This window comes from Tamandua tetradactyla, chromosome 9 (genome assembly GCF_023851605.1).
Source record: "Tamandua tetradactyla isolate mTamTet1 chromosome 9, mTamTet1.pri, whole genome shotgun sequence".
NCBI classification, from domain to species: Eukaryota; Metazoa; Chordata; class Mammalia; order Pilosa; family Myrmecophagidae; genus Tamandua; species Tamandua tetradactyla.
In genome coordinates, this window is record NC_135335.1 from 2,716,063 (window position 1) to 2,770,896 (window position 54,834).

Here is a 54,834-nt window from a genome sequence, read left to right on the forward strand (position 1 = left end):
GGGGTGCTCCCTCCTGGGGCTCTCCACACTGAGCCCAGTGGCACTATGGGGACAGCGAGGAGACCAGGGTTATTCCCACCACCCCGCCAACAGCCTGGCTTCCTGCTGGACACTGGGGACCCCACGCAGATTCCCAGGGCACCCCATGGGGAGCTGTGAGTGCTTTCTTGGATTTGCGGGAAGTGGGGGTGTGGGGGGGGGGACTCAGAGGTGAAGTGACTCAGCTGGGGTCCCACGGCTGACGAAAGGATTCGCGTGTGGCCGCGTCTATACCGAAAGCCCCGCCCCTGACATGCGCCCGCCCGAGTGGCTGAGATGGCTCTGGGGGGACGAGTGCGGAGTGGCCCCCGCTGGGCTTTGCACTGCGTCAGCCCCAGCAAGTTTACTAATATTTACCCAAGGGGAGCCACATCCGGCTCCTCGCAGGGTCTGAGCTGCCGGGGCAGGGGGACAGGGAGACCCGGTCCCCAACATCCGGCCTGGAGGCTCGCAGTGCTGCACAGCTGTTGGGCCCTGTGCACCCCGGAGCCCAGCTGCCTGAGGATGTCGGGGCAGCAGGGGCAGAGCTAGGGTGCCTCCTGGAAACTCCCCCATGAGGTCATTTCTACAGGGGTGTTGAGGGCGAGCCCTGGAGCTCTTGCCCAACCTGCCCGATGCTGGAGTAGGCTGATGAGGAAGTGCTGTGTCACTGGGCCAGCCCGGGCGCCTGGGGCTCGATACTACTCCTTCCTGTGGGCGACAGTGCTCAGGGAAAGCCCTGGGGAGGGGGCCCGCTGCCCTACCTTGCAGACCCCTCCTCTCCCCTCCCCTCCTCCAGGGAGCCCTCTTAGATGGTCATGGTGGGCTCAGAGTCCTGCCTCCCACCGACCACATCACTGCCAGGCCTGGCTTCCCAGAGCCTGCTCTGGCATGAGCTGGGAATTGCAGCACCCGAGAGGAAGCCTGATACCACTCTACCTGAGTCCAACACAGCCCACTGGCCCCGGCCTGTGACTCAGACCTGACCTCGTTCCCTCTCCTCCCAGCCGCAGCCTGAGAAAAGTGAGAGGCTCAGGGGCGGAGGACCAGTCAGCCTGTCCCACCTGATTCCAGGAACTCACTGCCGCCTGGCCTTGGTCTGTGAGAACTCTGTCCTCTAGCCTGTGTGGTGCTCGAGCCCCTTCACTGGAGTCTTGACAGGCCCTGCCTCCAGAAACAGTGGTGCTGTTGGGAACAACCCTCCCCTCGTTGGCCCCCTGGTGAGCTCCTATACATCCCTCAGTACCCAGCTCAGAATTCCCTATCAGTGCCTGGAAGACAAGGATAGTATCCTGTTCTCTGGGGTTCCCAGAGCCCAGCTCAGATGCTCAGGAAATGTTTTTGTAGACAAGAGGAGCCCAAAAAGCATCTATCTTATGGTCCAAAAGTCCCAACAACTCTGTACCAAGCATCTGACCTTGGTGGGATCAGTTTGCCTCTGTAAACTGGACGGTCTGCCTCCAGGTGAGACTGGGGGTCAGGAGCAGCCAGGGTCCAGGGCCACTCTAGGGCTGGTGTGGGCCACGGCAGGGCCAGGCTACATGGCTGGTGGCTGGGCTAGGAAAAGGCATGGGGCTCAGAACCAGAGAGACAGGACCAGGCAGGGTACGTGAGCGGGCTGGCTCAGAACTCCCCATCTGTGCCTGGAAGGACAATATTGTGTTCTTTGGGGTCCCCAGGGCCGGGGGGAGTTCAGAGGAAAGCCTGCCCCACAGCACCCCAGGGCCCCAGTTTGCAGGGCACATAACGGCAAGAAGCCAGCTGATATTTTTCAGTTAATACCCAAAGACTCCAGGACTGGCTCCCAGGGACCTCTCAGTAAGCGTAAATGAATGAATGAACTAATGAATGAATGAATGAACACCTGAACAAACAAAATGAAGTAATGCTTGCCTTCTGGGCAGGGTTGCCGACTGCGGATCTGGGCTCTGGCTCCCCGACCCTGGCCCCCAGCTGCCCATTTAGCAGGTCTGGGAGGCTCCTGGGGTGTCTATTTTTACTAAGTTCTCCTCTATCTTAAAAAATAACCAAAATAGTCTTTTTCTTGAGCAGGCACGATTTCAAGCTCATCTCCTGCTCCTGCCTGGGTCCCCTTGGGTTGCTGAGGTGGCACATGACCACCTGGATCCTTTTAAAACTGCATTTTCATGGGCACATCCACGTGCTTCTTTGCTTGTTTTATGGAAGTGGAGGCAGGACGTGCTTCCTTCCTGCATCTCGGGCGTTTCCCAGGAAGTTCTGGAGCACCCTCCTCGACAGGCTGGTGGTGAACCTCCCCGTTAAGGGAGCTCCCCGCTGCACACAGCGTTTCGCTGCCATCCACCTGAGCTCAGCTGCGTAAGTGTGACCTGGTGCACCTGTGCGAACGCCGGAGGGCTGGGGTAGGCTGGAGGCCCTCCCGAGATGGACAGTGGGGACAAGTCCGCCTGCCCACCGTGGCCCAGCCGAAGGCAGATGCTCTGCACCCTTCAGTTTTGTTTTCTTGCCGCTCTGGTGGGTGTTTCTCTGAGCACCCATGGGCTGCCCCTCTCTTCCTGTATTTACGGCCGTTTGCATCCCAGGCTGGCACCTGTCTGAGCAGCTCCCGCAGCAGCCTCAAGAAACGCATCACGTGTTTGTGAACCCCTTGTTTGCACTGGACTGCACACTTAGGCAGCTGGAAAGGGTGGAAGGGGCAGCCATGCTCGGATGCAAGGGTTTACTAGACCAGGCTCCCAGCCCCCTGCCACAGGCGTCTCTTGCTCAACACCCCCAAAAGTGTCCCGTGATGTGAGAAGCATCCCAGCCCTCTGGAGGCCAGAAACTTCCATGTCTCTTCTCTGTTCTCTGCTTCAAGCCATCCCGGAGGCCAATGGAGATCCCCAGAATCGCATGCTTTCTGCCACCACTCGAGATCCCCAGAATCGCATGCTTTCTGCCACCACTTTGGGCCAGCACCTCTCCCATGCCCCTTGTCTGAGTGCCCGAGACTGTCCCACACCCACTCAGCAGCTGATAGGGACCGCTCCCTGGCAGCCAGCTTCCCTGACCCTCAGCCTGTGTGGCCCCCAGCCCTTTCTGGAGCCATTTCGGACACCCTCAGCCCCTGTCCTCTTTCCTCCTACCCACCCCAGCATCCCTGGTCCTCTGCTGAACAGGCTGGAAGGGGGCTGAGTCAGGCCTGCCCTTCGGGGACCCTTGCTCTCAACCTGGGCCCGGTACGCCTCCTTCCTTCCTTCCATCCCTCCTAGAGGATCTTGCCCCTGGCTGCCCACGCCAGCATGCTCAGACCCCCAATTCTGGGCCTAGGGGGAGCACTTCGCAGTACCCCTCTCCACTTCTGCCACAGAGCTGGGAAAGGGGAACCTGGGCCCGGTACGCCTCCTTCCTTCCTTCCATCCCTCCTAGAGGATCTTGCCCCTGGCTGCCCACGCCAGCATGCTCAGACCCCCAATTCTGGGCCTAGGGGGAGCACTTCGCAGTACCCCTCTCCACTTCTGCCACAGAGGTGGGAAAGGGGGACTCACGAGGGGGCTTGTTGAGAGTCCACAGGGTCACAGCATTCTTTGCTCAGGGTGCCTCCGCCCCCCAACCCAGGGCAAACCCCTGCCATGAGGCCCCTTGGGGAGGGCAGCTCCAGGTTCCTCTGCTGGGAGCTTTCAGCCCTGCAGGGAAGAGGGCAGGGGAGGCCCAAAGACCCCAGGCTGCTTGGAGGTTGCCCCGTCCCCAGACTTCCTTCCCAGCCTCCCAAGTGCCACCACCCCCAACCCCATGCCCACATGACCAAGGGGAGCTGTCCTTTCTGGACTGCTTCAAGCAGGGGGTTGGCTGAGAGTCCCCCGTGTGCCAGTTGGCTGGGCTTGAGGGTCTGGGGAAGACTGTGAGCACCCAGTAGCCCCTGCCAGGCCTTTGTCTCCTGAATCCTCCAGATGGTGCTGGGGTGGGATAAGGGGTGCTGCTTCTCGTCTCAGATGCAGGCCCGCTGACAGCCGTGGAGTTCTGGAGGGACCCTTTGCCCCAGGGCAGGGGAAGGAGCTGTGGAGCAGGGGTGAGGGGCTTCTCCTGGAAGGTGGTAGCCCTGGGGCTGGCAGCCAGGCCAAGCCAGGTTGTTGGTTGCCATGGAAAGTAACATCCGGCCGCGCCCAAGGTGAACTCTGAGTCAGCAGAGCTGGGACAGCCCTGTGGGGCAACGGCCCCACCCTGGCACCCAGGTGACTCGGCCTGAGCGAGTGTGTCAGGGCCTCATCATGAATGAGAGAAGGGAGCCCAAGAAACCCTCGCAACTTGATGGCCCCAAAGGTGCAGCCAGGCAGCCTGGACCCCGTAAGTCTGAGTCTGGAGCCCCAAGGCTCCCGCACCTTTCGTGGGTGTGCAGCCCGAGGGCAGGGCAAAGGCACCGCCTCCAGAGGAAGCAGAGGGGAGGAGGGGTCATCACACCCAAGGGAAGGAGGAACAGACTGGCAAGGCTGGCACAGTCACTGAGGCCCGCACTGGAACACTGCCCCCACCACAGCCCTGACCTGCAGGCCCAGGAGTGTGGCTGGCAGCCAGAGCTCCCCACATCCAAGGGAATATAGTGGTGGGTGCAAATGGGGACAGTGGTCTCCCACTTCCTGGCCCCCACCACTCCTGTCACCCACACACTCAAATCCCATCATCCCCTGGCTGCCCAGGGCACAGCCCCACCACCCCAGGTCGGGTATCACCTTGGAGTTGCTTCCTTTGACCTAGCCGCCCCAACCCAGCTAAGGGACCGGGCTGGATGGAGCGTTTTCAAAGCAAATGCACTCTGGCCACTGGCCCTGCTGTGTTGACGGGCCCGGATTCAGCCAGGGCCCCAGAATGGGACAGTGTTCAGGAGGAGAGTGGGGGAATTCCCAGGGCTATTGGACAGGGCAGAGTCTGCATCTGCCCCACACCCCACGAGGAAAATAGGACACAGAACCGACACAGGGAGACCAGCCGCCCGTGTGGCCTGTAGAATACTGGGCCCTACTACTCCTCAGTCTTCAAGGGGGTGACCAGTTTGAGTGAAATCATGCCAACCGGAGGGGCTTTGGAAAATCCAACTTTAATGAGGTTGAATTTCCACACAGCCCAACATCCCAAAGCTGAGGCTTTTAGCGGCTCCCAGCAGCTCCTGGGCCAGTCCCTGCCCACACCATCATGGCCACTGCACTGTGGTTCTGCAGGTTCCAGAACCTCTAAAAAAGGAATCCACAAGTCCTGGGAGTGTCAGACCAGTCCAGTAGACCCAGGCCTGGAGGCCGAGGTGACCCCAGTGCTGCGGCGTCAGAGAACCAGGGCGTTGAGGTGAGCTCAGAGCTGAGGCCAAGGGGAAGAACCCTGGGAAAGGAACCCCGTGAGGGCCTGGGACCAAAGAGGAATGCTAAAGCAGGGCTGGGGATGGGGATGACTTGGCCATCAGTGCCCCACTTGGGGCTGTCCAGAGGTTAGCTGGGCCAGAGGCAGAGGAGTGAAAGGTGGGCAGTGTTGCAGGACCCGAGAACCCCAAACCCCACCGCCCCAGTGAGACGGGCATGCACGGAGCAGATGGCAGGTCTCCGGGTCTCATTGGCAAAGCAAACGTGCCCTTTCTGAAAATGAATGGAAAGCTTCCAAAACAAAATGTAACCAGGAGTCTGGTAGCCTTGGATATAGCCCAGACTCGGGATTCTACAGAAATAAAGCAGAGAGCATGGGACCTCACCCATTCATGCCAAGGAGAGCACACTCTCCAGTTGCCCCTTTCCAAGCTTTCCCGCAAAGAAAGAGCACAGCACAACGCCTGGTTCATGTCCCACAACTTTAATAGAATATTCCAACTAGTCTGTCCACGCCGAGAACACCATTTCCTGAGGGAAGGCCAAGCACTCTCCACGAACTGGGGTCACTGCCGCCAGCGCTGCCAGTGCATGCCCTAAGTGAGCCCCACACTGCCAAGGCAGAGGCTGCAGACACAGGCTTCTGGACACTCCACACAAAGTGAGCGTGGGGTCAAGGAACAGGAGCTTCTGAGAAAGCACAACTCGAAAGCGACTCATTACCTTTCCAACCCTAGTCCTGCAGCCTCATCTGCTAAACTGCAGACAACCCACAGATCTTGCTTCTCTAGCTACAAGCCCTGGACTCTTCAACAGCGGACATGGCCTGAGTGTCATGAGAGCAAGCCCTGCCTCCGGGAGCCGTGGCAGGGGCAGCAGCTCCTTCCCTGCAGGACCCCGGCTGCACCTGGTGGCTGCCTCTGCCCGGCTCAGACACCAGGTCTCCAGTCACAGCACAGGTTCAGGACTGGGAGGGGGAGCAATGGCCTAAGTGCAAAGTCCTCCCGACCACGAATGAACAAATAAATATGTCAATGAACCACTAGAGCTACCGCCTCTGCGTCGGTGTGTGCCACGATCCCCACCCCCACCCCTAGGAAAATAAAACTAAAGAAAACCACACGAAGGAGAACACAACTTGGCTCTCCAAGGCCTTGCTGAGAGGACGCAAGTGCAGCAGCCAGAGCAGCTTTCACAGAAACAGGTTCAAGTGGCTAAAACCGAAGGGCATGGGTTTCTTCGAAAGAAAGGGAAGTATTAAGTCCAATGGCAGAAATGGTGGGACCACATCACCTGCAACCTACCCCTCGGCTGAGCCCATCCCCCCGCCCCCCACCCTGTGGTCTCTCTCTGGGGCCCTCCCTAAGGGCAAAGTTCACTGAGTAGTGCAGGGTACCCTAGGCTGCAGAGGGCACTGGAACTAAACCTCCTATTTCTGAAATGCGTAAAAGTTGCCACTGTACAAGGTAAGCAAAATAATAAGGAAAAAGTGAAAGTGAAAATCATGCACTTGGAAGCAAGGCAGGTGGGCACTGCGATACAACTGTGCCGTGTCCGCATCCCGACAGACGGCCCCGCAGGGGTGCGGCTCACTGCTGCTTGCACTCGGCCGGCTGGCTGGGCTCCTTCTGCTAGGAAGAGAAAACGAGGCTTTCAGAGAGCAAAACCCAGGTCTTCACTGACCAAATAACCTCCCACTCTTTACCAAATACCTACTCCAACTACCAAGACTGCCTTTCCCACCTTCAAGACAGACCTGGGAGGCACTCTGCCTGGGGCTGCCTGGGGGTGAAAGGAGATGCACTCGAGAGCTTTAGGCCATCTGCGCCCTCCACGTGAAGCAGTGCCTATGAACCCACAGACAACTGCCATGTAGGACCCCACAAAAGGCAGGGGCCTCAGAAGCTGGTCTGGCACATGCTAGACTGTGCAGGCATCTGGGTGAGGAAGCCCCATTCCTGCACTACTCCCAAATCTAAGTGCACACGCACTGCCCCACCTACCCACCCATTTGCTGCTCCCAGGAGTGGAAGCGTCTTTTATGGGTACACGGTCACCTGACCCATGGGGAGAGTGATCAAGGACCCACATGGCTACAGCACTCAAGAGGACCACCAACCCAGAGCTCTACCCCCAGTCACCTCCCTGCAAAGGCCGATGGTTCACCAGGATAGGATGGAAATGTTCCTCATCTTAACGGCATGAGGGAAATCCTATTTCTCTCAGAGAGGAGTAGATTAACTTTCCTCTATTCTAACCTATGTATCCTATGAGGGCCCGCTGATGAAAAAGACAGCATTTAAACCACATTTAGCAACCCTGTGAATTCTGTGTTGAGGCCAATGGCAGACTGAAGTGTAGACAGCTTTTCACTTGTTTACTAATATGTACCCTGGGTAAAAGGGCTGTGTCTATCAGTGGCATGCCGTGGAGAAGCCTGTAGGACATGGTACAAAAGAAATCCCTGGGCTGAGGCCCTCCATGGAAAAAGCTGGGGCCACATCTGTGCTTCAGGAAATCATAATGAGGGAATGAAAAAAAAAATCTATGTCTAGAGAACAGCAGAGACACAGGAAACACATGGGAAGTGGTAAAGTGCTGTTTGCAGATGTCACAGAAAAAGCCAAAATGTTCCAACTGGGGCCCCAAGTCACAGCAACAGCAGTGCAAAGTTTCATTTGAAACTCCACCAAAGAGACTGACTGACTCCAACCCGGAATAAGCCAGACCCCATCTTCCCTACCAAAAAGATGAAAATGAATTTTGTCAAGCTGACAAGCAAGGAAAGACTGAGGCAGTGATCACAACACTGTCAAGGCACAGGGGAAGAAAGCAGTCACTTTTGGGGTACAGCGGGAGAAGCGTGTGGGGTGTCTGTGCACATTTTCTATTGGCAAAAAGAAACTGGGCAAGAAAACACGAAGCTAACAAAATGGCTCTGTAAGGGTGAGAGGGTGAGAGGAGGGCAGACAATACAGGCAAGAAGCTTTTTACTCTGTCTATATATAAGGTATATGGAAACTATATATATTATGTAAGTAGCCTACTATATGATGTACATTACACTGAAAAATGTATTATTTAAACCATGAAGTTGGGTGATCAAGTCCGCTAGAGGGAAGAGTCCTCATTTTAAAAAAGAGACCCCAAACAGTGTTGTCCCGAGGACAAGAATTCTTGAGCAAGCAAGTGTGGAGGGCACTCTGGCCCAGGCACCTGGGCACTGTGCCGCGGAAGATGGCACTCTGAATGATCAGGGCCGCCTATGCCAGCACAGCGCCTGCTCTGCCCAGCACCCCTGTGAGGAAAACATGTGCTGCCCCAACTCTAGGGACAGGACCAGAAAACACCAAGAGAGCTGTAAGACCAACAGAGAGCATGCCACGGGGGGGCACAAGAACTTGGGAAATGAATTTTATGAGACACCAGTGGGTTTTGGCCCGTGACACAGCCAGAGTTAAACTACCACTGAAATTAAACAAACTCCTCATTTCTGAACTCAACGACAGTCTGGCCTCTCAATACTACCTTGATCACTAAGGTGAGCTGTTGGTTTTTAAAGGCAATGACTGACAAGAGGCTTTAATGGATCACAATCCACTCAGGAAAGGATATGGAGACAGGCCCTAAATCCAACTCCACAGCTTTGCTAATGAAGGCACCAGAGCCTGACCGAACCCAGACCAGTCTCCTGCACTAGGGTACTGGCTACCAACATTTTTCAGGGGTGGCAGAGTCCCTGTGGTTATGGGAAGGAAGAGTCCTGCTCTTCGAGAGATATGGACTGAAGCATCTATGGATGAGGGCATATCTGAGACTGGTTCCAAAAAAACAGGAGTGGGGTAGGGGTAGGAATCGTAGTGAGGGGGTGAAGGTGCAACAAGACTGGCATGTGTGAAGAGGGTCTTCAGACATCTGGAGACAGTGAAATAATTTTAATTATTCAAGCAAGTTATCAGGTCTGGCCTTTAATTTCATTTAATCAAAATGTTTCTTTAAGCCTAAATCTGTCAACAACCCTTCCGCTTTCTAGGAAAGAAGACCCCACAGAGAGACAGGAAGGCAGCAGAATAAGGTTCTCCAAGACACCTGAGCTAGGTGACCCCTGGAACCAATTTGCCATTTGGGGACAAAAAGATAAAAGCTCTGGCTCTCGCAGGTGCTAATTTCATAAACTGGCCGCTGATGTGGCTCAAAACGCAGAATCCCCGCCATAGTTCCCAAGTTAAGAGCACGTTCATTTCTCATAGCAACTCCGGCACTCCTGCTTCTACCCCCCACTACGTCCCTACACCTGCAAAAGCAGAGCATGTTCCAGGAGCAAGGGTGCCTTGTTAACTGGCAAGAGCCTCTCCTCACTTAGGAGGTGGAGTTCACCCATTCCAGACCAGGGAAAGAGATGCTGTTGTCCAATGCAGGTGCTGATGGAGGGTGGCTCCCGGAGCTCACTGAAGCTCCTTTACGTCTACATGGAGCCTTTCCTTAGTTCTTTACTACCTCATCACCAGCCTCGGTGCCTACACTGAACAAAGATGTCAGGGGCTTTTCAGATAGAAAATTCTGGTATATTAAAATTTTAGTTACTTCTTTGTATGTACATATTCATTTGCATAATACCTGAATTTAAAAATCCCTAAGCATTTAACAGACACATGTCAAGAAAAATGATAACTGGCCAATGCTGTGAATGACTCATCCCACCCAAGTGCAGTCATGGCTGAGGAGAGCCAAATGCACCCTGATGTTAAGAAGGACACTTGTCCCTGATGCCTTCCACTCCGCATTCTGCAGGCGGTGGCCTCCCCTGGCCTCTCCTCTGCCTGAAGAATCATGCCATCGCCCACGAACGTGCTGCTTGGTCAGCAGGAAATACAGGGCTCAGAAAACAGAAGCCAAATCTAGACTGGGTGCAACTCCCCAGGGACACACAGAAAACTACCTACACAAAACCACTGCTCCTTAGAAAAATGCTATGATGAACCTATCAGCTCCTCCTTATTCAGAAAAGTCAGAACAATACATTGTATGAAGTATATATCAGAGCTTGGAAGTTAGGTATGAATGGAATTCCACCTTACCTAGAAACGTACGAATGATTAACAGACAAAAATTACACCTAAATGGGGAAAAAAATTGAAAGGAAGTGTCAGCATGAAAGAAAATGAAATGCACAAAATTATACAGGAGGAAACAGCCACACGATACCAACCTTGAAACGAGCAGCTTCAATGTACCAGGTCTACAGTGACACAAGTCAGGTGGCCAGGGGACATTAATCCCACTGTGACTGACCCCTCCTCCTCCTCCCTCATTTCTTTTTACTAGGACAGATTCCAATATTACAAACCAGTTGGACAACGTGCCTCTGAAGGCTCAGAAATAGGAGCTCATGGCCCAGGAGGACACAAGATGTGGGCCTTTCTGGACAGCAGAGGGCTGACCAACACAGGGAAGCCGGTCCACAACACCACAACCATTCCTCACCCACACCTGCCACAAACACAGTGAGGACTTCAGGAGATGTTAGTGTTTAAAAGTCACTACTTTACTCCAAGCTATGTGTAACCACTTGGTGAGAAGGCTTTATCAGAACACTGAGGCAGAGAGGAGACAGAAGATTTGGCAGATGACAGTAAGGAAGGCACTGCGGAACGGCAGACAGCTCAGGGACCCGATGGAGCTATCTGGAGGGAGCGTGGTGGATGCTGCCAAGCATTCTCAGCCTCTGCTTTATTCATTCAGTGCCCCAAGGGGTAGAAAGATAAGCCAAATAAATAGAGCTGGCACCCAAATCAATCACACAGTGTCTGCGTTTGAGGCAACTTCTATGCCAAGTACTGCCAACTACTCACCAACAGGCCTCTGTCCCCCCTGCCCACATGCCATGAGGCACTCAAGTGCAGGGCTCCAGACTTCAAGTTCCTTCCATCAGTCCCTTCCCACCATCACAGCCCTGGGCACAGGTCCACTTCCAGTATGGAGTGACCAGCTGACTCTAGGTCATCCATGAGCCCTTCCCCAGAGAGGGATTCATATGGCACATTCGTAACGTGTTTTAAGCCAACAACCCCACCCCCACCCCCCGCTGCTGGGAGCCCTGTGAGGAGTCATGAAATGGAGAGTGTTAGATGGATCACAGAGCCAGGTGACACGGACAGCATAAGTGCACCTTCCACTTCAGGCAAAACAGGTAAAAACAGAGACACAAACCTGTCGAAGTTAAATAAAGACACATTCTATAAAAGGGCCAGGTAATATTACCAGTCTGATAACCCATATTATATTTACTTCCAGGATGCAAGGTGTGCCATAAACTTGATTTTAAGCCAGAAAATAATAAATTCTCACTACAGCTTTAGGAGTGTATTAAAAAGTAATTTGGGATTTTATAGTAAATTTCAAATGCCAAAGAACCTTGATTTAAGCTGATTTGATACCATAAATGAAAACCTAGATTTAGAGGTAAAATTAATAGGCTGCCCAAACATTAAAAAAAATTTTTTTTAAATCTTGGTTTTCTTTAATAAAGCTACCTAATTTAAACTGAATTTTCTCAGCCCAAATATACAAGTAAAATTATGCCCACAAGTCAATCCATTTAAAAGCAACTCTTCACTCCCTCAGAAGTCCCTTCTTTGCACCGTTCCCACAAATGAAACCTAATCAGAGAGAAAAGTTGGTTCAACGATCAGTTAAATCGGACCTTAAAACAATTATAGACTTGGGAAATGATGCTGCGCCCTTAAATCCATTTATGTAAATGAGACGTAGCCTGAGAAAGACTTGGGAAAACATTTCAGTGAAATGACCTGAGGGTCTGACAATTCCTCATTCAAGTATTCTTCTAATACATTCTAACTTTCTAGTTAGAGAACAAGTATATTCTTAAGATCACTGGGTCCCAGTGTAAAACATGTGAAGGTGCCTCCCCCACCAATAACTAACCTTGGGGTTTATTTCAGTGTCTTCCTCCTCTTCTCCCTCCTCATCACCTTCTAATTCCTGTATTAAAAGGAGTAATAACTAGTTGAAAAGGCAGGATTTAAAAGGAATCAGCAGGAAAAAAATAAAAGAAAAAAGGAATCGATTATTCCTACTCATAAATGACTAAATCACATCATCTGGACACTTAAGATTATTTCTGGGCATCTTTGTTTTTTTTGCAGATAAACTTGAAATCATTTATTTCTGAAAAGATATATTTTGTTCATTGAATTTTTCTTTTCTAAGTTGCATTTTCACAGGCCAATCATGAGTCCAAAATTATGGACACTGCTGCAGCACTTGCTCTATTTCCATTTAATTTTTCAACGTGGTGAAAAAGACAGCTTTACCTACAATGGGTATCTTAGGTAAGGTTTCATTACCTCTGTCCCTTTGAGCAGAGAAAGCCAAAGAACACACAACTCTAGGAAAACGATGCTTTTTCACGTGACCTGTTTCTTACCTCTTCTTCTCCTTCCTCGCCTTCTTCAAACTGAAAAGAGAAAAACATTTTCAGGTTTATAAACCACGACAGCCATCTGACCTTGATACAAAGCCTGCACCCAGCCCCACTCATTCCATAGCTGCCTGATACCCCTGCCAAGGGACAGAGCTCCTACTCCAGTCCAGGGTTTCCAGGGACAAGCTTACTTCTGGACACCTCTGGGGCCTGGGCCGGTGCTATGGAGCCTTTGGCGGATGAGCCAAAGTAATGAACAATCGCTCAAAACAAGATGTGAGGATGGAGGGAGCTGCACAAAGGACAGAGTCAGCCAGGAGGCAGCCCAATCCCTGTGTGTGCTGCATCCAACTGGGTCCCAAATGCCACCTGACTCTGGCCAGCCTGCCACGAGATGAGAAAAGATTTTTGCAAGCTGATGAATTTGTTTTCCTTCTTATTTTTTACAAGGCTACTCTAAGTAAATCAGTAGCATAACTTTATTATAATATAAGAACTTCTGTATCATTTCAGTTAATATCTCATGAAAGGGGAAAAAACATTTATTTAACAGAAATATAACAAGACCTTGGTGTTTAATCTTTATAATAAATCAAAACTAAAATACTCATAGTATAAATAAAGTACTCATAGGAGAACTTTCATAGACATCACTAGACTCATTCAAGTTTCAAACACCAGATTTATATCAAAATAAAAAACTGAACCAAAACACCCATATATACCTAATGGCTGCATGATGCAGTGCGTGTGAAAAATTGGCAGGTTATTTCACATAAACACTTCCTCTTGGTTTCCGAGCCCTTACCCAGACCTTTAGAGACAATGCACATGGAATGTAGACAGAGTACACGGGGCTTCCCCAGCACACCCTGCAACACTGAGCCACAGCTGGCACATCCTCCCGGCACACACATCGGCTGGGGATACCCAACTGCACAGCAGTAACCCTCCTGCTTAACTGTCCCAACTGGACTCTGAAGCCCAGCATTCAACAAGACCCACCATCATTTCAAATCAAATCTCACCTAACTTCAAACAAGCCTGAGTGCCTGTTTTTGGAGGCTCTAAGACTGTCATTTCACCCTTGAAGACACTGTCTTTTTTTTTTTTTTAAATATTTACTCTGTTGTTTTTGAACATATTTGTGTAACCTATTTCTCATGCTTTCCCTCTCTATTTATGTTATATACGACTATATATGTCTGTTGCATCTACTTGGTACATATTATTATTCAAGTCCAATTTTTCTTTTAGCCTTCATTGTAGATGTGCTAGCCATTATTTAAAGTGATTTTTGAAATCTTCTATTATTAATATGGAATCACCTATTTCTCCCATCAGTCTGTGAATGTTTGCTTCACATGTTTCAGCCCTCATAATTGTTATTTAGATGTGTTTTTATCCTCAAATTTTATTGTGATATATTGACATATCATATATGTATACGTCTCACAGAAGCATCTTCTCATTGTGCAATCATCAATACACTTAGTTTTAGAGCATTTTCATTGCTCCAGAAAGAAAAATGACACAGACATATAAAACAGAAAAAGCAAATCATCCCATATCCCTTATCTCTACTGTTGACCTCTAGTATTGGTGTGGTACACCTATTAGTTTTTTTTTTTTTTTTTGAACTTAAAACCTTTTATTATTTTTTACTAGAGCAATGCTCTCTGAAGTGAGCTGCATGTACCCCAGTTGTGGGTACATAAGGTGATGCCTGAGAATGTACGGAGAAGCACCAGAGAGAGCTCCTCCATTCATGATCTCTTTTAATAACTTCCTCGTTCAAACAAATGGTCTATAACGTACCAAATGTCAGTAAAGTGACTCACAGGCACAGCTCTAGTGCCTTTTCACCCCATGACAACCCTAGTCGTTATCATTCATTCTATTTTACAGAGGAGAAACAGGCCGGAGAGGTTACTCATCTATAGGTGGTAAGATTTAGATGCAAACCCAACCATCGGGCTTGAGTTTGCATTTGTAACCTGCCCACATTGCTTGTCAGTAGCGCCTGCACTGCACAAGTCATTCGTTAATAAATATGCACATGTTTATGTAGGCAAAACCCCTCAACTGAGGGGTCAGAAGAGCATGGAGGTCAAGCATCCAGAGACATGTGGACACTAGGCTTGTCTAGCTATTTAAACGTACATCAATTAAAATGGAATAGAATCCAAAATTCCTTTCCTTCAGTCATGCGAGCCTCATTCCTCAAAAGCTCCCCGTGGTTAGTCCCATGGCACTGCACAGTGGATGCAGAAGCATTCCACCACTGCAGGAAGTTTGACTGGACATGCGGGTTGAGAATTTGGTCAGCAAACCAGCACTTCCTGAAACCTAAGCCTCAGCAGCCGCTCGTGTGTGCAAATGACACAGCGTTCTGCTAAGCTAGGTGTATGGCCCCATTCCCTGATCCCTACACACCCCTCCCAGCCCAAGGATGGATGAGCTCCACTTCAGAGACTGGAAAGCTGAAATTCAGACGTGAACTAACTAGCCTCAGCCAACAACCATGAGAGTGGGCCACGTGCCCTGCTCAGGGAGCATCTGCACAATGAGGAGGAAAGGAGGCCTTCACTGGGTCCCTCTGCAGGAGGGCTCAGCAACTCACACCTGGGTGCCCAAGCTTCAGCTGACCCAAGGGAAGTCCCAACAGACTCGGAGAGAAAGAGAACTGAAAAGCATCCATAACCATCAAGACACTGAACACAAGAGGTTAAATATCATCTATGGCATCCTTCCAGGGATATGCTACAAAAGGAAACTTTATTTTCCACAAATCAACATGACTCAACAGAGAACTTATATCTTAGGCCACAGTCAAAGAAAAGTTTGCTAAGGAGTGTTCAGTGGCCCAAGCTTCCACAAGCTCTGACAATCAAAGAGCACGTTTTCCTGAAGCACAGAGGAAAGTGACATGAAGAGTTTTGTCGTATTTCTTGTGGAGCAGGGGTGTCTATTTCTTTTAGGTTGATGTGCCATTGGCCAGCACGAGTCCACTCTGTTGACTGTCATTTGTTGTGGCCAAACCTCCACAAATGAGACTTCCCTTAAGCTTACAAGTCCCCAGGAGGGTCACAGGCCATGCACAGGTGAGGAGGCACTCTGAGATCTTCAGCTGAGACTGTGGAAGGAGTCACTGTGATGGGCATTCACACAGGTGACTGCAACCTGCTCTGAGAGCCCCCTACCCTACTTCCCACAGAGCTGCTTCTCACACTTGTGTTTCTAAGACTACTCCTCCTATTCTACTTTCCACAAAACTTACAGGGAGCAGAAGACACTATACATATGATTGGTAATATAAATCTTTAGCTTTTAGGGGTTAAAACAACTCGGACCTCTCCGCCCCACAGGCCCACATACATTGTCGGCATCTTCTATGGCCTCTCCGGTAAAGTAAAGCACTGCGCGTGGGACAATCCTCTCGCGGAAGAAGTGGCCAATTTCAAAGTCAGATGCTAATGTGAATTCTGAATCTTCATCCTGAGGAAGACAAAACCTACACGTTAATCTTCAGAGAACATACTTCGTATTCTCTTATTCACCCTCACCAAGGGTCTAACACCTGAGCTACAGTCACCACATACTCAAAAGCCACTTAGAGGGATGCTAAATGTCACGTCGAAAGCCCGATTAAAGCACAAGGGCAAACGAAGGCTGGCTTCCTGTACTCCCCAAGGAGGTCCACATAAACTAGGGGCAGAGCTGCAAGAACACACACTGGACAGTGAAGGTGACATAAGAAATGGTTTCTTCAACCAAAAGGTGTGATAATTACAAACTACTACCAGTTTTTCAGGGTGTAGGGGTGGATTAAAAAGTAAGTAACACCTATTCAAGAAATGAAGAATTTAATAGGAAAATAAGACTTTTAATAACACAGATCTTACCAGTGATTCTCCATCCCCAGATGCTATAAAGAAAAAGCAAAATACATACATTAAAAACCAAAAAGTTTCAAAATCCCACACAGAAGGCTCAGCTGACATTCTCTGCAGCTTGTCTCTCATTTACGTTTCCATGGAAGCCCTGTGCCTCCTCACGGAGGTCTCGGCAGCATTCGCCCAGGCCCTCGCATTGAAGCCGGCCCTGACTGCCTCCTCCTGGCCTTGCCTTCTCTACCTCCACAAGGTGCCACAGGCTGGTTGTCAGAGCTCATTTATGGAAACGTCTTGAGAATGTCAAGTTCCAGAAAAGCACGTACAGAGGTTCAAGTATCAATGGGGGTGTGGGTGGGATAGGCGGTGAGGAGTCAGTGGCCCCACACTGTGCCCCTCAGTGTTGTATTCTGTGAGTGAAGATGGGACTTGGGCCCTACCAATGACACGTGATGCTACAGGTGTGAAGGAGGGAGACCCCTAAGCCTGCCAATCCTAAGTGTTGCTGAGGCGCTACATCCCAGCCAGGCAGAACCTGTGCGGGAAGGAGGAAGGCAAGAAGCTAGTGCTTGAAATGTTCTGCCTGCACAAAGAAGAAATTCCGTAGGTAGGACAGTTTTGCTCACTGATGCCCCAGTGCAAAGTAGTGTAACTCCTTCCTGAAAGGTGACGCTCAGACCTGGTTTCAACACACACGCAACCATAGGTTTAGAGACTGAAGCACTGCCCCTAGAGCATGACAGGGAAGACAGGGGCTTAAAGCAACATGTAACCAAGTTCAGTAACATTCAAATGACCTACCCCAGACCTTTTAGACCCAACTTGACAGTAGAAATGCTTGTTTCGAGGCCCTGACTTTACCCAGGAGTTGTGCGTTCATCTTGCTTAGTCTCTGCCCTTCAGCTAACAGCCTTTTCAATTCTCACTTGAGTCTCCCTCTAACCTGGTGGTTCTTGCCCACGAAGCCACTGCAGGCAGGGTGAACTGCCACCTGTGGGCCTCACGGGCCTCACGGGCCTCGCGGGCCTCGCTGTGAGCGCTGAGCAACGAGCACAAAGCACTGAAGACAAAGGTGTAGGTGGGGCTGAGAGTCAGTTGGCAAGTGTCCTCTTTAGGGCATTCTGGACAGTGGTTCACCAATCACAAGAACTTTTGTCACTCATGTCACATCTGGACCTGCTTTGCAGGTCTAAGGACAAAGAGAGAAAAGCCTAACTGCCTATCTATGTTTCTTTCACCTCTTCAAAAAATTTCAATTTTGATTTTTTCCTGACTACCCTATCACCCTCTTTCACTGACACCTCTATTCTCTATTTTTTCATGGTATTTATTATATTTATTTGATTACTTTTTAAAATCAGCTTTACTGAAGTATAGTTTATATACCATAAACATTCACCCACTTTCATTGTATGTTTCGATGATTTTTAGTGTTAGTATATGTATAGTTAGCACAACCATCATTGCAAATTTACATTGTTAGATTTACAACCATCATTGTAAATCCTGTTTCCAGAACTCCTCAAAACACCTCAAAAATTCCTGAGTTTATTAACTCCACTTTAATTCTATTATTCATTTAAAATACTATTTTAAGAAAACCTCCCATGACGCCACTGAATTTAGCAACTGAAGATGCTCTGCTTCACAGTGAATCAATACAGGTAATCTCCAAAATGCCCAGTACAAGCTTGTCTGAGGGACCATCCCCAAACAAGAAACCTGAGAACTAAAACAATGATGTTCTTATTTTCAAACCAATATGGATTTTCTTGGTTCAAAGTAAACCGAAGAACACAGACCCTACAGTAACAGATTAAACAGGAAGCAGAACTCAGTAAACGCCAGTGCTGAGTATGGAGATGAGGCCAAACACCAAATGCCAGTCCTGAGAACAGAGCCACAGCAAACAACCCGAACAGGATCTCGGCGTTTCTGCTGGCATTCCTTTGTTTCCAAGTGCGTTATTTGTCCATGGAAAATAAAGAGAAAATGTTTTTCCTCATATGAACTATTTCAACACTGCCAAAATAGCCTGGTCTTAGTATTCTCTCGTTATTATACTAGAATGTCTGCATAATTTACTCAAAATTACTTTCTTAACCACACTAGCTCAAGGGTTCCAGCTTTATTTTATGACTTAAGAGAGAAGAAAAAAAAAATCCAATAATAATAGCAATATAAAGGAAAAAATATATAAGCCTCCAAGCTATGATTCTATCCCAAAACTTTCAAAAATTGAGATTCAATTACTTCGGGTTTGTGTTTGTGTCACAAGAAATAAATTCCAAAAAACCTTGTTCTACCTAATCATGCCTAATGAGATCCACAATTGATGAGAAAAAGAGGGCTGGGCAGATGACCTGAAAGCTGGGTGTGCAGCTGTAGGCAGAGCAGAAGCAGAAACAAGCACTCTGAGGGTACGCTCTGCAGCACCCCCAGGCAGGGAGCTGTCCTAGGGACAGGAACACTGGCTCACTCAGAGGCTGAGGATACAGACAGCAGGGGGATCCCATCACCCCAAGGCGAGCCCAAGCCATGCTTGGGAGTGGGGGAGGGATTCTTGGGGAGGGGGGGCGCACATGTGCCAGGAGTCCAGGCTCTTGTTAAGTTTCCTTAGAATGGAGGAGCTCCTGTCTGGGCAGTAGGAGGGGCTGAGGATGAGCTTTGCCCTTTTCTGCTAAAGATGACAATCCTACTTCTACATTCCAGCTCTAGGGAAACTTGCCCAATGTATCAACACAGATATTATATGCTCCTGGCCAAGCATGTAAGAGACAGGACTTGAATGAGAAACAGTTAACGGATACAGCGGGTCAATGAAGTAATTTTATATAAGTAATTAATAATAAGCATTAATAATCTAACCTACTTACCTTTTAGGGGACTGAAGAAGTTGAAAAAGGAATCATTGGGTACTTGTTTAGTGATTGTTCGAACAGTGCCTCGACCCTTATGTTTCTGTTTTTTCTTGATTGTTTTAACTGTGACGTTTTTTCCTTTCTTCCAGTCAATAGTACATCTAGAGGGAAAAGGTACAGGGGACAGCTATGACACACACGTAACTCTATGAGAAAAATCAACTACAAATGAAGGCAGTAGGCAAACCATAGCTCCACACAGAATCTGGAAAGATTTTAATAAAACTGATCTGCTGGACGAGCAACTCCTCTCTAGTCAGCCAATGGAGTGGTGAGGAAGGAGGAGCCTGGCCATCCACTACACTTGCTGGGGCTACTGCCTCAAGCTTTAAACTTCTCGAACTATAGAAGCTTATTTTCCCTAAGACATTTCATGAGGATTCTGAAGTGTATCTTCAAGGACAAATGCCCAGGCCAAGTATGTGGTCTTGGCATTCACTGTCCCTATTACAGACCCTCAGATCACACCTAAGGCCAAGCACCCATGCATCCTCAAGTCTCAAGGCAACAGGTGAACAGTGCATGTTGGGACAGAGGAAGCAGACGACCAAGTGCAAATGCTGATGGCCAGTCCAAATACAGGCCTTGGCAGGGGTGGGCCCCAGCTGACTTCTCAGTTCTCCATGAACCCAGTAGTAACTGAACCCTAACAAGAACACTCCTGGAGAGAAGATGCCTTTTCTATATGACAGCCTACGTTGGAAAACAATCTTTCATAGTCACTCTAGCTTTGTGAGTGGCAGGATTTTAATAATGTTCTTAATTACTTACAGATAAATACACGGTTTCTGTGAATATGCAGAACAGTTTCAATTCAAGGATAAAACAATCTCAAGCCAATGAAGAGGAATTAACTTTAAACCAAATTCTCACCATGGTCCTTGCAGAGACTGAAATCACAGAGGTGCGGGACGATGAGTCAACAGCAGTTACACTGCTCCACACTACTCATTCAGTCAGTGAATGAAAGATTTGCTGAGGATAACTCATCAGCTCAATTACCAGAACCTCATTTATGGTGTCCAGAGAACACAGACACCAATCTCCTATTAGAATGAGAAGATGGAGCTACTATCCCAAACATTCACCTATGTAACACATGGTGCCCTTACTTCCCAGCATTTGTCATCATATGTAGTAAGTTCTTCACAACAAATATCTCCAAATTATTTAAATCTTTGTCTACTGGGCTTGTAAGTGGATGGAAGACTTTTCGCCTTATTCCTAATTTCTTTCTTAGAACCCATAAAGTTCTAAGATCAACTCCTGCTTTGCTACACAGGAAATGAGAACGACATCTTCTTACCCATCACAGTCCACTATCTCAGGGCCCTCGAAGGAGAAGGGATCAGCCGCATCTGGTTCTGACTTCATCTTGTAGGTTTTAGTCAGGACTGAATTGGTAAAGTAGTCATTGGGTTCAAAGTGGAACTCTAACACAAAAGACTGAAAGAAAAATTTATGGTGATTACTACTTAAAAGCTAACAATAACTTGCAACAGACTTCACAAGCAGTACAGTGCTCACTGGAAATTAGCTTTTCTCTAAGCATGACAACATAGGGAGACATCATTACAGAAAAGCTCATTAGGTATGACCATGTGACAAGAAAACGTCTTCACTACAAAAAGCACCTTCACAAAGTTTAAAAAAATCAACTAACAGGCTGGGGAAAATGATCTGTAACTATTGGTCCAGGAGTGGGGAACACACTCCCACTCTGAACATCGCCTTCCCGGGGGAGGACAAGCTCCCAGAGAGTCCAGTTTCTCGCTGCTGCCCCTCCCTCCCAGAGCAAAGAAGGGCTGACAACCAGACTGGGGACTCTGGAGAGAAATTGGGCATCTCCTTCTTCTCCTGGGACTTGGTCTGTCAACCTGCTAGCAGAGAATACATGTTCTGATTTCTTTGCCAAGCAGCAAAAATGGCAAGCTTCCATGCAAGAGATAGGTAAAGGAAAAGAGAGGCATTTATTGAGGCTCCTCAAACTTTTAACAAGCACAAAAAGTTAATCCTTCACTTACAAAGCACCACAAACTTGAAAAAAGGACAAACATGATAGGAAAAATATACAAAGGAGTCACAAATAAAAACAAATAGCACCTCAAAAAGAATAATTAGGCTTACTAGTTACAAAACAAATTAAAAATAACATGAGATGCTCCTTTTTGGGGGTTAAGATTTACAAATGTATCGGCAAGTGTTTTGGAGAAATGGATGAATCCTAAATGGTAAAGAACTTAATAAAGGACAATTTGGCAGCAGCATGTGAGAAAAAGAAAAGCAAGCAAGCAAGCAAGCAACTTCACTGCCTCGTGTAATAATCTTGAGAAATCTGTCTTCAGAAGGTAAAGCATCACTATGTTAAAAAGATGATCTTGAATGGTAGCACATGAAAAACTCTGGGATCTGTTTTGTAACTACTTATTTAAGTGTGCTCTGAAAATTACTGTTTTTTTCTTTCTTTGCTTTGCATATATGCTCTATTTTACAATAAAAAATGTGAAAAAAAAAAAGACCTTGGTTAGATAAATCATGGAGATGGTTTAATATTGTGGCTACAAAGACAGATTCTGGGTCCAGACGGCCTGGATGCAGACCCCAGCCCTGCCTGGAGGTGCAATGTGACATTGGGAAGCTTCTCCCAGCCTTGCTGTACTTTGCTCTTCTTATAGAATTAACAATACTTGTCCTCTTCAAGAGCTGGTTTGAAGGTTGATCTATGGAAACACTTAGAACTGAATCAGGTTTATAGGCAATGGTTGTCAAATGTTAGCTATTTTAATATTCATTATAATGGTACAATCATAAATTGGGAAAACAAAATTTAAAGGCTAATAAAATGTGCTGAATAACAAAAGTTTCCTCAAAAAAGTTTATACAGATGAATACATACTCAAACAAACCCCAACAAAGGAAAAAATAAAAAAAGAACTCTCCACAGAAGGGAGAAAGAAGAGAAGGGTTGGGAAGCAGCAGGTACAGGTGGTCAGAGAACCAGACAGACAACTCAGCCAGATTCTAGAAGGGATGGCTAAGAGTGTGACACACAAAAGCTTAAAAGCACAAAACCAAGCGAAGGATTTGGCCAAGAACTCCTCGTGATGCTGCACAGAGCTGGTGGATGTGGGGAGGCTCCACCATGAAGCACACTTGAACAGTGGGTAAGGAGATGGGGTTTCTGATGAGTAGGAATTACCTGCCTGGCAAAAACCAAAGTCGAGCAAGGAAAGGAAGGCAGCCTAGGGGAATGGGAACCTTCCATGAGATCTCCCTCCAGTCCGCCCCAGCCCCTCGGGATTTGAAAAAGCCAGCACAAAGATGGAAGACAAAGAGCCAGTCAGAAGGGTGAGAGCCATCAGCGGGAAAGGGCTGTTCAAGGACGTGGCCATGGATGGACAGGCGGCCTGCGGAACTGCGGAGCAGAGAGGGTGAGCAGAGGGTCCCCCCACTCGGGAGGCTCTACTTCCATGTAGACAGAACAGCTCACTTCCTTCTTCCCCACCCACTTCTCCAAACGAACTGCACTGCTTCCTTTCTCAGCCCTTTCCTGGTTTTCTCTTCCTCATGCCTTTCATCAGTTTAGAGTAATCCAAGCCCAACCAGGGTTGGTACTAAACTGTTCAACAATCCAATAGAAAAGTGGTCCAAGAAGACTACCTAAAATTCAACCCACACACACACTCACTCAGCCACAACCAAACGAAAAACTAAAAATGCCCAATTTCACCAGCTATTAAAGAAATATAAAATTATCTCTTTTTGTCTTCAGCTAAGCAATTGTGACTGCTGCTTTTACCAGTGCTCGCTGCTGAGGAGACTAGGAGATGATCCCCCTAACCCCCCCAAACACTCCAGGGAGACAAAGCCTACTAGGCAATCAGAGTTTGGGGGTTGGGGGCACAGGGGTAGGTAGTGTACTGCTGTTGCAACTTTTCTGAGGGCAAAACTATTTCAAAATAGAAAGTTTAATAAAAAAAGATTATTTTTAACCAAAATGATAGAAGTATGAAAAAATAATTGCTGGCAGGAATGTATATCAAACAACCTTTTGTTCTTAAAATGTCCTTTCCTTTACCCACTAATTACAGTAAAAGGAATCTCAACAAAGGAAACCATGAAAAAAATTTAACAAAATTTATTATGCTTATCGTCATGCAACAATTTAGAATAGGGGTGGTGGCATATTTGGACAGTTAAATAAAACTTTATAGCTAATGATACTTTCCACAAAAGAAAGCTTATCATTTTCTGTAAGATAAATGGAAAAAGCAGTATAGAACTGTACATAACACCATAATTCTCATTTCTTAAAACACACGCACACAGAAAAGACAGACAGACAAGTCTAAGACTGTGGCATGTGGGAGCCTTTGGAGAGAAGGAAAAGGTGTGATCAGAACCAGACATAGCAGCTACCAAAAAACAAACAAATAGGCCTTTCATGGCTGAGGCTGGCCGATTCTGTTTTCCTTTATAACTTAAATGTCTTAAATATTTCATAATATTTTCAAAAAGAATGATTTTGGAAAATTTAGTATGTTATTGTTACTTTAGAAGATGGAGACTCTATACCATGTTCTCTATATTTTTCTGTATTTCCCAAATTTTCAATAATAAACATGTACATTTTTTATAATGGGGGAAGAAAAAAAGGTTATCACAGTCCATGCTCTACACACAATGAAGGCTGTGTCCACTGTGAAATACCATGAGAGGGAGGATGACACAGGGCAGACTGCTGAGAGAGAAAATGAAATACCGTGAGAGGGAGGACGACACAGGGCAGACTGCTGAGAGAGAAAATGAAATACCGTGAGAGGGAGGACGACACAGGGCAGACTGCTGAGAGAGAAAATGAAATACCGTGAGAGGGAGGACGACACAGGGCAGACTGCTGAGAGAGAAAATGAAATACCGTGAGAGGGAGGACGACACAGGGCAGACTGCTGAGAGAGAAAATGAAATACCGTGAGAGGGAGGACGACACAGGGCAGACTGCTGAGAGAGAAAATGAAATACCGTGAGAGGGAGGACGACACAGGGCAGACTGCTGAGAGAGAAAATGAAATACCGTGAGAGGGAGGACGACACAGGGCAGACTGCTAAGAGAGAAAACGAACCCGGGAAATCAGCAAATGTGTGCTCAATAAAAAGGAACAGGGTGGTAAGACAGCGGCTCAGCAGGCAGAATTTTCGCCTGCCATGCTGGAGAGGAGACCTGGGTTCGATTCCTGGTGCCTGCCCATGCAAAAAAATAAATAAAAAGGAACAAAAGAAGAAAAAGAATTGATTCTAAGGGAGTAAAGTTGGTAAAGTGAATCTGGGTAAGTTATAGGTAAGAGAGGAAAGGAAAGGGAAAAAACAATCAAAGAATCTTCAGACAATAGCACGCCCTCCCAAACCGGAGGTTGATGAGACGGGACTCACACAAAGAGCAGCAGACCAAGTACAAGCACCACAAGAAGATGCTGGGGTACCCCTTACGCGGAACAATGACTCTCAGGGATGAGAAGGGACATGGCATTATGGGACTGAGAAAGCCTTCTTGATCAAAAGGGGGAACAGAGAAATGAGACAAAATAATGCTTCGGTGGCTGAGGGATTTCAAACACAGCATATACGGGAAAAGTACAAAGGTCAGATATAGATTCTGTGCTGGTTTGAAATGTTGTATGTACTCTAGAAAAGCCATGTTTTAGTCCTAATCCCATTTTGTAAGGGCAGCTGCTTCTTCTAATGCCTATTCAGCACTGTATGCGCGAAACTGTAATTAGATCATCTCCATGGAGATGTGATTTGATCAAGAGTGGTTGTTAAGCTGGATTAGGTGACGACATGTCTCTACCTATTTGGGTGGGTCTTGATAAGTTTCTGGAGTCCTATGAAAGAGGAAACATTTTGGAGAATGAAGGAGATTCCGAGAGAGCAGAGCAGAATGACATAGCCATGAGAAGCAGAGCCCATCAGCCAGCGACCTTTGGAGATGAAGAAGGAAAACACCTCCCGGGGAGCTTTATGAAATAGGAAGCCAGGAGAGAAAGCTAGCAGATGATGCTGTGTTCACCATGTGTCTCTCGAGCCGAAAGAGAAACCCTGACTGTGTTCGCCATGTGCTTTCTCACTTGAGAGAGGAACTCTGAATTTCACTGGCCTTCTTGAACCAAGGTATCTCTCCCTGGATGCCTTAGATTGGACATTTTCTCAGCCTTAGAACTGATAAATTAGCAACTTATTAAATTCCCCCTTTTAAAAGTCATTCTGTTTCTGGTATATTGCATTCCGGCAGCTAGCAAACTAAAACAAACCCCTGGACCCCACAATAAGAAACTGCCTGCAGGATCTGGAATTAAGAGATCCCACTCATCCAGACTCCTGCTCTACCAAAGAGAGAACTGGCGCTGTGATGGAGAGGGAAGGGGAGAACACCCTTCTCACTTCACAAGAACCTTTGTCCAAAGCTGAGCTCCAAGGCTGTGCCTCCCAGATTCGAAACTGAGAGCCACCCAGCCAGTCAGCTACCTGTCCCAGGACATAACGGAGTACTGGAATGGAACCCATTAGCAACAAGCAGGCTAAAAGGTCACGAACAATGCTGCTGGCATAGAGCAGAGGGCTTCATGAGGACGAGAGGGGAGTCAGGATGACAAATAGGACACCCAGATTGCATTCAATTCTTGAAAGACAGAAACAGGAGCGGGCTTAGCTTGAACACTACTGATGAACCAGCAGGCAGATATTCCCACCCACCCCTGAATGACAAGCAACATCCATTTACACATTTCTAAACATGCCTTTCATAAGAGCAGAAAATACAAACAGTAGCTACCTGCAATTAGCTTTTGAAGTAAAATCTAGTAGGCTTCTGTGGTGCTCATGTCTGTGTCTCTCCCTGCCACCCTTTTAAACCATTCTGACATACCTTCGCTCTTCATAAATCCGTGAAAAGATCACGGTATGGCTCAGTGGACAACAAAATTGCCCACGAGTGGAAACCTGTGCCTGATTTCTGGATCCCCCACAAAGCAGCTCTGTGGCCACGGCCTGGGTCTGACCATCCATCATGGTGCTGAGACACCACAGCCTGTGAGAAGCTGCAGCAAGGTCCAGACTGAGAGCAGTAACTATTTAATTTCTCAGGTGAGCAGCTTTGCCCGATGTCTAGTGGCAAACAAGTGGCAGGGTTTGGCCACTTGTCTGTTGTCTCTGTCAACAAGCCCCTGGCTCCTGGTGGCCTGAGTTACCCTGAGGCCCACCAGGGTCCAGCACCACTCAGACCAAGAACTATTAAGAATCAGTACTCACCATAGGCTGTCCAGGATCTGAAAATTTCACCTTAATATCCTGAAGGTGTTTCAAGATTGGTTCATCATATTCCTAACCACACAAGAGAAAAATAAATGTTTATGTGATTTTAAAAATAAGACTCTAATTGAAGAGTTAGTGCTCCAAACACTCATAAAAATTGGACAATTAGTCTTGTTGGAATCTGTCTTTGTCAAGTGGTAACTTCCAGACACCCACATGAAATATGTTCACCGTCACCAGTCTCAGGGTGGCAACAACAGGTGTCAAGAGTGAGCTGCCATCTTCTCCTGGCCTGGAGTGACAGTAGCCACGAGTGCTAAACAAGAGGGCCAGTATACCCCAGCCTTGCCTGCCTCTATGCTGCCTACCAAGGACTCAGAGCTGGCGCTGCAACACCTCTGACGAGATGAAAGCATGGGGCCTGGGAATAAGAGAATATCAGATGAGCTGCTGACCGTGCTGGCCAGTTTCTAACCCTTGTGGCAACAACTATCCCAGTACACATACTGGTAACCCATGCACAGTCACCTTATAGAATGTGCTAAAGACATTGTTTGCACACTACACAAGAACTTCACAACAATGGCTATATGATTTTACAAATCACCAATAGTTAAACTTAGAAGTTTGCCAATAATTGTAGTTTTAGAAAGTCCAAGAGAAAAAAACCACAGAAGAGGAATTAGAAGATTTGAATTCTAATTATCAGACACCAGATAATGGTGCTCCATCTGTAAAATGGAATTATTTCTTCACACCCGAAGTCTGGGACTGAAGGCTGGGTTATTATTATTTTTTTTTTTGAGGTTTCATTAAGTTTTAAGAATCACGTTAACTACCAACATTCCTATTTTAAGTTAGAGGTTATTTTAAAATAAAATAAAAAACAGCAACAATGAATAGACAACTAGCATATGCTTAAACAACAAGTAATCCAAAGGCAGTTGTTTTTTTTTAAAAGGAGGTCATAGCAAAATGACCTTAGCCACATCCTAAGTTCTAGGACTGGACAGCCCTTGGCTTTCATACTCTGCACACAACCGACTGGGGACATATACCAAGTTCTCAGTCACTCTGATGAATTTTATCATCACTATCTTCCCAGATATGTGGGCCCAGGACCTTAAAACTCATCCCACTCAAGGAAGAAGTATCAGTATTTCTCCCAAATTCATGAAATAACCATTTTGTTTTTTCTCAACCAGCTACGTACCTTGATGGCTGAGAATTTTATATGCTCAGACCATGACATGTTGTCAACAATTAGCAGGCTCTCAAAACTAAGGACCCAAGGGGACTGCTTATCTCCAATTTTCTAAATTCCTTACAGGAATTAATCTCGACTATTCCCTAATATAAAACCAAAAGGACCTAGAATCAATGATGTCTTTGGGATTCAGTACGTGACCAAAGTGGAAACTCTGACTTCTTACCCTTTAACAGGTCATGAGCAGCAGCAGGGACACCTCCTCACCTCCTTCCTACACTAAATGAGTGCTCTGTTCTGCTCCTGACAGCAGCTGGGCTGGACCCCTGGACTCACAAACACCTGGCTGGACAGGTAGCTGGACAGGGAGTACGCAGGAGGAAGAGGAATGCTGAGGGCCAGCTAACCCAACTGAGGGAGCAGGTCCTCGATCTGCTGATCAGGACTCTCAGCATCCTGATCATCCTGATCATCCCCAGGGGATGGGCTGGAAATGCAGAGCCTCAGACCTACTACATCAGCCCACATCTCCATGAGACACCCAGAACCGATCTATGAGAGACCTCCCATCTGCCCCCTCTGGCATGGGTATGCAACCCTTGTGGTACATGAAACTCACTTGAGGAGCTTTAAAACTGGATGCCTCACCCCCACCCCATGACAGTCTCATGACCTGGTCTGGAGATGGGTGGCTCTGGTGTTGCTATTTACTTTTTTGGGGTGGTGGTGGTGGTGGTGGTGATGCATGGTCCTGCAATCAAACCCAGGTCTCCTGCATGGAAGGTGAGTATTCTACCACTAAAACCATCCATGCACCCATTTATATTACTATTTACTTTTAAAATTTCTGCAGGTGATTCTAACCCACAATGGACTAAAAATCCAGTGTTGGTATTTATGTTTCAATTTTTCCAACTAATTTCTGGATTCTGGCAATCCTTAAAAAACATAGTCCACCTTTTTAATAGGAAAATGAAGCTCTGATCAGGAAAACTGATGCTGTACTATGTCAACTCGTTTTGATACTTCTTCAGTTTTGAAGGGGAATAAGGAACATACTGTTCTCTCCACTTTTACTTAAATTTTGGCTATAGCAGATAAACATTAAACAAGGTAGCAGAGATGGCAATGTAGTAAATTTCCAAAAACTGCTGTAAATTGCCTTTGTAAAATTTCATGTAGATTATATCACAGCTATTTGCCAACCACAGGCTGCTGTGCTCTAGATAAGAAACAGCACACTAATGCAGCCAGAAGTGGGCAACACCTGAGAACTGGTCTCAGGACAGCGAGGACCTTCTCTGTGTGAACCTCTGAGTTTTTCTAATAACTAAAACAAAGAGTCAGTCAAGAAGCTTAAGGAAAGACTTCCCTCTCTATCTAACAAGATCTACTATGCCTCAGTTCAGGGGAAGTCAAACTGTTAACTTTCAATTGGCTCACCATTTCCTTACAGACAAGCAAGACAAAAATAAAGCCTAGCTCTTCCTTTTCTTTGTAAACAGAGACTTTCAAGGGAAACCATCAGAAAATATTAGCAATTTGCTATATAATTATGTAACTGGCAAGGCCGCATAACAGGTCCATTCAATAAAAATCAATTAATAGATGTTAAAATGTACCTGGAAAATTATTTTTTCTTTGTATACATATTTTATAATAAAAAACGTTAAAGTCAATTAACTGAGCAGCATAAACATACACAGTTTTAATCTCTTCAAAATGACCTCTTAGTTCCTTGTCCTCACCCTTTCCTGCTTATTCTCTCCCATCCAGTAAGATGGAAAAGGGGATGAGGAAATCTAATAGGCTCTCAGGACTGAGGTCACAGACTTCTTTCAAATAATGCCTGATCCCTGATTATTACAGGATGAAAAACCATGAAACATTTCAGCCCAGGTTCAGAGTCGCCAGCTTGTCCACAATAGCTGGCAGCCTTCTACTGCAAAAAATAGAGCATGGAGGGTTGCAGCAGGACATCACTCTCTCTGTGAGCCTGAGGACTGCACAAAGTGCCTTTCCACCTAACTAGGGACACCTTTAAGCACCCAGTTTAATAGATCACAGACATCTGTAAAGGACTGAACTTTCTACCAAAAGGTAACTTGATTACCTGTACTAATTCACTTAGCATATCTACATTTCTAAAGATGGTAAACCAGAACTCAGGAATTCCTTTGGGATTTGGTTCTTCTGCGGTTGCTGCTTCTTTTTCGGCTATAACTAATTTATTTCTCATGTCTCCCTAAAAAACAAAGACGTAAAAGAGAACATTTACTACAAGAACACAAATTTATAAATTAACCAGTGATGCAATACAGATATTTTAGAATCTTGCACAAACTTCTATCAAACACCCCTCTTTCCTGAGTTGGCATCTTCAAAATCACAATGTGTGTCACAGCAATTCTCAAGTGTTAATGAGAGAAAAAGCATTAAGGCATGACGCATTCAGATGCTGTTCCATGATGTCATTTTACATCAAGGAACAAAAAGTTTAAGAGCTGGTGAAGCCACCAACCTGGGAAAAGCTGTCAGGTGCATGGCATTATGGGACACTACCTCAGAAGGATTTCATCTAATGCCAGATGCAGTCTGTAAAACTCTCAAACCAACCCTGACCAGACGTGATTCCAAACATACAAAAGTTATAATTTAGGTGGGAAAAACTCAGTTCAAGGATAGATAATTTCATCTGAAGAAGAATCTGACATTGATTAAAATTTGGGAGAAAAAAAAGGAAGTTGAAGTTAAAAACATCTACTGAATAACTTCTGTATTCAAATCCAAGTAAAGAGCTTATAAATTTCGGTGCATAAATACCGTCAAACATCAAGAGCAGTGTCTCAGAAGGCTAGTAAAAACGAGGGGCACTTTCACATCATGACTCCACGGAAAAGGCCAAATGAGGGAGGTTAAATGCAACACTAACTGGAACCAGGTGAAACTGAATGCTTTGTCAAATGGGTTGGTAATGATAAAATAATCTTGGTAGGACTAATTTTCACATTAACAAAGGCAGATTTTTCTTAAGCAATAAACTGATTCACATCATGGCTTCAACAGAGCTAGTTTCTACATATTTTGAAAAAGATCAAAAACCAATATTTACCCTTAAAAAAAAAATTCCTCTGTGATGCCCCAATAAATCCCAGAGTGATCTGAACAGTGAATAAAAAAAAAGCATTTGCAAAGTCCCCTTCAGGGAATGGTGAGAAAGGGGTCAAATTCAACTTCCCCAAGTTGGATTCTTGATATTCTCACAAGCAGTGGGGACAACCAAAGCTATAGGCTGAGCCCTCAATCTTGGGGTTTGCTCATATGAAACTTAACCCCAGAAAGGATAGGTCAAGCCTACTTAAAATTAGGCCTAAGAGTCACCCCCAGGAGAACCTCTTTTGTTGCTCAGATGTGGCCTCTCTCCAGCCAACACAATAAGCAAACTCACCATTCTTCCCCTGTCTATGTGGGACATGACTCCCAGAGGTGTGGACCTTCCTGGCAAAGTGGGACAGAAATCCTAGAATGAGCTGAGACTCAGCATCAGGAGATTGAGAAAACCTTTTTGACCAAAAGGGGGAAGAGTGAAATGAGACAAAATAAAGTGTCAATGGCTGAGAGATTCTAAACAGAATCGAGAGGTTATCCTGGAGGTTATTCTTACGCATGAAATAGATATCACCTTGTTAGTCAAGACATAGTGGAGAGGCTGGAGGGAACTGCCTGAAAATGTGGAGCTGTGTTCCAGTAGCCATGTTCCATGAACATGATTGTATGATATAGCTTTCACAATGTGACTGTGTGGTTGTGCAGACTTTGTGCCTGGTGCTCCTTTTATCTATTATCAACAGACAAGTAAAACATATGGAATAAAGATGAATCATAGGGGGAACAAATGTTAAAATAAATTTAGAGTGAAATGCTGGTGATCGGTGAGGGGAATATGGTATGTATGAATTTTTTTCTGTTTTCTGTTTATTTCTTTTTCTGAATAAATGCAAATGTTTCAAGAAATGATCATGATGACAAATGTGCAACTATGTGATGATACTGTGAATTACTGATTATATATGTAGAACGGAATGATCAAAAGTTACGAATGTTTGCATTTGGTGTTTTTTGGTATTCAAAAAAAAATTAATAAAATAAAGCAAATTATTAAAAAAAAATTTCTCTGAAGTTAATTAATACTACATAGGATAAAAACTACTTGTCTCCCATATATAAAATCAGACTGACAAAGTCAATCTGGTATTTATTTTGGGAATTTCTATGGCACTGGAATGGAACCCATCACCAGTTAAAGGCTGTTAACAGGTTACGAACAGTGCAAACCACCAATAACTTACCAATGAAACAGTGCTCTGTGTCAAAGTATATTTCATAGAGCACTCTACTTCATAATCAACTGTCAATATACCAGGAGGATGGGACGAATGTTTTCAAGACCCTACTCTTGATGCCAAACCATGCCACATCCCCGCCACCCTCCTCATGACAACTCTCCCAACCTGCTAGTTACTGAACACAGGTGTACATTTTCCCTTGCTGACCTTTGCTTTCTCTGGACCTAGGACATTTTAATCTATGGCCATCTAATACCATATCCCCCTGTTCACAGTGCTATAGAGGCTGGGAGTAGGACTTCGTCTAAGAATCTTGATCTGTAAAACTGAGGCATATGCCAGGCACGCTCTACCTGATGCCCATGGTCAGAGCAGAAATCCAAATGCCCCAAACCCAAAGGTTACACAGCATCTACCATCAGGAGTGCTTTCTCCTTTGTGAGAAGTTATGGTGCTGATTTAAAAACACCAAAAAATGTTTCTTGCTCTAATAGTATTAACACACAACACAGGTTACACTCATTTTTTTTTTCAAGTTACTTACAGACAATTTGTCCTCTTCTTCATTTTCACTGTGCCACTCAGATTCAGCATCTGTTGGCTCAACATCACCCATGATGAACTCCCTTCTCTACAGGAAAATGAGATCTTCTTAGGACAACAAGTTGTGTGATAACTCAAGAATTAAGATAATGAATTTGTAAATAACGCCCATGAAAAAGACTGAAAACTGAACACTTTAATAATTGTAATTTTAAGATTCTAAGTTTTAAGGAAAACATTAAACATCTCACTGGGTTAAATTAATATACATTAATTAAATTTACTATTAGACCTCTCTACCTTGTCAAAAAGAGGCTGGTATAGTGCTGCATACTTTCTTTCCAAATCATGAACTTCTTCATAAAACTTGGCTTCTATATGAGCACATTTCACCTGAAGTTGTTTCAATGCATTAATTCTTCTTTTTACTGCTTTAGGTAAACTAAAAGACAGAATAAAAATTAAAACATTCTTATGCCTCCAAAACAAGGCAGCATGCTTTTTTATTTGATTGAAATAAACTCAACCTAATATAGAATCAACATTCTTTCTATGAAAAAGACCTCCTAAAAACCATTAAGAAAGGACGAGAATGCCAGTAGAAAAAACAAAGGGAGGAGGAGGAAGCTGAAAACATAATTTACAAAAGAAACATCACAAATTAGTCAAACACGAAAGGTTCAATTTTGTAAAATATCTCAAAAAATGCAAATTTAAAAGAACTGCCATATCTCCTCATGAAATTGCCAATTAAAACAAACAAACAAAACCCCAGTGTTGAAGCTGAGTGCAAAGAAGATCTGAAATCAATTCATCTTTCTTGAGGGCACATAAAAACCTTCAAAATGTTTTAAGAATCAGATCACGTGTAACTTTCTTTGCCCTTTAATGCCTTTGTACATTTAAGAAAATATTATAGTTTGTGTGTATTATATTCATAAACGAGAAGGAAAAAAAAACCAAAGTATTTTTTCACCCATCAAAATTATTTGCTGAAACTAAACCACATGGTCAAAATCAGGTGGGACGTCCATTAAGAGCAGACTCCTGGGTCTCCCCACAGACACAGCCAGCCAGACTGGGCAGGCAAAGTGCCCCGGGGCCTAAGCTCTAAACGCTGGTTTCCATGATCCTGGAAGCGCACAACCAAGCACTCATCCACAGGTGTCACTTATCCTCCAACACTCCCACAACCTGGAGAACCAGGTGACACCTGCACATATCACCATGGAGAGCATGGACTTGCCCGACTGACAAAGGATCACCGTCCTGGGTTAATCCCTCCCACTGCTACCTGAGGCTAAAGAGGAAGGAACCTCAACTATAGTAGATGAGGGGGACTACTGCTAGCAAGAGAGAATACGGCAAAACAGTAAGAATTTGATAAAATGCTAGTACCAGCTGGTATCTGTATCTCTTTTCTGCATTAAGTGTCTAATGTACAATAAACACTATACCGTTTTAAATCAGTTTTTAATTTTTCAAATCTTCCCAAAGGATTGAAATAAGCAAGCACTGTAAGAACCCTAGGTTTTCTGTAACACATATCTAACTCAACCTGTCTGGACAGACATTTAAATAGTCCAAACACTGGGAGGACGGAAGAAGAAGGAGGGCCTTTAATCCTGTATAAGTTAATGTAATGCCTGATACATCCCAGAGTATATTAAGCAGATAATCAAAAAGTACAGGCAAAGTTCCTTGAGGGATGGGAGAAAAATTATGAAACTATTAAACTTTACCACTGGAGAAACCCCAGATACTGTGCCAAAAATTAGAGATGCCCAAATCCATAGGCCAAGCCCTTGATCTTGAGGCTTGCTCTTGCGAAGCTTATGTAGGGAGCAGAGAAGCTTAGCCTCCCTATAGGTGTGCCTAAGAGTCACCGCCAGAGAACCTCGTGCTGCTCAGATGTGGCCTTTCTCTCTCTAAGCCAAACTGCCGTGGCTGAAGAACTGAAGACCTTAATCATTCTCAACTCTTAACATGCTTACCCTACCAAGCTCCACTGACTCAATTTTCAAAACCTCTTCCACACTTTCCCCACTAAGTAATTTCCCAGAGAACTCTCCAAACTGAGCAAAGTAAGCCCCAAGTGTCCCCTCCTTTCCTAACAGCCAAGGCCCAGAGCAGGTGAACCAGTGTAGAGGGGATGGGTGGGTGGAGGGTATTCTGTAAGACCAGGTCCCCGACCAGACTGGAAGACAGAACAGCGACAGTTCGTCCCTTCAGTGGAAGACAGTCAGGCCGTGAGAAGAGCTGATGGAGGGCCCCAGACAGGGGCAGCCACACCATTTTCACTGAGCAACACAACCAGGACACAGACCTCTTTACAAAGCAGCAACCTTTGGTACAGTGGCCCATGGAGGAGGTCTCTCAGCTATCGTCTTTCCCTCTGCCAACTCTTCCTTGCTCCCCCTGACTCAGATTATCTCTAAAGTCCTCTCTAACCCCAGAGGCTGGCACCACATGCTCATCAGTTACATGGCTTAACAAGCTGTGCTGCTCCTCTATGTGTCTGCATCTTTCCACCAGACAAGTCTGATTCTGAGGACAAAGGCAGCTCCCACTCACCTTTGGAACCCCTCTGCTTGCTATGTCTGCTGAATGAAAACTAAAAATTATTCCTAATGAAACAGATGGAATTGATGGAACTACAGCAGTTTTTCTGTTCTTCTCAGTTTGTCTTTTAGAAGTCCCCTCAAGTAGTATTCACAGCATACTTACGTTTCAATATAGCTTGAAGGAGTGTGAGAGACATTTTCAAGTCGTTCTTGTAAAGCTGCCAAAACTTGAGGGTTCTGCATCACCTGATCTGTGAGTTTTTCTAGGAAGAGTGAAAAAAAAGTCAAAAATATTTCAAATATGCTGAGCACAAAACAGCCAACTGAAAATCACCAACACTTGCCCATCTACTTTATTTTTAGATAAATACAGCAAGCAGCTTCTTAAACATGGTTCAACAATACTCTGTATTTTTTTTTAGTTGCAGTACTGAGATATATTCACACACCATAGAAACCATCTGAAGTATACACTCACTGGCTCTCAGTATAATCACATAGTTGTGCATACAACCCCACGAACAATTTTAAAACAATGCACTTTAAAAGCACCGATACTTTAAGGGGCCACGAGGTGCAGAGGCCTGGCAGTGCCCACCATCTGAGTGGATGGTCACAGAGCTACTCTAGTGCTCACCTGCAGCTATCTAAGCCTGATTCTCACAACTGAGGAGTTGCCAATTTCTGAAGCCAGGTGGCACATTTAGCTAGCTCACATCACTCCCTTTGTATCTACACGGTGTCAGAAAGTCAAGAACACAGAAGAGAGAACTTCCTCAGAATAGAACAACACAACCTGTACTACACTATGGACCTCAGCTGCAAGGAGCCCCAACGTCACTAGCTTCCCAACAGCATTGAGCTCAGGTCTTTAGTACACACACTGCCCACAATCACCCTATGCCCTGGCTGTTTACATCCAGCCAACTCCTACATGCTCTTGATCCAGCTCAAAATCTGGCCTTCCACAAAGCACTCCCTATGCAGCGCCACTTTCAGAGCTCAAGCACATTATACTGAACTTGTATCATTGACTAGTTTGTGGTTAGAAGCATGTACCCCAATAAACAAACAAGACCCTATGTAGGAATAACTGCCCTTTCACAGTCTATGATTATGGAGCATACAAGGCCTGTGTGGCATAAACTCTAAGTGGTGGCTGAGTGAGAGTCCCTCTATTTACACTGCACCGGAATCCAAACTTGGCATCCTCACTGTACTCAAAAGGTGGAACATGCAAGGAGGTCCCGCCAAAGTTAAGTGATGCAGGCAAGCAGAATACAGCAAGTAGGCATTCCATTTTAACACTGAGAACCACGAACACAACACTAAAATTAAGCATTATATATGTGTTTTTTAATATAATCTAGTGCAGATATAAAGCCAGGTCTAAATGTACAGTATGTAAATACTGTATGCATGCACACACATACTCACACCCCTCCTGTGGTTCCATTCACTTAGAGTCTAGAAATGAGACCCCAGCAGCCATGAGAATATCTAATATCTATATTTTAGTTGCTAATTTTCCCACAAAAAAAAAGAAAAACAGTGTTTCTTGAATAAATGGTGTATTCCTGGTCTAGGGAAAGGAAAATACCACAGTGAAATAAGAACAGGTATTGTGCCAGAAAGCAATAAAGCTCTCAAAAATGGATGGGTATTGTATGTTGATTGGTTTTATTAATAAAAATTAAAAAATAAATTTTAAAAAAAAAGGAAAAAAATGGATGGGGATGTGGTAAGGGTACAGAAGCCAGATCCAAGGAAGTCCCACTGGCCAAACAGGACAATCTGCACACCAATAAAAAATAAAAAAATAAAAAACAGAAAAGAGATGGTAACTGATGATACATTGGATAAAAAAATAATCCATGAGTCTATAGTGACACTAAAAAAACTGGAGAGGGTAAGAAAGGAGGGAAGCGCTTCTTTACTCTAGTTACTGACAAACTGGAAAGACACCCTTTGTAACTACCAAGGTTACTACCAACTCTGGAAAGGATCAGCAATGGATGCTAAAACCACCACGTGTGCACATCTGATGGTGGAAAGCCTGTTTACACAGTGCCTCCTGGTTCACCGCCCCAAGAATCTTTAAGACAGAGAGAGCTGGTGGATGCCATCTTAAGCAAGGCACTGAACCCAGTACTCCCCATCACGGGCCTGGCTGTCAGCATACCCCTGTACCATAGCACCCCTGTTCTAGTTTGCTAGCTTCTGGTATGCAATATACCAGAAACAGAATGGCTTTTAAAAAGGGGAATTTAATGAGTTGCTAGTTTACAGTTCTAAGGTCGAGAAAATGTCCCAGTTAAAACAAGTCTGTAGAAATGTCCAATCAAAGGCATCCAGGGAAAGATACCTTGCTTTAAGAAGGCTGATGAAGTTCAGGATTTCTCTCTCAAGAGAGAAGGCACATGGCAAACACAGTCAGGGCTTCTCTTTCAGCTGAAGGGCACATGGTGAATACGGAGTCATCTGCTAGCTTTCTCTCCTGGCTTCCTGTTTCAGGAAGCTCCCCGGGAAGCATTTTCCTTCTTCATTTCCAAAGGTCGCTGGCTGGTAGACTCTGCTTTTCATGGTTATGTCATTCTCTGTTCTCTCAGAGATCTCTCATTCTCCAAAATGTTTCCTCTTTTTCCAGTAAATCAATCAAGACCCACTCAAACTGGTGGAGACACATCTCCCCTCATCCACCTTAACAACCACTTTTTTTTTCCCCATCTCATGGTCATATATTCATCATCATGCTCATTTCTTAGAACATTTGTTTCAATTAAGAAAAAGAAATAAGAAGAAAACAGAAAAAAAAATCATATATACTATACCCCTTACCCCTACCTTTCATGGATCACTAGCATTTCAATCTACTAAAATTTTAACATTTGTTCTCCCTATTATTTATTTATTTTTAATCCATATGTTTTAGTCATCTGTCCATAAGGTAGATAGAAGGAGCATCAGACACAAGGTTTTCACAATCACACAGTCACACTGTGAAAGCTTTATCATTATACAATCATCTTCAAGAAACATGGCTACTGGAACACAGCTCTACATTTTCAGGCAGTTCCTTCCAGCCTCTCTGTTACGCCTTAACTAAAAAGGTGATATCTATTTAATGCGTAAGAATAACCTCCAGGATAACCTCGACTCTGGAATCTGTTAGCCACTGACACTTAATTTTGTCTCATTCCTCTCTTCCCCTTTTTGGTTGAGAAGGTTTTCTCAATCCGTTGGCGCTGAGTCTCAGTTCATTCTAGGATTTCTGTCCCACGTTGCGAGGAAGGTCCACACCCTTGGGAGTCATGTTCCACGCAGAGAGAGGGAAGGTAGTGAGTTTGTTTGTCGTGTTGGCTGAGAGAGAGAGGCCATATTTGAGCAACAAAAGAGGTTCTCTTGGGGGGTGATTCTTAGGCTTAATTTTAAGTAGGCTTAGCCTCTCCTTTGTGGGGTTAAGTTTCATATGAACAAACCCCAAGATTGGAGGCTCAGCCTATCGCTCTGGTTGTCCCCGCCGCTTATGAGAATATCAAGAATTCTCCATTTGGGGAAGTCGAATTTCCCCCCTTTCTCACCATTCCCCCAAGGGGACTTTGCAAATACTTTTTTATTCACTGTTCAAATCCTGGGATTTATTGAGGCATCACTCTGGACAAACCTACAAAATCTCATGCCCTACTCAAGGTTCCACGTACTTATGATGTTCAATTAAGCTGTCCACATAAGTTATATTAGGAAATGCACTAGTCAAAATATAAATTTTGTATCAAATAAATATTTTTTGCTTTAGTTTCACACATAAGTTAAAGTTTTAAAATATGAATTACCATCTCTTTTCAACACCCTCCATTAGTGACATTCCTTTATTCTTCCTCATTAACAACCACTCTTGATTGGGTTACATCTTCAGGGAGATGATCTAGCTACAGATTCAAACATACAGTATTGAATAGGGATTATTCTGCCTTTATGAAATGGGATTTTGATTAAAACATGGCTTTTCTAGGGTCTATACATCCTTTCAAACCAGCACATTCCACCCTCTGAACCCTAAAAAAGATATGTTTTCCTCATATACAAAATACATTAATTTCATAACAGTATCAGAAATCTTTAAGCCATTTCAGTAGCAATACAAGTGAAATACAAAGTTAGAAACAGTACAAACTTCTATCAAAATTAGTTATAGGCATGGTCTGTTCTAAGGCAAAGTTCTCCCCTGGCTCTGGACCTATAAAAACTCAAAACAAGTTATTTGCTGCCAACATACAAAAGAGGAACATTCACAGGATACATATACCCATTTCCATAGGGAGGAAGGAACACAGGGGTCACCAGACCTATACAGTTTCGAAAATCCAGAGTGAAGGCCCTAAGCCTTCAAAGTGAAAGTCATTTATCTTTGGGGCTTCTGAAAGCAGCAGTCACACCCTTTCCAAGGAGGCCTGCCTGTTTCTGAATGCAACCTTGGGGGATATTGGGGAGACCACCTGTTTCTTGGCTCCATTCTCTTCAAGGATCGGGGATGCACCCGGGCTCTCTACCATCTCCGGGGCACACGCTCAACCCCTCCATGTGGTGGCAGCCAGGCTCTACCCAAACCCCAGGGAATGTGCTTCACCCTCTCCAGGGTCTGAGGCGGCATGACTCTTCCCCTGCAATGACATCGAAGAACCCATCTGCCTTTGGGGCAAACTCACTCTCTCCACGGGCTTGGGTGGGTCCGCTCTCCTGGCCCGAGGCTTCTTGACTTCAGACCTCAGCCTCCATGGTTCTGCCTCTGAAGTTATTTTTCCTCCAATGTGTCCCTTCTCTGAACCCCTCAGTCCAGACTGGCAGCGGCTCTATTTATGCAGGTCCCACAGCACTCTCGTTGGCTTTCCAAGCAGTAGCCTTGGCTCGTGCCCATCAGACATAAGGAGTTTCCACAAATCCTTCCTGGATAACTTCATGTCCAATCCTGGCTTTCTCTGAAATGGCTGGCTGGTTCCACATTTGGCCAAGACCTCATGTGGGTCACTATTCTCTGGGGTCTCCCTTCCTAGAGGCCAGAGTTTTCCATAACTTCAATTGCTGGTTTCTTTGTATCCAAGAGTTCAGTCCTCAGCTTATCTCTTTCCTGTCGCATTTCACTATCAGCTGCGAGGAGAAACCAGGCTAGACTTTCCACATTTAATTTGGAAATCTTTTCTGCTAAATACCCAAGTTCATGGCTTTTAAAACCTGTCTTCCAGCCAAAGCCACTAGCCAATTTTACCAGATTATCTGCTATTTTAAAACAAGGATCGCCTTCCTTCCAGTCTGCAATAGCACATGCCTCATTTCTGTCTAGAGGCTGGTCAGAAGTACCTTAAGTGTCCATGTTTCTACCAACAGTCTCTTCAAAGCACTCTAGGCCTTGTCTATCAGGCTTCTCACAACTCCTCCAGATTCTTTCCTTTATCCATTTAAAAAGCCGTTTCAACATGTTTGGTATCTAGAAAACCGAAGCAGCACCCCACTCCTGATATCCAAATCTGTTCTACTCTGCCAGCTGCCGAAATGCAATATACCAGAGAGGGAACAGCTTTTAAAAAGGGGAATTTAGTAAGTTGCTAGTTTACAGTTCTAAGGCCAAGAAAATGTCCCAGTTAAAACAAGTCTATAGAAATGTTCAATCAAAGGCATCCAGGGAAAGATACCTTGGTTCAAGAAGGCTGATGAAGTTCAGGGTTCCTCTCTCAAGTGAAAAGGCACATGGTGAACACGGTGTCATCTGCTAGCTTCCTCTCCTGGCTTCCTATTTCATGAAGCTCCCTGGGAGGCATTTCCTCCTTCATCTCCAAAGTTCACTAGCTGGTGGACTCTGCTTCTTGTGGGCTATGCCATTCTCTGCTCTCTCAGAGATCTTCCATTCTCGAAAATGGACTCCAGTAAACCAATCAAGACCCACCCAAATGGGTGGAGATATGTCATCACCTAATCCAGCTTAACAGCCACTCTTGATAGGGTTACATCTCCAGGGAGATGATGTAATTACAGATTCAAACATACAGTATTGAATAGGGATTATTCTGCCTTTATAAACTAAGATTTTGATTAAAATATGGCTTTTCTAGGGTCCATATACATCCCTTCAAACCAGCACAACCCGTGACCTTCTTGCCGAGATGTTTCCCCAACTCTACCCAGGAGACAGAGAGGACTGATTGCAGGCATCTACAAAACAGCTGTGCTCCGGGGGCCTTCTGAGAGACAAAAAGTGTGGAGGGATGGTTCTATTCCAAGAGACAAAAAATATGGAGAGATGGTTCTAGAAAAAAGAAGGAATGAAATGTACTGCCTGATCTGTAACCAGGTCCTGGGTTTGGTGTGGGGTGCAGCAGCCTAGTTTTCAGGAAGTTTGCATGAAATTGTTTCAGGAAAAAAGAACAGGATGCTCTTTGCTTCAAACAGTTGAAAAAAAACAGTAAGGATAAACAGATAGAAAAACTGGGGATGGGGTAGTCACATCTATGAATGTAGAGATGAAATCATGTGCTCTAAAGTAGCCAGGAGGGGACACAGATGAGACAGGATTGGTTATTTGTTAATAAGCCTTAGAGCCAAGTGATGGGTGGTACAAGAATGTCCACTCTGCTTGACTCTTCAATTAGTAGAGTTCGAATTTTCTATAGTAAATTTTAACTTAAAAATGAAGCATTGATTTTCATTTTAATTACTCTAACTTTCCTAAAATCTGGGAAGTACTGTCAGACTTAACTACTATTATGATTATAAAGAGGGTGGTTTACGGAGGTGCAATGGTGGCTCAGGGGCAGAATTCTCACGTGCCATGCCAGAGACCCAGGTTTCATTCCTGGAGACTGCCCATGCCAAAAAATAAAAAACAAACCCATAAAGAGGGGAGGTTCAGCCCTTGCCCAGGCAAACCCTCCAACTGTCAACTTGGTGCTTTTCTATGCAAAGAACTTACCTTTATTACTTGCATTTTTAGCAGCTTCCAAGGAATCTGAAGGAACTCCATCTGAAAAACTAAAACAATATGCTTAAAAATTAATATTGTACAGTTCCAAAGACAAAAGGGTAGTTTTCTTATTTACCTTTAACATGTTAAAAGGTATCTCTAGAACACCTGCAGATTCGGGAGGAAGAGAACTACACACACGTGTGTGTGTTATCTAAGATACTTTCCTCTATGTTACCGAGAAAAAGAAATTCTACCACAACCCCTCACACACACCACCCTCCGTACTTCTAATTTCCAATTCTTAGTTCTTCTCAAAAAAATCCACTTTCAGCCCTCAAACCAAACCAACCCCCCCCCCCCAAACCCCGTATTTTGTTTGGTCAGCTGCTAATTTGATCAAAGAAAAGCAATATCAACAAGCTGTTAGGGGATAGTGTTCACAGTGGCTCTGAAGCTATTGTACAAATTATCTAACCACAATCAAACCTAACAACAGTTTTCAAAGATGCCCTGACACACCTCCTTAACCAAAAGTAACCATTATCAAACAATATACAAACCAAATGTGAGCAAGAGGAATCCACTGCGCTGACCTTCAGAATACACAGAACAAAATCTTTCAGTAGCAAAACAGAAACTACCTCAATAACAAAAATAATAACACAAATCTTTGAGCGGCATCCTGGAGCTAGCCAGGATCCTGTGGTTTGAGTGTCAGAGAGTTGGTGAGTATGGTAAGACCTCATTCATCCCCTGGGGAGTTAGAGCTTGAGGACAAAAAGATCCTTTCCACAAAGGGTTTGTATATATCAATATCTGAGAAACTCTCAATGTGCCTTTATTAGTACAGGAAAACCTCAACACATCTGAAGCAACTTCTTTATGGGCTCAAATCTACAGAAAAACTAGCCAGTAGCACAAAGCATTTAACTTGATTCTGAGGCTTACTAAGAGAGGACCTGGCTCCTGCTTATCAACTACATTTTAAAATGCTGATAAAGGAAGTCTATTTTGGCTTACCTGTTATCTGCCATCTGAAAGGTTTTATCCCCTACAAATCAAAAAGAGTTGTCACAATTAACATTCCTAAATATCAATGAATGCCAACAGTTTTTGACAATGGTTTACAGAGGATGCGGGTCAGCTAGAAGGGGGCATGAAGGATGACTTCAAAGGATCTATATTTTACTGGGGCACTGGCAACATGGGTATACGCATTGCCAAAACTCATCAAATCACCCAGTTAACATCTGTACGTTTCACAGCGTGCATGCCGTATCTCACAGGAACTTATTCTTTCAAATTTCTCTTATTGGCACTAAAACAACCAGATTTCAGAATAAGAACAATCTATTCCAGTTTCCCTTCTCTAAAGTAAATTTTAGCAACAAGAATAAATATATACGCTAGCTCAATTACTTTAGAGCAATCCAAAGCACATACTTGTATTTACACTGTCTTTCCAACTGCTACTCACAGGATGACTATTTTTTTGTTACTTGTTCATTCTGTGTCTTCTATTACTTCTATTTCAATGATGTATTTATTGCTTGTGCAGAAACTTTATGTAACATACTCAACGTGATCCCATTTTTTTAAGACACATATAGAAACGATTCTCTCTAGATAGTGGAATAAGGAGACTTTCTACCTATAAATATTAATAATGTCTTCTAGGACATGTACTTTTTAAACAGAAAAACTTGATATAAAAACTTCAAACCCAGCCCAAATGCATCAACTAAGGGCCTAAAGGAAAATCCTAAATAAAACTGAAGTTTGGTTATGAAGTTCTTTAATCTCAGAAGAATTAAATACACTTCAGGGCCTCTTTGAGAAATGATGAATTACAATCACTTTCAACTTAACTCTCAGTATACCAAGTTTATATTCTGCTCTTTCACAGATTATCAATATAAACAGCAGAACAGGTATGCCTTCATAGTATTTTTGGTGAGAACACTCCAAGAGTTAACACACTTAGCATTTACCAGTTGTTAAATACTAAATTAAAAAAAAAAAATTATTCTATAACTTTGATAACATCTCTAGGAATATCTTCGTCTATACAGCTTCCACATCCCAAGTGATCTGAGGTTAAAATTGCAATGGTGGGATTTTGGGGTTAAAGAATATGAATGGATCCTGATACATAATGACAAGCTGGTGACACACTGGCGTCAACTGTGGTTTGGCTACCTAACTGGAGCGATCCTAATAAACATTTAAAAGCACCCTGCCTATCCTGCTTGGCCTGTAGGCATGCTCACTGCTCCAAGGGCCTGCCACCCTGGAAGCAATGAGCATGACTGGTTTAATGAGCCAACTCCAGCTTTCCCCACCCAGTCAAAAAATACCTAAAGACGTCACCACTTCAACATTTCCTATACCACCAGCAAGGTACCTAGGCAGCAGGTACTTTCACACAATGTGTACTCACGCTGATTCTAACAGGCAGGGGTTAGCCCCTGCTGACAGGAAAGGAAGCTGAGGCTCAGAAAAGAGAATATGGAATTCAAGGTCACACGGTTATTAAGATGTGGATTTGGGATTCAAACGCAGGTCCTTCTGACTTTTTCATATTAACTCCAACCACTTAATTTCTTGTTGTCTCTTCTTGCTCAATTAAAGCATATATTTTTTAACGTTGGAATAGATGACACGCAACACTCAGTGAGGGTCAAAATTCTGCTATTTGACAGCAGTCCCAAATCTACTGTGTCTAGGAAAGAGTGTGAGAGTGAAAAATATTCCTCATCTGTCTTGTTCACTATGGCTCCCCAAAGTCTGTAACAGCTCCTGGCACAATACAAATATCAAGTGGAATAAGCGCCCTACTTCAGGGCCAGAGACGTTCATTTTTTCCATGAAATGACACACTTCAACTTAATAGATTCCTTCAATACTATGAGTCACTTAATTTTTATCTTTACAAAGGCATGTGCTACCTACCTAATATTTTTGGTGACATGATAGCAAAGCAGTTAAATTAAACCTGACAAAATTGTCCACACACACACAAAAACGAGTTCAACTGACATCAAGAAAACAAAATAATGCATTTAAACGATGGGAAAGAAAAAATATTGGGGGGGTTAAAAAATAAAACCAGAACATGGTTAACAAACAATATGTGATCCAGCTTTGATGTGAGTTTGAATCCCACTCCTCTAATTTCCTGGCTATGTAATCACAAGTAATTTCCTGCCTGTGTTTCATCATCCATCAACCAGAAGATAATGCCTACCCAACAGGCTGTTGTGAAATAAAATAACACACATAAAGAGCCTAGTACATGGCAGCCCACCCCCCCATTTCTCTGTCTACTTCTGTAACTAATCTATTTATAGATTAGTCTACCTAAAGCTTGATGTGAAACCAACACAGCGGATTCCTTCAAACGCTGCCCCTATTATTTAATGAAAATGTAAACTGACATTATAAATGGCTAGCATTCCATTAGTCAAGTTTCATCACTGTGAGGATGGACTTCGTTTACTTTTGTTCATAAAACTTGAAGAGTATTAAAATAGAAAGTTACAAGAAGCTACTACCCGATATCGGGAAACAGCCATACCAGGAAAGTTCTCTCACTTTTAAATATAATCAAGTCAAAATATGACAGGACACCACACAAAAGAATAGCCTACATTTTCAAAAGAAAGCAGCAATTCAGGTTCCCTCTGAGGGTCAAAAACTGTGACTTCATCTACCATTTCAAATTTGGATCAGCAGGCAATTCCCCACAATTACTCAAACCAATGGTCTGCTTTTACTTACATAAGACACTTAATCTTATTTATGGATTTATTTTTACTCTAAGCAAAAAAAAAAAAAAAAAAGTATTCATGGGGAAACAAAATTTTAATTTTTGAGGTAAATTACTCAATGTAACTTTAAATCCCTAATTTTTCACTGTAAACATTTAGTATATTAGCTACAGAAACTGCATAATTTCAAATTGGACCACTGGGAAAAAAGAATGAGGGATGTGATCAAACCTACACAGCCTCTAATTATTAAACATCCTAGGTCTTCCTAAGCGTCTTCGCATGAGCTAACTGAATGACCAGAAGGAACTTAAGCAATTGATACGCATCACCATGGTCTATGATTCAAGTCAAATCAGGAATTCTCCAGCATAACGTGGCTCAGCACAGGGCTGCAGGTAGCAGTCTGACTAGCTCTGGGGTATCGGTCCCAACAACCTATTCTAACAATCATCCAGACCGCCCTGTAGGACATCCAAAGGCCCCACCCTGGGGTAACTGGCCTGCAGCAACAGCCTTCCCCAGTAGCCTATTCAAAGCAGTCCATCTCCACCCCCCCAGTACTATAAAGCGGCTGACTGTGTTGGATTAAGTAGACTGGCAGGTAGGTGAAAACATATCCTATAGTAAATAACCAAATAATTCATATAAGTTTCTGAACTAATAGAAAATTTTCTTGTTAATCAACATACCCTTTATTTATACTTGTAATCTTGGCTGTTACTAAAGATAAAAAAAAAAAGAGGTTGTCCAAATTCTATTGAATGAATCAAATACTATTGAATGAATCCAAAATTCATTCAATAGTCCTTAACTTAGGTTAAAATTAACTCTCCTCAGATTTAAGGTATCACTTCCTCAGTGAAACTTCCACAACCCCAAAAGGTTCATGTGATATATACATACTTTCTTTTTCTTTTCTGGCATTTATCCAAAAAACCTAATGTTAAGAAAATTACATTTAAATGCTTACAGATGAACTAAGATTGGCAAATAGATAATTACTGATGCTGGATGATGAGGTACGGTGGGGGTGGGTCACTATTTTTGTTTCTGTTCGAAACTCATTATAATTCCCCAGTTCAGGGCCTGGCCTGAGACAGGTGGCCATTAGGTCTCTGCCTAAATAATAAGTTCACATGAAAGACAAGTCCCAAGGACTCAAAACTGACAGTAAGTAACAAGAACCGACAGAACATACTTCTAAGAGCAAATTTAAGGCTTCAGTGGGTGGTCAGACTCAAAAAGGTCAAAGTGATGAAGTGATAACTTGTAAAGGTCAAAGTGATGAAGTGATTACATGTAGTTCTCACACTACAAAAATTCATGGCCTCTCTTGCTACTCAGTATTCACAGAATTTAAAATTCAATGGCAGACATTTTCTACAATTAAGTAGACAATACACAGACCACTTTAGGGGTAAAGGTTTTCCAGTGAGAAGGCTGAAGCATCTCTGTTGATTTCAACTTGTCTCCTCCTTGCCCAGGACACGCCCAAAATGAACCACTATCCTGAATTGTGTCAATCATTTCCTTTTCTTTTTTATGTAAAAAAGGAAAAAAAAATTAATGGCAGACAAAGTAGAGTAGTCTGCTTTCTCTTAAGAGGGGAGGGTGGAAAACCATCACTGTCAAATGAAAACAAATCTATGTTGTCACTACTTCTTAAAAATTTCTGAGAGGTCAAACTCAAGAATTCTTCATCATCTACGCTTCAGCAAGGGTTTTCCAGTTAACAGCTATGTGCTGAAACCCATAAAATATGCTACAAAGTCTAAAAAACATACAATCGTAATTCAGGGAGGCAAAGGCCAAACCAACCATCTGCTCAGCTCTTTATCAGTGGAAATGATGGCAGAGTGATTTCCTGCAGGGATTCTGTGCTGATTCTTTTCTACTTCTAAAACCACCCTGGTTGTGGCAGAGTCAAACCAAAACAAGCCTGAAAAACATTTTACCTTAAATAAACAGCAAGTAAGCACTCTTCATGGCAACCCCAGATGAAATTCCCCAAAGCTCCTGGCAGCTGACTTCCTTGAGTACAGGTTGCCCTGGGGTGCCTGAGCCAGCAGCCCCACACCCTATGTGGAAGTAACTACCTAGTACTTCGGGAGTCAAATCACCCTCTTGACAGTTTTCTCCCAAAACAAAACAAATTTTTAGGTTCTCTGGCACAATACTTGGAACTACAACACACGCCTAAAAATAAAAGTTTTTAAACTAATACAGGAATTGCAGACAACTATAGGTAAGGAAGGAAGACACCTCGAAAAACAAATAACTCTGAGCTCCATTACGTCATTTATACATTTAAAGGGCATTATCTCTGCCTGAGGCTAGAAATGAACATCTACGCATAAGAAGAAAAACTGGATTCCAATCCCAACAGCCAGACAACTGCAGAAAACCCATGTGCTCTTAACAGGGGGTGCTGAAACCCAGGAGAGGTAAGGGACATATCTAATAGATCCAAGTACAAAACTTACTGACTGTAACGTAGTGATAAACACATTCCACCTTGAAATAGTTAATCCCTCCAACACATGAACTAGATCAAACAGCTAAAAATCTCTAAACTCAAAATACCATGAGCCCAATAACCTAAGGGGCCAAGTCATAAAACTCAATGCCCTGTGCAGGTTTAGAGGACAGGTCGGTTTCCTCAAATATAGGTCTTCTTTTCAGAATTCAGTTAAACAAGGCTACCAAACTTGAAAGCAACAATCAGCCATTACAAGGAATTCAATCAATTTCTCCAAACAGTTCTATACTGGTTTTGAAACAAGTACAAGATTCAAAGCTCATATAACAAAATTCACAGTGGAAGTATTTAGATGTTATAATATGCCGGCACAGGTTAAGTGCAGACATTTTGACTCAGTTAACACTGATCAACCAGAAAAAAAAGGATTGGATATATGTGTGTAATAACTGTTCATTTTTTATTGTGAAATATATATATATATATATATATATATACACACACAAAGAAAAAAACGCAAGAATTTTCAAAAAGTAGTTACAGAACAGATTTCAGAGTTTGTTATGGATTACCATTCCACTATTTCAGATTCCTTCTTTTAGCTGCTCCAAAACACTGGAGACTAGAAGAAATATCAATACAGTGATTCAGCAGTCATACACATTTGTTAAATTCTATTTTCTGTGTTATAACTCCTTCTCTTTTGATCCTTCTGGAAATCGTAGGTTTCAGAAAAACACAGTACATGAAACTTTTATAGAGTCTCAGTTCAAGCCCTAGGTCAAAAGGAGTGATGTCGGTTAGGGTTCAGTACACCAAAGTAACAGGCACTATCTAACTGAAGCCTGCATAAGAGTAGCCTCCAGAATAGTCTCTGGACTCTATTTGATCTCTCTGAGCCACTGATGCCTTATTACACTTCTTTTCCCTCTTTAGGTCTGGAAATGTTATTGATGCCAAGGTACTGGAGCCAAACTCATCCCCAGGAGTCACGCCCCACATTGTCAGGGAGACTTTCACCCCGGAATGTTATATTCCAAGTACTAGGGAAGGTGATGATTTTCCGTGCAGAGTTGGGCTTAGAGAGAGAAAGGTCACATCTGAGCCACAGAAGAGGTTTTCTGGAAGCAACTCTCAGGCCTTATTAAAAGTAGTCTTAGCTGCGTGATTGTGGAAAACCCTGTGTCTGATGCTCCTTTCATCTACCTTGTCAACAGACGAGTAGAACATATGGAATAACAATAAATAATAGGGGGAACAAATGTTAAAATAAATTTAGTTTGAAATGCTAGTGATCAATGCAAGGGAGTTAAGGGGTATGGCATATAAAATTTTTTTTTCTGTTTTTGTTTAATTTTTCTGTTGTCTTTTTATTTCTTTTTCTGAATTGATACAAATATTCTGGGAAATGATCATGATGATGAATATGCAACTATGTGATGATATTGTGAATTGCTGAGTGTATGTGTTGGGAATGTTTGTGTTACCTGTAATCTTTTTTAAATTAATAAAAAATTAAAAAAATAAAATAAATAAAAAGTAGTCTTAGTTTCTCTGCTAAAGAAATAAATTTCATAAGGCAAGCCTCAAAATCAAGGGTTTGTCCTATTTTGGTGGGAGTTTCTAATGATTGAGGGGTACCTGGGGTTCCTCAGACAGTTTAATAGTTCCATATATATATATATATATATATACACACACACACACACACAAACCCTTAAGAGACTCTACCAATACTTTTTTACTTTTTGCATGGGCAGGCACAGGGACTTGAACCCGGGTCTTTGGCATGGCAGGCGAGAACTCTGCCTGCTGAGCCACCGTGGCCTGCCCTCTACCAATACTTTTTAATTGTCAGCCCACCACAATCTGAGATGTACCCAGGTATTACATTAAACTATACAGAATCACAAGGAATCATTTCCGTTTTGGACACAGGAGTCTGGGTTGTTAAAATGAGCTGCTGAGACAAGATGGTTGAGATTGTGTTACAGAAAATTTAGGTCCTAGACATAATAAACCTGTCTGCCTTTGGGCTCATACAGGAGGTAGAAGTTTAGAATTCATACATTATCATCTTTTACCCTGTATTTGATTTACCTTAATTCCAATCAAATTGGCTTTGATTTTATCTCTAATTGATGCCTGATTTCTTTTTCAGTTACTTTTAACCATTATTGTATACAGCTATGCTTTCAGGGCTGCAGCACTCTATTTCTCCGTTTTAGGGGAACAGCTTTTTAAGTGAAACAGCAGTAAAATATTAAAATGACTCATGAAATCATGTATGTGAAGATACAATGTGAATGAGGGTGCCCTCACGATTCCCTTCTATCACTATGATTCTACAGGAAATTAAATTTTGAAACAGTATTTCTGCTGACCAAGAAGGCCTTATCTTTGACTGCTCCTTTCAAATCTTAGAATAGGGTAACACATCTTCAAAAGACAAAAGAAATTTTTTCTTCTCATCTTTAAGATGCAAGGAAGCAGATAATAAATTGAGAAAACATTTTCTAGGTTTTTTCCTCCTGCCAGCTCCACCTCAACAACTCAATTACTAGATAACTCCAGTTTTTAAACCATCTCCCTTTCCCTTATTTTCAGGTACTCATTTCATCTTTGGACTATTTCCCTATTCTATCACCACCTCCCTTCCCCCTGAAGTTCATTTTACTCTTGGATATTATTTATTCTCCTAGCAATTGATAATCCCAATCTGAAATAATCTGACTCTACTATGTATGTGCTAGTCTTCTGAAGGAGCCCTGAATTTTGAGCAGGAAACAATCAATCGCCTCAAATCCTTATAATCTATACTTCAGTTGGGCTTAGTGCAATAATGAAAACATAATTCTCCATTAAAACTCCTTTAATTTCTTCTACAAAAGCAGTCAACCTAAACAAACTCAACAACAAGAACTAAACAAAACCAGTGGATTTTCCTGTTGAGGCGGACACCGGTTCTGGAGAAAACCTGCCCAGGTTTTAATACCAACTCTGTCACCTTGGACAAGTCATTACTCTTAACCTCACAAGACCTTAGTTTCCTGATTAAATGGGACAAACAGCAGCACCTTTCTCACAGGTTACCATGAAATCAGGTAATGCATGCCAAGTCCTTAGAAAAATCCTTGGCATGTAGCAGACAATTTAACATTAGTTGTTAAAATTAGTTGCAAGGAAGACAGTAAATTAAAAATTCTTAAGTTTTAGGTCTAACAGCTTACTCTGCATACCTACATTTTTAATATGAGAGATTTCAAAGGCCTATTTTAATACAGTGTATCATTTCAAGTGCAGGAAGACAGAGCACGGATTATTAAGACAGAGAAAGTACCTGATCCAAAGTCAGAACCAATCAATGTGCCCTAAATGGATCACAGATCCTTTAAGCAGGTGAAGAGAACAGACCCCCTGCACCTTTACCCCCGTGGGTAATGTGACACAGTATTTGAGGTCCAAAGCTTTTCAATGCTGGCATCAGAATTCTGGATACTGAAGACGAGCTGCATCTCCCACCTTGCATCGGGGCTGAACATAATCGCCAAGCTGAAATTCGTGAAAGATTCAAGTCCTATCACCACCAGGCAATCCTTTGCCGAGACAAACAAAAAGTATTCAGAAAAGGAGGGAGCAGTTAAAAAACATGCGGCTTAACTGACTGCCAGGTAAAACATACAAATGAGTAGCGATTTAAGGCCCTCTCGGAAGATGAAAGCATATCTCCCTGAAAAGGAAGAAATGCCTGTAACGTTCCAAGCATGACATGGGGGGAAGCATTATTTTCCTTTTCTACAGCATTTTAAATGGTAAAACAGACCTGATGCCTACCTTGACTGGGTAACTCAGGTCCGACCCAGTTTACTCAGTGCACTAGTTAGCGTGAGATGCCGCAGACCAAGTCCCCTGTGCAGGAGGGCACATACTTGCTGGCGTCTCGCTCTGGCTATCGAGCTCCCAACAACAGCTAAGATCAACACAAAGGTCTTTATTTCTTTGTCACGCAAGCCCTGCACCCAAGCGAATCTGCGAAATAAAACCCCATTGTTCGCCCGCCCTGAACCCACACAAGCGATCACAATCGCTCGGCGGCGAAACCCCGAGCGCGGGCGGCGGACGGTCTCGCAGCATCTTCTCCACACGAGGAACGCGGAGCCCCGAGGGAGGCTCGGCTCGGCGCTCCGCGGGCCCGGCGTGCAGGTCAGAGCACGTGAGTCCGGCCGGAGTTCGCGGGAGATTTGAGCGCACGCGGCTCGGCGGGAAAGAGCCCGCGCGGGGAGCCCCGGCCGCCGCCCTCCGCCAGCGGCGGCGAGTGCCCCTCCGCGGGGACCGCTAACCGAGCGCCGGCCCGGGCAGAGGGCGCGCCGCCGGGCCACGCCGCCCCGGGAGGCCGCCAGGAGAACAAAGCCGCCTCCTGACCTTCGGCGGCCCGGGTGGGGACGCGGGGAGGGGCCGGTCTCCCGCCCCGCGCCCGCCGGCCTCGGACCGCTGCCCGAAGGGGCGCGGGCCCCACCCCTGGCCCGGGCGCCGCCGAGCGGCCCGCCGCGGCCTTTCGAGAGGAAGCCCCGCAGCCCGCCCCGGCCCCGCGGACGCCACCCCGAGCGCCCCGCCCGCCTGCCCCGGCGCGCCGTTACCCGGCCCGAGGCCTCCGTCTCCGCACCTCACGCCTCCTGCGGCAGCGGCGGCACGGCGGATCCTCTCGCTCGGGCTGCTGCGCCGCCGTGGCCTCCAAGAACGCCGCCTCCCATTGGGTGAGCTCCGTCCGCGCCCTCCCCTGGCCCCGCCTCCCGCCAGCAAAAGGGCCTCTGATTGGGCGGGCGCGGCGCCAGGTGGCGCTCGTTAGGGGTGCGGCCGGAGACCAATCAGGGAGCGGCAGGGAAGACGCCGTAAGGAGCCGCACTCACCGCGCGCGGCCGTATGCAAATGAGGGCATGGGACGGCGCGGAGCGGGTTCGGCGCTCCTTCCGCCGCCCGGGAGGGACCCACGTGGGGGACGGCGCGGCCGAGTCCCCGGGCCTGCGCCCCTCGGGGCCCCCACCCCTGGCTCACGGCCGGCGCCGCCACCTTGCCCTCCTGCCGCCCGCCTTGCGCCGGTCTCAGACTCGGTCCCCGCTGACCGCCCGCAGCCACCCCCAGCGCCGGGGCCGTCCCCTCCGTCAGCCCCCTCCTCCGGTCCCGGGTCCTCAAGCCTTGGAGCCTCGCACGTGCGGTCCCCTCCACCCAGCCCTTCCGCATCCCGTCCTTGGGGTGACGCTTCTCTGCAGTTACTCCTTCAGGCCCCGGATCGGGCGACGCTTCCTTTTTGAGCCGCTCTGCGCTCAGCACCTAGGGCACAGCAGAACGGGGTGGGGGCGCTCCGGCCCCGAGGGCGCCCTGACGCGGCCGCGGAGCTGGGGGGACGACGTGGGGGGCCTTCCTCGCCCGCCCGGTCCGGCCCTCCTTCGGTGCCGCCTGCCCGCAGCTGGGTTGCGGAGTGGCGATCTGGGACTCGCCGGGACCCAGCCAGCGCGCCAGCCTGCCTGCATCGCGGAAATCTGAAAAACTTTGAGCCAAAGGCAGCTTGGGCGAGATGACAATGTGGTTGGAAAATCATTGCCTCCAGGCCCCCACTTTTTGAGGGTGGCTAATCTCGTCTCCAGTAAGGGTTGTGGGTCTTTTGTCTTTGTCCATTATTTTCAGAAATGTTGTCTTGGGGTAGGGCTCCCTTTGAAACAACTTCCAACTTTTTTGGCGTTTTATAAGAGGGGATTTTGGAAGCATCCTAAGGCTCATGGTGGGAGTTCGTTAAAGACATCACAGTAGGTGGAAAACCTCCAGTGATCAGCATGTCCAGTGGCCTGACCCTGTCCCGAGTGGGTGGGGTGGGGGAGGGGACTCTTGATTCCTATTTGCCTTCTTTGGATTTTCTGATTTGCTTTTGGGGAAAGGGAGGAGAGCATAAGCAACAGAAGAAACTGAAAGAGAAGAATTAGCATTTTCTGGTCTGAGGTTCTTTCCTCTTTAATAAAGATTCAGATCCTCTTGAAGCCCTACCTGAAGCTGGGGAGCGGGTGATGCCTGTAGAACCTGTGGGTGGT

The 54,834-nt window shown here is 44.9% G+C and overlaps 1 protein-coding gene and 2 non-coding genes across 14 annotated transcripts; all 3 read right to left on the minus strand.

The window, feature by feature from the left end:
• Positions 1-6,811: 6,811 nt before the first annotated feature.
• NAP1L4 (nucleosome assembly protein 1 like 4) lies at positions 6,812-53,520 on the minus strand. Of its 12 annotated transcripts, none has more exons than XM_077115389.1 (17): positions 53,392-53,497; positions 52,589-52,724; positions 43,523-43,553; positions 42,509-42,567; positions 35,711-35,810; positions 33,284-33,425; positions 32,985-33,071; positions 30,208-30,339; positions 26,885-26,956; positions 20,886-21,025; positions 19,535-19,680; positions 16,671-16,693; positions 16,144-16,263; positions 12,769-12,798; positions 12,267-12,323; positions 10,400-10,437; positions 6,812-6,949 (listed from the first exon to the last, which is right to left on the minus strand). In XM_077115389.1, the coding sequence occupies exons 3-16, from the start codon at positions 43,534-43,536 to the stop codon at positions 10,432-10,434; spliced, it is 1,128 nt and encodes a 375-aa protein (XP_076971504.1). In that variant the 5' UTR covers positions 43,537-43,553; positions 52,589-52,724; positions 53,392-53,497; the 3' UTR covers positions 6,812-6,949; positions 10,400-10,431. The 12 variants fall into 12 exon arrangements, with proteins under 12 accessions (XP_076971504.1, XP_076971503.1, XP_076971496.1 ...); XM_077115388.1 differs by having other exon boundaries at positions 6,812-6,952; XM_077115381.1 differs by lacking the exon at positions 10,400-10,437 and having other exon boundaries at positions 6,812-6,952; positions 53,418-53,514.
• LOC143647516 (small nucleolar RNA SNORA54) lies at positions 26,054-26,177 on the minus strand. The gene has a single exon (XR_013158135.1). It is a non-coding gene; the product is annotated as a small nucleolar RNA SNORA54 (small nucleolar RNA).
• LOC143647515 (small nucleolar RNA SNORA54) lies at positions 32,303-32,427 on the minus strand. Its single transcript, XR_013158134.1, has one exon. It is a non-coding gene; the product is annotated as a small nucleolar RNA SNORA54 (small nucleolar RNA).
• Positions 53,521-54,834: the final 1,314 nt, after the last annotated feature.

Excerpts from the sequence above, each read along its gene's own strand:
- NAP1L4 (XM_077115386.1), bottom strand. Across the intron at positions 16,694-19,534 it reads CTTCTTCAGTCCCCTAAAAG|CATCTGGGGATGGAGAATCA; the intron begins GTAAGTAGGTTA and ends TTTTCTTTATAG. Across the intron at positions 16,264-16,670 it reads CTGGGGATGGAGAATCACTG|GATGAAGATTCAGAATTCAC; the intron begins GTAAGATCTGTG and ends TGTCTTCCTCAG.